This window comes from Sus scrofa, chromosome 6, assembly GCF_000003025.6.
Source record: "Sus scrofa isolate TJ Tabasco breed Duroc chromosome 6, Sscrofa11.1, whole genome shotgun sequence".
Taxonomy (NCBI): Eukaryota; Metazoa; Chordata; class Mammalia; order Artiodactyla; family Suidae; genus Sus; species Sus scrofa.
Genome location: NC_010448.4, coordinates 18,621,791 through 18,690,456, shown reverse-complemented (window position 1 = coordinate 18,690,456; position 68,666 = coordinate 18,621,791). Strand labels below are relative to the sequence as shown.

Sequence of the window (68,666 nt, the reverse complement as noted above, 5' to 3'; positions counted from 1 at the left end):
ATAACACAATGTTGATCTGAGATGTTGCAGTGACTATGCCAGATCCTTAAACTGCTGGAACTCTAGGAATTGGTTTCCCCCCACGCCTTTTTACAGCCCCTCCTGCAGCACATGAAAGCTCCGGGGCTAGGGGTCGAATCCAAGCTGCAGCTGCCGGTCTATACCACAGCCACAGCAACACCAGATCCGAGCCGTGTCTGTGACCTACACCACAGCTCACAGCAGTGCTGGATCCTTCACCCACTGAGCAAGGCCAGGAATCAAACCCACATCCTCATGGAGACTAAGTTGGGTTCTTAAACCACTGAGCCACACTGGGAACTCTAGAATTGGCATTTTTGTCACCGCCTTCCTCGGGGTGTTGAGATGCAGGAGCACAGGACAGCTGTGATTTCTGGAACTGGGGAGGGGGGTGTAAAGCCATGTGGCTCTCAAGGTTCCCCACGCTCCAAAGGACCACAAGGTGGGGATGGGGTGAAGTTCGGGAGAGAGGCCTGGGCCCACTACACACAGGGTCCTGGAGGGGTCCTCAGTTGGGAAGGTGCAGGAATGCGGGGGGCGCTGCTGCCTATACTGGGCCTGGGGGGTGCAGGCAGGGCCCATCACAGAGGCCCGTAGTCAGCAGGGGGCAGCGGGGAGACTACCTGTGTGGCCTGCCTGGAGCGGCTGGAGCTGAGGGCCAGCGGAAGCGCACAGCACAAGGCATGGTGACATCAGTGTCCAGAGCTAGTGTTACCAAACCAGACTTGAGTCCACTCACCTGCGTGCAGTAAAGCCCATCTACGGACACCGGTCGTGGTGGACGAAGGTGCAGCGTGTATCGCAGGGCGTCCAGCATGGAGTCCAGGCAGCTGGAGCTGATGGGTTTCAGGGAAAGGTTTTTAAAGACAGAGAGAGGGTGCAGCAGGGCGAGGGGCACGTGATCGCTCATGGAGCATCTTGATTGGTTGCTGGTGAGGTAATTGGGAGGCAAGGCCATCAGCCTTCTGGTTCCAACCATTCAGGGGTCTTCGAGCTTGCTCAAGGGCAGCCTACAGTTAACTTCTTCCACCTGCTGATGGGAGGAGTGGTGGGGGGTGGGTTGTGGGGTTCAGTCTCCGCAAAACATCGGAGAAGGATCTGGCTCAGCATATTATCTCTGGCCTTGAGGAAGACCTGAAAGCCTCTGACTTTTTTTAATGGCTGAACTATTGTTATTTTGCCTTGCCTGGCTAGTTTCCTTTGTTTCTGCACTTTTCTCATGTCTCTGATTAAATGTATTGTTTGGCACTGAGGGAAGGCCTAGGAGGCTAAAATTTTTCTGTAAACAAGAGGCAGGCAGAGGACATGGTGGGGGGTGGCGGGGGGGGGTCTGTCCTGGGAAGGCCCTGCAGGTTCCTGCTCAGCTGCAATCCTCCCCTTGTCTTTGATACTCTTCCATCCTCCCGAGGAACAAGTGTGGGACAAGAAAGGGACTGAAGTGTCGAATGGAGAGATTAATCAGAAACTTGGCAGGGGAACTCAGTGTTAGGGGACCCAGTTTTACTCGGTCCCCTAATAGTTAACATTTATTGAGCACTTCACAAGGGCTAAGAACTTAACATGCGTTTATTCCATTCACTATCCCTGTATTATAGACGAGAAAACTAGATACCAGGGGACTGGGGCGGGGGGCGGGGGGTGCGGTGCTGAACAACCTTCCAAGCTCTCACAGCTGGGCCTGGAGTCAGGCGTTGAACCCCGACAGTCTGGGTCCAGGGCTCGCATCCTGACAGTTCATGCTGGTCTTTCCCTTCCACTCACGCCCACCCCTGTGCCTTTGCTTTCCTGGGCCTGAGATGAAATGCTGTAGCCAGGGTTAGAATATGGAGTTTCGGAGTTCCCATTGTGGTTCAGTGGCTAATGAATCCAACTAGGAACGATGAGGTTGCAGGTTCGATCTCTGGCCTGGCTCAGTGGGTTAAGGATCCTGCGTGCCGTGAGCTGTGGTGTAGGTCGCAGATGTGACTCGGATCCCACGTTACTGTGGCTCTGGCGTAGGCTGGCAGCTACAGCTCCGATTAGACCCGTAGCCTGGGAACCTCCATGTGCCGTGGGTGCGGCCCTAGGAAAGGCAAAAAGACCAAAAAAAAAAAAAAAAAAAGTTTCAAGAGACAATATAATTGAGGTTAGACTCCTCAAATCCTTGGTGAATGGGACGCCACAATCCCCGCAGGGCCAGCAGATCTCATAAGTGAGTGAGAAGGGCCAGTATGAGGCATTAGGGAGTGGTGGTGACTGTAGCACATGCCACTTTAACGGAGGAGACCATTACTGAGATGGTCCCATTAGGGCCATGGTCTGGAGACTCAGATTTTTGCTCTTGTTTTTTTTAAAGTATGGTTGCTTTACAATGTTCTGCCAATTTCTTCTGTATAGCAAAATGACCTGGTGATAAATATGCATACATTCTTTTTCTCATATTATCTTCTATCATGTTCTATCACAAGTGATTGGACAGAGTTCCCCGTGCTGTAGAGTAGGACCTCATTGCCCAGCCATTCTAAATGTAATAGTTTGCATCTAACAACCCCAAACTCCTAGGCCATCCTGCTCCCTTCCCTCCCCCTTGGCAGCCACAAGTCTGTGCTCCATGCCTGTGTGGAGACCCTGAGTTTTAACTATTTTGATCCTTATGGTCCACATTCCTGTCCAGTGAAACATGGGGGTGGGGTGTGATGCAGCCCCCTCCCCCCGGGGGGGGTGCCGATTGCAGTGGCGGCTCTCCTCCTCCTCCTGGGTGTCCTGTAGCAGGACGGATGACAGGCTGATGACCTTCAGAAAGTCACGTCTCACCCTGCTAGAGATGAGGGTGTTTATCTTTAGCCCACATTCCTCTGCATATTGAACCTAAACTTTCTGAGGCAGCCAGTCGAGTCCCACACTGCCCTCCTGTCTGCGGGCACCCCTCCTTCCTGACTCAGTAGCTCCATCCCGGGATCTAAGCACCCCCTCCTCAGCGACTCCTTTGCCCCCTGCCAGCTTCCTCCAAAGGCTCACGTCTGCCAAATCTTAGGATTATCCGCCTCCCCCTTTATTCGCCCACATCTTCCCTCAGCCTCCTGCTCTATTTATCGGCTGATTTGTGTTTGTTTCTTTCCTTTCTCAAATTCCATGTGAGCCATCCGGCAGCCCCATCTTTCATCTCCTTCCATATCTCGCTGCAGCCTGAGCTTGGGTGTCTGTGGGCTCTGCAGCCGGATATGAAAAGAGGAGAGATTCATTTCCTGCCTCCCGCCTCTCCAGCCCCAAACCTTCCAGTTTAATCCAAGAGCTTTGAAGTTTTTTCGCCTTTGTTTTTGTTTTTGTCATAAACAACAGACATTCATTGTTTTCGCTGTTCTGGAGGCCACACATCCAAATTCAAGGTGCCAGCGGGTTGATTTCTTTCTGAGGCCCATCTCTGAGGTTTGTGGATGGTTGTCCTCTTACTGTGTCCTCACATGCTCTTCCCTCTCTGAGTGCCTGTGTCCTAGTCTTGTCTTAGAAGGACACTGGTCATATTGGATGAGGGCCCCCTCCGTGACCTCACCTTAACTCAATCATCTCTTTAAAGACTCTGTCCCCAAATACAGTGACATATGTGCGACTGGGGGTTAGAGTTGCTTTAACCTCACAGATAGCTTCTTAGGAAACCTCACTCATCTATAGGTGTCAGCTGGGGTGACGCAGGACGTGGGTGTGTGGGCATTCCAGACCCCCTCACAGGCTGTCACCATCCTCCTTCTAACCCTGTGGCCTCTGCCTCCCCCTAAGCTGCCAGGGAGGTTGCAACCCACCCCTGAGTAGGTGTGAGAGAATAAAAGCCCACCTCCTTGCTCACAGCAGGACAGTTCAGCGGTATGACCTCTGCCCCAGAGCACCCCATCGGGAGAGGTCAAGGATAGAGGGTCCCTGGCGACACATGCGTGCTAGGCCCCCTCATTCCCTGATCGGTTTCCCTCTTGCCTTCAGCAGTCACATGCACAGAATTCTTGTCTCCAGCTCTGCATATGGGCAGAAGAGGGTCAGTGCTGGGCACAGGAGGGAGCAGGGCAATGCCTAAAACAGGCTGGCATGTCTGCCAAATCTTAGGATTATCCTGAACTTCTATCAATAACTTCAAGACACTTAAATCCCATTATCATAGTAAAGAAAGTCTTTTTTTTTGGTCTTTTTGCCATTTCTTGGGCCACTCCTGCAGCACATGGAGGTTCCCAGGCTAGGGGTTCAATCGGAGCTGTAGTCGCCAGCCTATGCCAGAGCCACAGCAACTAGGGATCTGAGCCGCATCTGCAACCTACACCACAGCTCACGGCAACGCCAGATCCTCAACCCACTGAGCAAGGCCAGGGATCAAACCCGAAACTTCATGGTTCCTAGTTGGATTCGTTAACCACTGAGCCATGACAGGAACTCCTAAAAAAAGAAAGTCTTAATTTGCCAACCATAGGGACCAAGCTTGATACACTACAGCACACGCTTAGGACGCATATGATGCCATCATTAGCGGTATCCTGCAGAGTATGGAGAAATGTTGACATTTGTTGAAGCTGGAGGATGGGTACATTTCATTTTACACTACTCTCTTCCTTCACATATGTCTCAAAATTTCCGTAATAAAATCCTTATAAAAAGATGGATGGGGAGTTCCCGTTGTGGCTCAGCAGTAATCAACCAGACTAGTAACTATGAGGATAGGGGTTCCATCCCTGGCCTTGCTCACTGGGTTAAGTATCCGGCATTGCCGTGAGCTGTGGTGTAAGTTGCAGACGTGGCTTGGATCCTCTGTTGCTGCGGCTGTAGTGTAGGCTCTTTTAGTAAGGGAGATACTAACTACTAAAAACTCTCATTCGCAAAGGAAACAGTTAAAGCACAGAGAGGTTAAGTAATTTGCCCAAGGTCATGCAGCTAAGAAACAGTAAGAAATAAGTCAGACAAGGCAAACTTGCAAATTAAAGCGCTCCCAAGACGCCACTGATCCTATTGTGCCACAGCTGGAACTCCCTAAATATGTCTAATTACCTCCAACTGTACTATGAAATTGTCAAAAACATCTTCACAAAATGAATTCAACTGTGACTGACTATAAATTATAAATGCATTCCAAATAGGGCCATTAGCAACAGTGAAGTTGGGGGCAAAATAGTGTCCTAAAAATTCAAACTAAGGCCCTAGGTAAAAGGCGAGGGGCGCCTTGTCAGTTCATGCTAACTCCAAACTATTTTCCCAAGTGTCTGTCTGTCAGCTGGGAACTTAGAACTCCCTTTTAGGATTTACACAAAGCAAGTTTGATTGTCATAACCTTTTAAAATGCTGGTTGGTTGATAAGGGTAAATTGGGATTTTCTCCAACTGGCAATGAACAAGATGACCACCAGGGGGCAGAAAACAACCAGTAAAAGAAGTCAATCCTTTTTTAAACTATAAAGTGCTCAGGCTTGCAGATTTGAACTAGAGCTGGGCTCTATGACGCCTAGAATTCTGGGTAACCTAGCTAAATTATGTTAACTGTTTCTTTTCTTTTTTTTTGGCGGGGGGTGCACATGGAGGTTCCCAGGATAGGGGTCCAACCTGAGCAGCAGCTTCTGGCCTATACCACAGCCACAGCCGCGCCAGATCCGAGTCGCGTCTGCGAACCACACCACAGCTCAGGGCAACGCTGATCCTCAACTCACTGAGTGAGGCCAGGGATCCAACGGGCGCCCTCATAGATACTAGCTGGGCTGGTTAACTGCTCAGCCACCACGGCAACTCGATGTCGCTGATTCTTGAAAAAATACATGTAGCTTTCAATCTAACTGCTATTCCTTCCACATTTTCCCGGAGTCTTGATGTAAAGAAAGATCTTAGAAGATAAATGAATAATTATGTCTGTTCTCAGCTGGAGATTATTTTGCCCCCCAGGGGAGATTTGGCAATAATCTGGAAGTAATTTTGGTTGTCACAGCTAGGGGAGTGCTACTGGTATTGGGTAGGTGGAGGCCAGGATGCGGCTAAACACCCCGTAGTGCACAGGATGGCCCCCACAAGAAGGAGTTATCCGACCCAGGGTGCTGAGGTTGAGACACCCTGGATTCAACCAACAAACAACAAAGTCCTGCCCCTGATGAAGTGACACCACGGCTCCCTGGGGCCCTGCTTTCTGTAGCCCAGCCCCCTGGCCAGTAATGCTGCCGCACTGAATTGGGCGAGAACATGGGACGATGGGCCCCATCGCTGTCCCAGAGGAACTGACAGTCTCTGGGGACTGAAATCTCAGGTGTCTCTGTGGCCAGGGTGGTAATAAAAAGGGTGAAGTGAACCAGAAGTGAGTAAAATAGGGAGTGGTGGGGACTGTGGCAAGCTGGAGGCTCTCAAGTGACAGTCACCACCCGTCCCAGCTCAATGCCACTGTGGGGAAGAGTGGACCCAGTGTTGCTAAATCTTCAGCCTTTCTTTTCTTTCCTTTCTCTTTTTTTTTCTTTCTTTCTCTTTCTTTCCTTCCTTTTTTTTCTTTCTTTCTTTCTTTCTTTCTTTCTTTCTTTCTTTCTTTCTTCTTTCTTTCTTTCTTTTTTCTTTCTTTCTTTCTCTCTCTCTCTTTCTTTCTTTCTTTCTTTCTTTCTTTCTTTCTTTCCTTCCTTCTTTCTTTCTTTCCTTTAGGACCGTGCCTGTGGAATATGGAAGTTCCAGGGCCAGGGATTAAATCTGAGTCAAATCTGAGCAGAAGCTTCGACCCACACCACAGCTGCAGCAACCCTGGATCCTAAACCCACTGCACTGGGCCAGGGATAGAACCTGTGCCTCCATAGAGACAAGCTGGATCATTAACCTGCTGCGCCAGAGCAGTAACCCCCGTATGCATTTTTTTTGCTTAGAGAACTGGTCATTAAATGTCTACCAGCACTGCCCTGAAGTTCTAGCATTTTGTGGTGGGAAGATTTAGTGCTCTAAAGACGTCTGCTCTCATCCTCTCCCTCTGCCACGTGAGGACACAAGGGGAAGGCAGCTGTCTGCAAGCCAGGATGAGTTCTCACCAGAAACCAACCAAGCTGGCATCCTGATCCGAGAACTGCGAGAAAATACATTTGTTATTTAAGCCAGAAAGGGGGGGGGAGTCTGCTTCCTCCAAATTGATCCATAGATTCAATGCAATTCTCATCAGAATCCACAGGAATTTTTTCCATGCAATTTTTATAAGATGATTCTAAAATGTATATGGAAGAGCAAAGAGCCAGGAATAGCCAGGACTTTTCTGAAGACTAGCAGAGTTTGGGGGTGGGCGGGGGGTGTGGGCAGGGGTGAGGAGAGAGGAGCTTGTCACTGCTAGCCATTAGGGCTTATCCTGCAGCTTTAGCCAAGAGAGCCCAGAAATGTTCTCCCACATCCATGGCACATTCATGTATGACAGAAGTGGTCAGTCAGATCAGTGAAAGGAAGAAGGAACTTTCACTAAATAGACCTGCTCACTTACGAGGAAAAAAATGAAATTGGATGCTTGGCTCAACACTATTGCAAAAATCCATTCCAAGAGAGATGAAGGACTTCTACTGAAAAGCAAAACTTTACGAGATATACTTTAGATATTTTGGGGTATTCAAATGTGTTTTAGACCTTGGAGTAGCAAACAATTTCTTAAACCACCAAAAATGGATTATATTATAAAATTTGATAAATCTGACTGCTTTAATGTAAATAACTTTTGCCCATCAAAACAGAAAGAATACATTTCAAGAGTGCATAATGAACACTTACAATGCAGTAAAAAGGATACAAACAACTCAGAGTTCCCTCTGTGGCACAGCGGGATCAGTGGCATCTCTGGAGCGCTGGGACCCAAGTTCCATCTCTGGCCCGGCACAGTAGGTTAAGGATCAGGTGTTGCCACTGCTGCATAGGTTGCACCTGTGGCTCAGACCCGATCCCGGCTGGGGAAGTCCATATGCTATGGGGTGGCCAAAAAAGAGAGAGAGAGACAGAGAAAAAGGATATAAACAACTCATAAAGAGTAGGCACAAACAGAAAGTAATGACGTTCTAGAAAGAAAGACAAAAAGACAGACAGACAGAAAGAAAAAAAAGAAAGAAAAAAGAAAATTCACAAAGACAGGGGTATGTCAAAGTGACACAGGAACCAATGAAAGAGCTCCTGATGGCTACAGCTGAAACAATTTGAGGAACAAAATAAAGTCCTCTTGGATTACAAACCCAAAGTGTAAAATAAATACCCACGAATCCATGCTGACATAAATAAATAATAAATGAGTAAATAAATGAGGAAGATATAAATTACCTGTGTAGCAGAATTTCAACTAGTGTGTGTAGACACCTGCCCTGAAGGAGCAAAACTTCTCACTCCTTAGATGCCTAAATATAAAGTGACTTCCTTCCAAAGAGCAAAGCATGGAGAGTGGAGAACAGTAACCGTACAGGAGAGACATCTGGCTACTTCGGCCAGGTGGGCAAGGTGAAGGTCGCTTGTGCTAAGTCAAGGTGATATGTGAGGTGGTGAGGGCCTCTGTGGTCTTCCTCCCCAAATGCACAACCCCCATCTAATGATGAAAAACACATCAGACACATTCCAGTAGAGGGCATCTTGCAACACTCCTCAGATAGTGGCCAAGTCGAGCAAAGTCTGGGAGACTGTCCCAGCCAAGCGATGCCCAAGGAGACATGACGACTAGCTATAATGTGGTTTTACGGGTTTTGTTTGTTTCTGTCTTTTTAGGGCTATACCCTTGGCATATGGAGGTTCCCAGACTAGGAGTCAATTCGGAGCTACAGCTGCCAGGCTACACCACAGCCACAGCCACACCAGGTGCAAGCCACGTCTGTGACCTACACCGCAGCTCATGGCAACGCTGGATCCTTAACCCACTGAGCAAGGCCAGGGATCGAACCCGCAACCTCATGGTTCCTAGTTGGGTTTGTTATTGTTGAGCCACACGGGGAACTCTTATACGGAGGTATTTTGGCTGGAATCCTGGAACAGAAAGAGGACATTAGGTAAAAGTTAACGAATTCCAAATAAAGCATGGACTCAATTTAGTTCTTTTTTTTTTTTTTTTTTTTTTGGTATTTCTTGGTCCTATCCCGCGGCATATGGAGTTTCCCAGGCTAGGGGTCTAATCGGAGCTGTAGCCACCGGCCTACGCCAGAGCCACAGCAGCGCAGGATCCCAGCCGTGTCTGAAACCTACACCACAGCTCACGGCAACACCGGATCGTTAACCCACTGAGCAAGGGCAGGGATCGAACCTGCAACCTCATGGTTCCTAGTTGGATTCGTTAACCACTGCGCCACGACAGGAACTCCCTCATTTAGTTCTTTCAAGTGAGTACAAGTTAGTGACAGGCATTTCTCAGAAAAAAACAAAACAAAACAAAACAAAAACAGCAACCCACATTTGGCAAGAAACCTATGAAGAGATATTCCGCATCTTCAGCGACAGAGAAAATGCAAATTAAAGTTGCGGTGTGGTACCCTTTTGCACCTCTTTGATGGGCAGAAATTTAAAAGTCCCAACGTTCCAAGGGAGGATGTGTGTCCACCCGCTCTGGGCTGGCCCTGCGGGCTCTCGTGAGGAGTCTGCCTTTTGCAGGGAGTGAGATGGAGACCAGTGGAGGGTTTTGAGCAGAAGATCCCTCTGGTTGCTGGGCTGAGAATAGATTACAGGAGGCAAGGCAGACATGGGGAGATGAGTCTGGAAACTAGGACGAGAGAGCAGATGGTAGCTGGGACCAGCGTGGTAGCAAGTGGGGGTGGTGACAAGTGTGGGGTATCTGCTTGATGGCCTCTATCACCCTCTGTGTTCTTGAGTCCCCACCCACCCACACACACCCACACTATGGACTGAGGGCCCCTGGTGGGCAAAGACTGTCTTATTCATCATTGCTAATCAGTGCTTGCCCAGCACAGTGGAAGCACCTGGGAATGAATACATGCTCAGCCCCAATCACATCGGTCCCTTGCCCCACAACCCTCCATGGCTCCCCATTTCTGGGAAATGATCAAACAAGGCTCTCATTCCCATCTCCAAGCCTTTTCTTACATTGTTCACTCCTTCGGGAGACTCAGGGGTGCCAAGGCCCTGCACACACTGAGTTGCCTCTTTGGGCACTTTTTTCCAGGGGAGCTTTTCTTTGAGGCTTTCGTGTCGTTTTTTCCATCTGGCACCATGTGGCCTGTAGGGCATGAGAAGCCTCACCTGATCGATACAAACGTTGAACCCCTGCCAGAAAAGGAAGTTTCCCAGGCCTGAGAGTGGCAGGTCCTAAGGGCAGGAACTGCCTACCTGCCCAGATAAAACCTCACCCATGGGCGTGTCTCACAGGCCCAGGCAAGAAGGAATGTGACTCAGGATGCGAGGTGGTGTCCAGGCCCCGGTCCTACTCTGCCCTCAGAGTCTCAAACCCTGGGCATTTCTCATGGCCAGTCTTGGGCACAGCATGTGGTCCTGTGATGCCACGGAGGACGCACCCTTGCCCCATCACCATCTTCGCCATACTCCTTGATTACAAGCGATAGAACTAAGTGGAAGTCATTTGCTGGAAGGTGGGGGACCAGGCTCAGAAAGAGGGCTGAAACAAGGAAATGCCACAGGGTTGGGAAGCAGGATCCACAGATCTGGTCTCAGGGACCAAAGGATCCCATCAACACACATGCCCGTGAAGCGTGTCCTTGGAACTCATTCTAGCCCATGTTTGCATTCCACAGGCGAATGTCTGATTGGCTGAGGCTCCCTGAAGAGCAAAGGTCTGGACCTCTAGCTTTTTTAGCTGGACCCCTGGATTTCCCCTCCCTCCAAGTCTGTGTTTGATGGGGGCAGAGGGTATTCCCCGAAAGGAAGTTGATGGGGTGTTCCTTGTGGCACAGCAGGCTAAGGATTTGGTGGTGTCACTGCAGCAGCCACTGTGGCATGGGTTCAATCTCTGGCCCAGAAAATTTCACATGCCACAAATGAAGCCCCAAAATTAACAAACAAATAAATAAAATTTTAAAAGGAAGCTGGGGGATGGATGCTGGACAGCCAACTTGATTCATGTCCATCACAAGCCTGAATCCACTCCCAGAAGTCACTTCTCTGGATGAAGAATTTCCCTCTGTCTCTGGAGGACCACGTGACACTGGTAAAGCTTCCCAGCTGGGGTGTCCCAAGGTCACTGAATTGCTAGTGGAAGTCCTGGCTTAGCCTTGCTATGGGGGTGTGGGGGTGCAGAAGTGCTGGGGAGGTGTCTCGGGGACAGAGCAGAGGCTAGGCAGCCTGCGTGGCTGTACCCCCACCCCAGTGATGGCTGTACCCAACCCCACCCCCACCCCATGATGGCGAGGATGTATCAGGCAGGCCAGGGTGGCTGGTGCTCGGGCTCAGATCCCATCCCCCAGCTTTCGAAGCAACTTCTGGAATCCCAGGCTCTAGTCCACCTATTCCTGCATATCGCTGGAGCCTCGATGACAGCACCAGCTACCCCACCTTGCTTCTGTCCCCTCCCTTGAGTGCTCCAGAATAAGTCTGTTCAGTCAGAGGCAGAGGCTCAGAGGAGGGATTTCTGAGCCCTGAGAAGTCCCTACTGCTGGCCTGGAGCTGCAACCCAGCCAGCCTTTACATCAGACCCCAACCACCCCACTTCTCACTAAGCAGAAGTGTCTGCAGGAGAGTCGGCAGAGGGAGCTGGGGCCGGTCGTGCGATGTGGGGGGAACCTGGGACCGGCTTTGCTGAATTCACAGCTTGGCCCCAGGGCGGGAAGTGAATGTGGGCCTTCAGCCAGCCAGGAGTGGCTGCATTGATCACTCTGAGTACCCAGCAGGGATTATGATGCCAGCGGGGCCAGGTGAGTGTCCTAAGGGGACACACAGGTGCGTGATTCAGTTTCTCCTCTACCCCCCACCCCACAGGGGCTCTGAGCAGACTTGCCTGACCCTCCCCCCAAACCCAAAGAGCTGAATTCATCCTTGGATTAGTTCCATTCTTCCAGGTTTCAAGGAAGAGACTCACGTGGCCTTTGTTGGTGGAGGCACGCCCTGTCTGCGGGTTGCTGGCTATCTTCAGCCACGCTCTCACCCTTCCTTAAATAAGCCCAAGAGTGGGCGGGGGCAGCATCTGACCCCACACTGTATCTGGTTGGGTTCAGCCAATGGACACTGGCAGATGGGAGAGGGAGGGCAGGGGGTCACAGAATCTGTTTTCCAGGCTCCCTTCTCACAAGGTTGAATGTCAACCTATCTGAAGAGCACAGTTCTTTTTGGGGTGTCCCCTCTTACAGCTATAACTGGTCTCTCTGGGACAAAGTGACAGCCTTGTCCTTACCCTCCAGGCCTAACCTTTTTTTTTCCCTTTTTGGTTACCCCAAAGCATATGGCATTCCACTCTGCCGAGCCAGGGATTGAACTTGCATCCCATGCTTCAGAGATGCCCTCAATCCTGTTGTGACAAGTGGGAACTCCCAAGCCCTAAGCTTGGTAATGGTGCTACTGCTACAGGCCTGGGAGTCTTCCCATTTCTTGTTTCTTTCTTAATCCTTCCAACTCCTTTGTTTAAAAAAAAAAAAAATCACTTTATTAAACTCTCCCAGACAGCTGACTGGTTTCCCTGATGTGCTGAATTCCTGGGACTTCTTGGCACTGGAGGAAAGCCCACCTGTGGTATGCAGAGTCCTGCCTCCCACTAGGGCATCTGAAGGTGGCCACATCCTCCTCCTCTCCAGCCTCAACTAACTGGATTTCCTGGGACCTTCCAGTGGCGATGGGGGTAGGGGGGTGTTTGGGGACAGCGGAAGCAGGAGACGGCTGCGCCAACTGCAGCAGCCGAGCCAGACTGCTCCTGGGGCATGCCTGCTGCTTGCCCTCCCATAGCCCCCTGCCCATTTTCTGAGGTTAATTCTCCATTTCCGGTCAATTCCAGAGGACCCCAATACCCTTTCAAAGTATTGCTGTTTCATTTATCTTCGTTAGAGTCCATTTCTGTTGCTTTCACTCCAGGAGCCCTAAGTGATGCAGGGTTTGCTTTCGGAATTCAAAAGGAGGTGAAGTGTCATCGGGACTCCTCTCAGCCAATGTTCAGCCCCTCTGGGTCCCTACAAGACTGGGCAGCACAGCAGTTCTCCAGAAACCCATTATGCAGCTTGGTCTAATGGTCCTCACGGCCAGCATATGGGCTGGACTCTTTACTGTCCCGTGACGTTGGTCAGTTGTAGCATGAGTCCCATTACCCTTTGCTCCACCACCTGCACCTTGAATGCGCACTTCTCAGGAGAGAGGATATGATTGGCTCCATTTGGGGAAACGAAGCATCTGCATTGGGCCAGGCTGTCATGTCCTCTTCTTCCCTTCTTCCAGAAGAGTTAGCCTCCTGCTCTTCCAGCCTACTCACCAATGCTCCTGTCTGTTCTGGCCAAGAATTGACCATGTGAATGAATGAATGAATGAATGAATGAATAGAGAATAGGGTTTACTCCTGGCTTCCTGGTCAAATGGAATCACAAACTGAATCTCAAGGCCTCCCACCTTTGCCTAGCTTGTCTCACACTTGGCTTATCCCAGAGGCCCTGTGGAACGGGCTGTTCTCCCAAAGGCAGGAATGTTCCGACTCTGTCACTCTCTGCCCCAGCTCAGCAGCTGTATCTTAAGGTGATAAATAAATGCTCCCTGAATTCAACAGGCACTTGATAAGCCTCCTCCAGCTGAAGGATGGGTCTTATTGATTCATTTTCTGCCTCTTGGTGCCTCGCACAATGATTTGCAAATAGTTGGGGCCGAGTAAGTGCTCAATAAACCAAACAGAGCATTTATGGATCACTTTCTGATTGTCAGACACATGTCTGGCCCAGAGGGAAGGAGCACTTACTGAGCCCTTTTATGTGCCAAGAACGGTGTTGGACACGTTAAACCTCACAACGAGTGCAGCACAAATGCGCTTTTGTCCCCACTTTAGCGATAAGATGTATGAGGCACAGAGGGGCCCCAAAATTCCCTGAGTAGTGGAGCTGTGGTTCTAGCCAGGCAGTCTGGCTCCAGAGCTGATGTGTTTAATTGCTTTACTAGTTAAACAAGGTAATAACTTCTGTAATTAAACAAAACATTCTGATGCAGGCATTTAAAAAAAATTATAAATGAATCTCTCCCACAAAACGCCCATAATGGTCATGCCCGCCCCACCCCTTGGGGAGATGTCACTCCAAACACGGCTTGGAAAGTAAAAAGCTGCCAGTTGGGTGACTGTGTTTGTCAGGCCGGCTGAAAACATCATGTACCTTTCCCCAGAGAGGTTTGGCAGCTGCGGTTCTCCAAAGGGGAATTGGGAAAGAACCACAGCCAGGCACATTTGCGACCTTGGCACCAGGACTTCCAGACCAAACAGAGCCGTGCCATGTCATACCCCTGCCGGAGCCCCCACAAGGCCGTGCCCGGCTCTCTCACCAGGAAGCAGTGGCTGGGACATTAGCCCACCCCGAAGGTGGTGTTTCCCTAGCCTGAGCCCGCAGGAGGCTGGAGCGCCCTCTCAGCCTGGCTTGGTCTCTGCAAAGACACTCAGACACGGCATCCCGCGTGGCGGGGCCTGCTCGCCTCTCCTTCCACAGACTGACAGCAACCAGGTTCCTCCAGGCTCCCTCAGGCCCCAGGATGGGCAGCTGTGTGTTGGGGGAATTGGCTTCCAACACCTACTGGGGTGGACATAGCGCCTGGCAGAGGCTCAGTTCATTCCACAAAATGATCCTGTGTGACCGTGTCAGGGGATTGCAACCTTGGGTACCTGTCAAAATGAGGGTTCCCCCTGCCTGTCTTAGACCTAAGAAGTCAGATTAGGGGCTGGGAAGAGGGTAATGGGATGGTGCTTGGGACTCTTTATTTTATTTTATTTTATTTTATTTTATTTTATTTTATTTATTTTATTTTATTTTTGCTTTTTAGGGCCACACCTGCGGCATATGGAAGTTCCCAGGCTAGGAGTCAAATTGGAGGTGCGGCTGCTGGCCTTTGTCACAGCTCAGGGCCATGCCAGATCTTAACCAACTGAGCAGGGCCAGGGATGGAACGCGTGTCCTCATGAATACTAGTCAGGTCCCTTACCTCTGAGCCACAACAGGAACTCCTTTTTTCCATTATAGGTTCTTACAAAATATTGAATATACTTCCCTGTGCTTTAAGTAGGTCCGTGTTGTTTATCTGTTCTCTATATAGTAATGTGTTATCTCTTAATCCCAAACTCCCAATTTATCTCCTCCACATCCCCTCCCTCCCAGGAGCTCTTTTGATTTAAGTGATTCTGCTGAGCAACCAGGAAGGAGTCCCTCAGAGGAACAGGCCACGTGGTCTCCCCTCTCCCCTCTCCAGAGGGAGCTCAGACTTCCCTCAGACACTGTCCCAGACACAGTGGCCTCCTTGCTCTTTCCTGAAGAGACCAAGTTCTCTCCCACGTCAGGGCCTGCGCTCAAACTGTCCCCTCTGACGGTCAAGCCCACGGGCAAACGTCTCTTCACTCAAGCTCACGCACAGCATTCCCAGTCACAGCCCTTTTGCTCTTTTTTCTTCTCTTCTCTTTTCCTTTTTGTTTTTTGTCTTTTTAGGGCCGCGCATTCAGCATATGGAGGTTCCCAGGCTAGGGGTCTAATCAGAGCTGTAACCGCCGCCTACACCACAGCCATAGCAATGCCAGATCCCAGCCGCATCTGCGACCTATACCACAGCTCACAGCAATGCCAGATCCTTAACCCACTGAGCAAGGCCAGGGATTGAACCTGCAACCTCATGGTTCCTCGTTGGATTCGTTTCCACTGTGCTACATGGGAACTCCCCTTTTGTTTCCTTTATTTGGTAATTGTCTGTCTGTAGGACCATCTGTAATTGCAGGGCTTTGCAGACTCCACGTTACGTCGCCACTGAGCCCCCAGCAGGGTTATAGGGCCTACAGTGGGCACATCATACGTCCCTCTAACATGAACATAGGTGTTGATACAGATACCAGTTACCCAGTTACTCTGCAGGAGGTAGAGGATACATGTTGCCATAGCTCAAAAAAGCAGAGGCAAGGGGTTCCCTGGTGGCTCAGCTGGTTAAGGATATGATGTTGTCACTGCTGTGGCATGGGTTCAAACCCCGGCCTGGGAACTTCTGCATGTGGCAAGCGTGGCCAAAAAAAAAAAAAAAAAAAAAAAAGCAGAGACTAGCCCAGGCCAGACTGCAAGTGGCTTGACCCCGCCCCACCCTCCTGCCTATTTTCCCAGATTCCTCAGGGCACAGGTTCCCTAAAGCTCAAGTCCCATGTTCCCAACACATCAGGAGGCATTTGAAGCAAGAGGAACCTAGGTGAGTTTATTGTCATTCAGTGATTTCATAGAAAAAGGAAAGAAGCATCGGGTCAAATTGAGTATTTTTAAAAATGCAGGTCTGTTCCCACTGTTCCATTTACATCTGGGGCAGGGTCTCCCCTACATCAGGCCCAGCAGCTGCACTGGTCATGTGGCCCTTTGCAGATGCAGCCCTGGGCACGCAGCACGGAGGACTGAAGGTGGCCGGGAGATGCCCACGGAATGAACATGAGAAACTGAGACGCTTCTCTGCCACCAACATTTATTGTGAAGACAGTGGAGACCTCTATGTGCCTGATGCCATTATGCCATGTATAGGAGGCTTTCCTTTGGATCTGAGAAACTGAAACTCAGCTAACCTGACTGCTTAAGGCTCTCACTGTGTTAGGAGCTAATCTTTGCTGCAGAAACCAGGGGTCTGTTCTTCCTGCCCAATACTCCACCCTAGTCCTAATGGACATGAAGTCTCCTGCTCAAGACAAATAAAGGAAAACAGAGCCAGAATGAAATTGACAACTTTTATTACAACTCACATATTTCACAGAAAAAGGGATGTAGCATGAAGTCAGTGCATGTGAAAAATAGCAAAATACAAGTTTGTCCAAGTTGCTCTATTTACATCTGGGGCAGGGTCTCCCCAGACTTCAGGCACAGCAGCTGCACTTGTCCGAGGCCCCTTTGCAGATGCAGCCCTGGGCACACCTGGCACAGCCCGCGGGGCAGCAGGAGCAGCAGCCTGGGGAAGAAAGGGCAGAGTGAGAGTCAGAGGACACTTTATGGGGAATTGCCCTTCCCATCTGTAGGCCTGGCACAAGCTGTCCCCAGGCTCAGGGCACCCTGACTTGAGGATGAGTGCTGTGTCCTGAGAAAAGTGCCCTCAGACTCCAGGTAAAGGCTGCCTGCTCCATCTGAGCCCAGGTCAGAGCAGTCTTGGAGAGACAGTGACAGGGCTTTCAGTCAATCAAGGGAACAACAAAGTCCTCCAGATGAGGGGGCAAAACCCTTACAGAGTTGCTTGGTGCGTGGGAGGGCTGCTGGGGGCTGCGTCTACAGCAAAAGACTCCATCCACAGTTCAGAGGAACTGCACCTTGTCACTAAGTTCAAGTATAAAGTGCTCAGGACACTGGAGGCTACAGAAAGCTGCATAGGGACACAGACGACCTAGGTTCTGGGCTGGACTTCATCTATGACAATACTTGGTAACCAACCTGGACTCAGTTTACACTTTTAGAATGAGAGGTTGGGACACAATCATCCTTACGGCTCCTTCACATCTGACTCCAATTCAGGTGCTAAGGGAGCGACATAGGGTCACAGTCCTGCTCCTGCCTGCTGAGCTCAGGGCTCCCTCCTCTGACTCAGCCCAGACCCCAGACTCCAGGCCCCAGGCCCCCAGACCCCCAGGGAAGGCCCCACACTCACTCTTCTTGCAGGAGGTGCATCTGCAGGCTTTGCACGTGCAGGAGCCTGCACAGCTGCAGGAGCCACCTGCCAGCAAGGGAGAGACAGCAGTGAGCAGGAGCGGGACTCAGGGGCCACAGCAGATGTCAGCAATGCCTCCCTCCCCCTCCTGCTCTGTCAGGGCCCAGCCCTGGGAGCTCCTGCCCCACTCAGGCACATGCAGAAGCCCCAGCTTCTCTCTTCGGTGTTGGATGGTAGGTCCCCTCCTGACTTCCTCCACAGGCAGGTCCCGGCTCCAGACCTGACTGGGGCTGACTCCAGGCTGATTGGGGCTGGGGCCAGCACCTTATGAGCCGAAACCCAAGGAGGCAATGTCCCTTCCTCCCACCAAGCCTTGGCAGCTCTGAGGCCTGGAAAGAGCATAGAGTCAAACCCAAATGTCCCTTGATTTGCTGGGTAACATCAAGAAGGGCGGCCCGTAGCCTCAGTACCCCCAAACTTAAAACAGAGGCAAAAGGAGACTGGAAATGCCCCCCAGGACCGTGGCTAGGAAAAAAGGCCTGGAATAATGACAGGAGTCCACCTGTGCTCCCACTCACAATTCCCCTTTCTCTCACCCCAAGGACCCCACGTCCTGTGCCTGGGATGGGGCATCGGAGGCTCGAAGCCAGCCAACTCTTACCTGTGGGGCAGGAGCAGTTGGGGTCCATGAGTGGAGGCAGGTGAGACCAAGCAGAGAGCAACGCGGATTCACTGGTCCAGTAGGAGGCGCCTTGCAGTGTAGGCGCCCGCGTGCTCAGGTTTATACCCCAGGAGGCGGCCCGGGCGCAGAGGCTGCCCCGCCCACTTGCCCTCGCCCGGCACATCCCCGCCCGCAGCGCCGGGTCCTGGGCGGTGAGCAAACCTCAGGGCAGAGCGCACGGTTCCGGGAAGGCGGCCGGGCTCCGTGCGCACCGCGCCGGCCTCCTCCTCGGCGCCCGCAGCGGGGAGGGACTTCGTGCCGCGCGGCAAGCAGCGCCCCAGCCTCCCTGCCCGCCCCTCCCCAGCTCTCCGCGAGGTCGGCAAACCCAGTGTTCCCCGATCTTCTGGGAACCCAGCCCCCGTGTCCTCGCCATCGTCCCCACCCCCAGCCCCCGCAACTCTGCCCTGAGGTTCGCCCTTTCCCGAAGCCCGTGCGCAACGGCAGCCTCGCGCGCACGTCCCAAGCTTGGCTGGAGCTTGGAGTTGTGCGCAGAGATGGGTGGTGGATGTGACCTTCGCCACCTTCCCCGCCCCCCCTTCCCCAACCTGCGCTGTCCTGGTCCCCAGCGTGGTCTTGAGGCAGCGGTTCTCTAAGGTTTCACCTGGAACAGCAAGGCTGTGAACACACGCCCCTGCCTGTGGTCCCTCCTTCCCCTCTGGGCGGCTGAGCAGGTGAATGGGCACATTTCCCCAGGGTCTGCTTTGCCTGCATTTGCCAGTGGTTTCCCTCAGCTTAGCTGGTCAGGCCCACTCCAGGATGGAGGTTCCCAAAACATGGGATGCACCCCCCCCCGGGGGGGGTGAAGGCATCAGGGTAGGTGACAGGCAGACCTGGCCTTAAATAACAAAGCCAGACCCGTGGATGTTTCCCTTTGGGGCTTCCTGACAATCCCATATCTTGGAGTCTGTGCCAAGGCTTCTTTAATCACTGCCGCTCTTTCAATTCTAACAGGACACTACAGGGAGGTACTAGTTGAGAGCCTTTTCCCAGAGACAAAACTGCGTACAGTACAAGGAGGCTGCTGACTCAGTGTCACAGTGCTTGTGAAATAAGTTTTAACTGAAGAACAACACCCCCCTTGGTTAAAAGGGTAGCTGCAATCCTTTCCAGCTATGCTGGCCTCATGCCATCCTTCTTATAATAATGTAGCAACTATGTACCCAGTGTCTAAGCCAGCAGCCCTGCTAATCATGTACCCAGCATCGCTTATCAGTTCCGCTTCTGTAACCTTGCTGGCTGAGTTTCTTAGGGAGGAACACTGTCTGCTTGGGGAAGGGGGAAGGTCCCGGGGATGCTTACATGGGAAAATCAAGACCTTGTAATGTATAAAAGTTGCTGAGAACAAAGACCTGGTGCTCAGACTCTGGAGGTGACTCCTCTGAGCCGGCACCGGTGCTGAATAAACCTTGCTTTTCCACATCTCCGAGTGCCGTTTGTCTCCTTCCACTGCCACGGTCTTTGCGGTTTCCGCAACACTTGGAATAGGTGACCCAGTTCTGTGTTTTGGCATTGGCACTTCTCAACTGAAAGAGAATGTCACTAGTAAAGCCTGCCTTTGGTCCAGAGCTGTGTCTTCAGCACCTCTCTACTGCATTTCCTCAATCCTGGCTATGACAAAAGTGGTAGAAAAGGAACATATATTTATGTGTTCTTGTGGCTGCCCTCTATGACTAGAAGTAAACTGATTCTCAGATTCAGTAGTGGTCAGGAGATTCATTTTATATAAATAAAATCATTTATATGTATATGATCGTGGTGCAGGTGGCAGCGGAAATTGCAGGCATCATCCCTCATCTGTTTGGAGGACACTGGGAGACCTGATCGTGGTTGTATATCCCTAGTGCCAGCTCCTCTTTCGTGGGAAACAGGATACCCCTCAGTGCAATGGCACATGCTCAAGGAGTTGATGAGGACGACACAAGACACACAGTCCTGCCTTATTGGTTTGGAGGTAGGAAAATATCTCCAACGATGCGAACGATAATAATAAAGCAACAGCTAATATATAGATTACTCACTGTATGCCAGGCTTCATTCTGAGTTTGGTACATCTATTCAATTCTTAAACCATATTAAATTCCTAATCCTAAATTTATTGCAGGTATTAAATTATTACATAGCCAGACACTATTGTTTTGCCATTTTACAACCCAGGGGACTAGGCCATAGAAAGGTGACATCACATGGCTATAAATGGCACAGGTGGGCGTGGCACTCCTGCAGGCTGACTGCAGCATCCTGCCCTCCCCCAGCACTGGGCACCATGACATCACATGAAGGATGAGGACACTGAACACCTGGCACAGAGGCAGCAGCGAAAAGAACACTGAGCAGGCAGATCTTCTGCGTAGCTCTGTGACCTCTCTGGGCCTCAGACTCCATCTATCTGTCCAGCCAGGAGCACAACTGGCTTGACTCAAAGGACCCTTCCAGCTCTGGATAAGCAGAGGCATGAGTCAGCATCCTGTGACATCATAGTGAGCCCCTGTGGCCGGGCGTAGGTTCAGACCTCTGACAATGAGCTGTGTGACCTTGGGCAGGTTGCTGAACCTCTCTGGAAGAATGCATAATCAGTGCCCTCTGTACATGTTCACTCTCTCACTGATGACATGAAGGGTGGGAAAGGCTTCTGTGTTTGTCCAAATACTATGGCACATGTGTCCCAAGGGCTTATGAGGGTCATCTGCACTTCCCTTGACATTGGATCAACAAGGTTCCAATGTCATCTCTGTCTCCACTCAGCCATGCTTAAAAATCATGAGCCTTTCTCCAGGAGCTTTTTGGAAGCTCAAATAATTCTCTGTGCAGGGGTGTCAGTGTGCAGGGAGTGACCATAATGGCCACTGATCAGGAAGCCCTGTTAGGAGCCAGGCTCCCCTCTCACTTCATCCCTCACGTTTACAGAAACGTGAGGACATGGAAAGTAGAGAGTGTCAGTGACTCATCCAGGTGCCTGACACCCAAACCCATGCAGTCAGCACAGGCTGCCCCCTTAAAGCCCCTCTTCACACAGGGCACCTGGAGGCAGTCTTGGGCACCTCGGAGCCACGTGACTCCTCTTTCTCTTTGATGGCACATCCACTAGCAGTTCCCTCCACGGCCAGCCAGGGGGAGAAACGCTTGGAATATGTTGCAATTCACTCAGCCCACCTATCTGCCTAATAAACACCAGCACACCCTCCAACTGCAGAAAAACCATCACCCTGCAGAGGAAAACATGAGTCCTTCATCTGGACTGCTGTCTCAGGTACACCCCCTCTCACTGAGAAATGGCTGGGAGATTCCAGTCTCTTGGCTGGTCTCAAGTACCCAAGGGCTGAATTTTGAAGGAAGGGCTGATTTCAGCCTGACCTAGGGAGGAACTTCCAGAGATTCATAGCCAAGTCACCAAGGGAGCTGTCAGAGGCACTGAGCAGCCAAGGGTATGTCCCTGTGCAGATGGAGGAACAGATATACTCCAGGCGTGTGTTGTCACAATGGGGCATTTGTCAAATATTTCTAGGGCTCCCGCATAATCAACAAATACATATGGATCATGTATTAATCTCTTTAATTTGTTCCTCATGTACTAATGTAATTATTTGTGTGGAATCTAAAAATGGACTTTGTATATTGCATCTGTAACACATTTCCTTAGCGATTCCTTTTCTTTTTTTAGGGCTACACCTGTGACATATGGAAGTTCCCAGGCTAGGTGTGGAACTGGAGGTACAGGCGCCGGCCTGCACCACAGCCACAGCAATGTGAGATCTGAGCTGCATCTGCAACCTACACTACAGCTCACAGCAATGCCGGGTCCTTCACCCAGTGAGCAAGGCCAAGGATCAAACCTGCGTTCTCGTGGATACTAGTCAGGCTTGCTACCGCTGAGCCACAACCGGAACTCCAACAATTCATTTTCTTTACCAAAGTTTAAAACTGTGATAGAGAATAAGAATAGCTCCCTGCATAGTACAAGTCCCTGCTTTAAAAGCAAGCCCTTTGTAGAAATCAAACAAGTGGGGATTTGGATTCCATCCCCTCTGGGTCCTTATGAAGTTCACATCACTGAGGACTGAGTTTGGCAGGAATACCAGGGAATGAAAAGGAAAACTGAGAAGTTTCTGCACCATCAGTACTCATAATGAGAAGCGAGGGGAGCCAGTGCCTGCCCGATGTCTTGATGTCATCTGGACGATGCTTTCATTTTGAACTGAGAAACTGGAGCTCAGAGAGCTAACCTGACCTACTTAAGGCTTTCAGTGTGTTAGCAGCTAATCTTTGGTGCAGAAACCAGGAGTCTGTTCTTTCTGCCCAATACCACACCCTAGTCCTAAAAACATGAAGTCTTTTTATCCAAAAAAAAAAAAAAAAAGGAAAAAAGAGCCAGAATGAAAATGAATATTTGAGTTTTATTATAACTCAAATATTTCGTAGAAAAAGGGATGTAGCATGAGGTCAGCTTGTATGGAAAATATTAAAATGCAGGTTTGTCTATGTTGCTCTATTGATTTCTGGGACAGGGTCTCCCCGACATCAGGCACAGCAGCTGCACTTGTCCGAGGCTCCTTTGCAGATGCAGCCCTGGGCACACTTGGCACAGCCCGCGGGGCAGCAGGAGCAGCAGCCTGGGGAAGAAAGGGCAGAGTGAGAGTCACAGCACGTGTCGCCAGGAACCACTCCTGAGGAAGGGGACGCCAGGAAGTTTGGTCACTATCCTGCTCCTGCCTGCTGAGCTCAGGGCTCCCTCCTCTGACTCAGCCCAGACTCCAGGCCCCAGGCCCCAGGCCCCCAGACCCCCAGGGAAGGCCCCACACTCACTCTTCTTGCAGGAGGTGCATCTGCAGGCTTTGCACGTGCAGGACCTGCACAGCTGCAGGAGCCGCCTGCCAGCAAGGGAGAGACAGCAGTGAGCAGGAGCGGGACTCAGGGGCCACAGCAGATGTCAGCAATGCCTCCCTCCCCCTCCTGCTCTGTCAGGGCCCAGCCCTGGGAGCTCCTGCCCCACTCAGGCACATGCAGAAGCCCCAGCTTCTCTCTTCTGGTGTTGGATGGTAGGTCCCCTCCTGACTTCCTCCACAGGCAGGTCCCAGGCTCCAGACCTGACTGGGGCTGAGGGCCAGCACCTTATGAGCCAAACCCCAACGAAGCAATGTCCCCTCCTCCCACCAAGCCTTGGCAGCTCTGAGGCCTGGAAAGAGCATAGAGTCAAACCCAAATGTCCCTTGATTTGCTGGGTAACATCAAGAAGGGCGGCTGTAGCCTCAGTACCCCCAAACTTAAAACAGAGCCAGATGGAGAGTTGACATACTTCCAGGACTTGTCTAGGAGGAAAGCCCTGGACCAAGGACAGGAGTCCACCTGTGCTCACTCCCGCAATGCTCCCTTTTCTAACTCCAGGGACCCCACGTCCTGTGCCTGGGATGGGGCATCCAGAGGCTTGAAGCCAGAGGACTCGTACTAGCGGAGCAGGAGCAGTTGGGGTCCAAGTAGAGGCGAGGTGAGGCCTGAGGTCCAAAGCAAGAAGCAACGCAGACCTACTGGTCCTGTGGGAGGCGGGTTGGAGCCTAGCAGCCCGCGTGCTCGGTTTACACTCCGTCACCCCCCCGCCCGGGAGGCGACCCGGGCGCAGAAGTCCCGCCCCCTTATCGACACCGCCCCCTTCTCGGTCCTGCCCCGCGGATCCCCGCCCGCAGCGACGGCTCCCGGCCGTGAGCAACGCAGCGGGCTGAGCGCACGCTTTGGTGCCGGCTGAAACGGCGGGACTGTGTGCCTGGCCCACCCCGCCCCTTCCCCGTTTTCCCGAGGTCAGTAGCCACCCTGGTCCCCGGTTTTCCAGGAACCCAGCTGTGTCCTTGGCGTCTTCCCCACCCCCGCCCCCCGCCCCCGAGCCGCGCTCCTCGGGTTCGCTCTGCTCGAACCTGTTTACAGCCTCTGCCTCCCGCTCTTGGCCTGGCCTGGCTGGAGCCAGAGATTTGTGTCAGCGACTGTGGCGGATGTGACCGTCAGAAACATTTCCCTCAGCTGACCTGGCCTGTCCAGGTCCCCACCGTGGATCTTTGGCAGCGTATTTCCTGTCGTGACTCTTGTAACAGCAACGCCAGCAACGCTGGCTTCAGCCTGTATGTGTTCCTGACGCCCAGTCTCCTTTCCTGTCGGGGTGATGACAGGCTGGTCCGGATGCTCCGTTGTTTAAACTTTCCCCTGATTGTCCTCAGCCTGTCGGGGCCACTGCTCCTGAGTGGAGGCTCCCTAATTATGGGATCCCCCCCCCCCCACCAGGGAAGGGATCCTTGCAGCTGACAGGCAGACCTGGCATTAAATAACAAAGCAAGACAAGCGGATGTTTCCCTTTGGGTTTTCCTCACAATTACATACTGCTGTCTGTGTCAGATCTTGTCAGATCACTTGGCTCTTTGAATTCTAACTGGACACTACAGGGAAATACTAGTTGGGCCCTTTTCCCAGAGGCAAAACTACATAGGGTGCAAGGAGGCTGCTAAGCCAGGGTCACAGCACTGGTGACCCAGTTTTGTTTTTAGGCAGTGACACGTCCCAAGTGAAAGAGAATATCACTGATAAAGCTTCCTTTCGCCCCCGGGCTGTGTCTTCAGCACCTCTCTACTGCATTAGTTCGATCTTTGGAGTGACCAAAGTGATAGAAATAGTATATATATGATTTATAGCCACCTTCTATGTCTGGAAGTAATCAGACTCTTTTTCAGTATTGGTTAAGTGATGTCCTTTTATATAATATTTTTAAGAAAGAAGGAATCTTTGAAAAAAATGTAAGGAAATCCTGGTGCAGGGGCCAGCAGAAATGGCAGGATCTTTCTATGCTTCTTGGGAGGACGCAGGCTGTCTGGCTCATGGCTTTGTATCTGCAGCGTCAGTCCCTCTTTGGCAGAAGAGAGGATAAACCTCTCAGAGGAACTGGTCATGTGCTCACACTGGGCAAGACAGGACACAGACCTAACATACTACCCTTGCCTAATGTCTGGAAGCAGAAAAATGTGTCTTACGCTAAAAACAATAGTAAAGAGGAGTAAACAGGAGTTCCTGCCATGGCTGAGTGTGTTAAGAAACCAACTGCAGTGGCTCATGTGCTGGCAAAGGCATGGGTCCATCCCTGGCCTGGCCCAGTGGTTTAAAGGATCCAGCATTGCTGCACCTGCAACGTAGGTCTCAGCTGGGGCTCAGATTCAATCCCTGGTCCAGGAACTTCCATATGCTATGGGTGTAGTCATAAGATAGAATTTTAAAAAATAGTAAGTAGCTAATCATATAGATTACTGACTATGTGCCAGATATATTTCCCCGTTCTTTGCATGTATTAAATTCTTTATTTGTTTTTTTTGTTTTTGTTTTTTTTTTTTTTGTCTTTTTGCTATTTCTTTGGGCCGCTCCCGTGGCATAGGGAGGTTCCCAGGCTAGGGGTCGAATCAGAGCTGTAGCCACCGGCCTACGCCAGAGCCACAGCAGCGAGGGATCCGAGCTGCGTCTGCAACCTACACCACAGCTCACGGCAATGCCGGATCGTTAACCCACTGAACAAGGGCAGGGACCGAACCCGCAACCTCATGCTTCCTAGTCGGAATCGTTAACCACTGTACCACGACGGGAACTCCAAATTCTTTAAACCTAAGAGGCAGATGGTATTATTTTACTTTTTACAGCAGTGGAGGAGACTGAGCCACAGAGAGGTGATACCACATGGTTATAAGCGACACTAGGGGGAGTGGCACTCCTGCAGGCTGACTGCAGCACCCAGCCCTCATCCAGCACTGGGCACCATAACATCACATGAAAGATGAGGATACTGAACACCTGGCACAGAGGCAGCAGCGGGAAGAGCACTGAGCAGGCAGGCAGATTCCTCTGTGACGCTCTATGACCTCTCTGGGCCTCAGACTCCATCTATCTGTCCAGCCAGGAGCACAACTGGACTATCTCGAAGAATGCTTCCAGGTCTGAATAAACAGAAGCATGAGTCAGCATCCTGTGACATCATCCTGAGCATCCTGTGGCCAGGAGGTAAGACAGCTCTGGGGTAGGTTCGGACCTCTGACAATGAGCTGTGTGACGTTAGGCAGGTTGCCGAACCTGCCAGTGCGGCCCCTGCATGTTCACTGTCTCACTGCTTGTGGCAGTGACATGAAGGGTAGGAAGGGCTTCTGTGTTTGTCCAAATGCTGTGGCACCCTGTGTCCCAAAGGGCTTATACAGGCCACCCACACTTCCGTTGACATGCTTAAAAATCAATGAGCCTTTCTCCAGGAGCTTTTTGGGAGCTCAAAGAATTCTCTGTGCAGGGGTGTCAGTGTGCAGGGAGTGACCATAATGGCCACTGATCAGGAAGCCCTGTTAGGAGCCAGGCCCCCCTCTCACTTCATCCCTCACGTGGAAATGGACTCTCCTTTACAGAAAGGAGGACATGGAAAGTAGAGAGTGTCAGTGACTCACCCAGGTCACGAAGTGGCAAGGCGGCTGGGACCCCAGATGCCTGACACCCAAACCCATGCAGTCAGCACAGGCTGCCCCCTTAAAGCCCCTCTTCACACAGGGCACCTGGAGGCAGTCTTGGTCCTGACCTCGGAGCCACGTGACCCCTCTTTCTCTTTGATGGCACATCCACTAGCAGTTCCCTCCACAGCCAGCCAGGGGGACAAACACTTGGAATATGTTGCAATTCACTCAGCCCACCTATCTGCCTAATAAACACCAGCACACCCTCCAAACTGCGGAAAAACCATCACCCTGCAGAGGAAAACATGAGTCCTTCATCTGAACCACTGTCTCGGATACACTTTCTCTTGCTGAGAAGTGGCTGTGAAATTCCCAGTAACTTTGCATTTTTGGGGGGTGGGGGGGCCTGAAATGTAGCAGCTTGATATGGGATCCCATTTCCCAGACAGGGATTGAACTTGGCTGCAGCAGTGAACGTGCCTAATCATAACCACTAGGCCACCAGCGAACTCCACTTTGCTGATTTCAAGTAGCCTAAGATGGGATGTTGGAAAGCTGATTTCGACTCGACTTGGAAGGAACTTCCAAAGAGTCACAGCCAAGTCACCACAGAGAACTCTCAGGGAAAGCAGGTGTCCTGTCGGTGGCATTGGGCAGGTCAAGTGTTATGTTCCCTATGTGAATCCAGGGGTTAGGGCTATTCAGGGTGTGTGTTGTCACAGCGGGATATTTGTGAAGTGTTTCTAGGGCTCCTACATGCCTTCAAGGAACAAATAATCAGCATATAAAAAACTCTAATTTAGGAGTTCCCGTCGTGGCTCAGTGGTTAATGAATCCGACTGGGAACCATGAGGTGGCAGGTTCAATCCCTGGCCTTGCTCAGTGGGTTAAGGATCCGGCATTGCCGTGAGCTGTGGTGTAGGTTGCAGACGCGGCTCGGATCCCACGTTGCTGTGGCTGTGGTGTAGGCCGGCAGGTGTAGCTCTGATTAGACCCCTAGCCTGGGATATGCCGCGGGTGTGGCCCTAGGAAAGACACACACACAAAAATCTCTAATTTAAAATTTGTTCTTCATATATTAATTTCATTTGTATGGAATCTAAAAATGGGCTTTGTATATGGTGCCCTTAACATAATTTCCTTAGCAATTCATTGTATTTACCAAACTTTAAAACTGATAGAAAATAAGAAGTCACTGCACAGTGTTTTAGAAGCAAGCCTTTGTAGAAGTCAGACAGGTGGGGACTTGGATTCCATCACCTGAGTACTTTTGATGCTCACATTACTGAGGACTGAGTTTGGCAGGGACCCCAGGGAATGAAAAGGAAAAAAGAAATTTCTGTGCCATCAATACACTTTTGAGAGGAGGGGGGGAACAATTGCCTGACTAATGTCCTTATGTCATCTGGACGATGCTTTCATTTTGAACTGAAGCTCAGAGAGGTAGCCTGACTTACTTAAGGCACTCAGTGTGTTAGGAGCTAATCTTTGGTGCAGAAACCAGATCTGTGTATTGTTAGCCCAATTCTCACCCCAGTCCTCATAGACATGAAGTCTCTTTGTCCAAGAAAAATAAAGGAAAACAGAGCCAGAGTGAAATCGACAACATTTATTACAACTCACATATTTCATAGAAAAAGGGATGTAGCATGAGGTCAGCTTGTATGAAAAATATTAAAATGAGGTTTGTCTATGTTGCTCTATTGATTTCTGGGACAGGGTCTCCCCGACATCAGGCACAGCAGCTGCACTTGTCCGAGGCTCCTTTGCAGATGCAGGCCTGGGCACACTTGGCACAGCCCGTGGGGCAGCAGGAGCAGCAGCCTGGGGAAGAAAGGGCAGAGTGAGAGTCACAGCACGTGTCGCCAGGAACCATCTCCTGAAGAAGTTTGGTCACTATCCTGCTCCTGCCTGCTGAGCTCAGGGCTCCTCCTCTGACTCAGCCCAGACCCCAGACCCCCAGGGAAGGCCCCACACTCACTCTTCTTGCAGGAGGTGCATCTGCAGGCTTTGCATGTGCAGGAGCCTGCGCAGCTGCAGGAACCACCTGCCAGCAAGGGAGAGACAGCAGTGAGCAGGAGCGGGACCCAGGGGCCACAGCAGATGTCAGCAATGCCTCCCTCCCCCTCCTGCTCTGTCAGGGCCCAGCCCTGGGAGCTCCTGCCCCACTCAGGCACATGCAGAAACCCCAGCTTCTCTCTTCTGGTGTTGGATGGTAGGTCCCCTCCTGACTTCCTCCACAGGCAGGTCCCGGGCTCCAGACCTGACTGGGGCTGACTCCAGGCTGATTGGGGCTGAGGGCCAGCACCTTATGAGCCGAAACCCAAGGAGGCAATGTCCCTTCCTCCCACCAAGCCTTGGCAGCTCTGAGGCCTGGAAAGAGCATAGAGTCAAACCCAAATGTCCCTTGATTTGCTGGGTAACATCAAGAAGGGCGGCCTGTAGCCTCAGTACCCCCAAACTTAAAACAGAGGCAAAAGGAGACTGGAAATGCCCCCCAGGACCGTGGCTAGGAAAAAAGGCCTGGAATAATGACAGGAGTCCACCTGTGCTCCCACTCACAATTCCCCTTTCTCTCACCCCAAGGACCCCACGTCCTGTGCCTGGGATGGGGCATCCGGAGGCTCGAAGCCAGCCAACTCTTACCTGTGGGGCAGGAGCAGTTGGGGTCCATGAGTGGAGGCAGGTGAGACCAAGCAGAGAGCAACGCGGATTCACTGGTCCAGTAGGAGGCGCCTTGCAGTGTAGGCGCCCGCGTGCTCAGGTTTATACCCCAGGAGGCGGCCCGGGCGCAGAGGCTGCCCCGCCCACTTGCCCTCGCCCGGCACATCCCCGCCCGCAGCGCCGGGTCCTGGGCGGTGAGCAAACCTCAGGGCAGAGCGCACGGTTCCGGGAAGGCGGCCGGGCTCCGTGCGCACCGCGCCGGCCTCCCCCTCGGCGCCCCCAGCGGGGAGGGACTTCGCGCCGCGCGGCAAGCAGCGCCCCAGCCTCCCTGCCCGCCCCTCCCCAGCTCTCCGCGAGGTCGGCAAACGCCAGTGTTCCCCGATCTTCTGGGAACCCAGCCCCCGTGTCCTCGCCATCGTCCCCACCCCCAGCCCCCGCAACTCTGCCCTGAGGTTCGCCCTTTCCCGAAGCCCGTGCGCAACGGCAGCCTCGGCAGCCTCGCGCGCATGTCCCAAGCTTGGCTGGAGCTTGGAGTTGTGCGCAGAGATGGGTGGTGGATGTGACCTTCGCCACCTTCCCCGCCCCCCTTCCCCAACCTGCGCTGTCCTGGTCCCCAGCGTGGTCTTGAGGCAGCGGTTCTCTAAGGTTCACCTGGAACAGCAAGGCTGTGAACACAAGCCCCTGCCTGTGGTCCCTCCTTCCCCTCTGGGCGGCTGAGCAGGTGAATGGGCACATTTCCCCAGGGTCTGCTTTGCCTACATTTGCCAGTGGTTTCCCTCAGCGTAGCTGGTCAGGTCCACTCCAGGATGGAGGTTCCCAAAGCATGGGATGTCCCCCCCCCCGGGGGGGGGTGAAGGCATCAGGGTAGGTGACAGGCAGACCTGGCCTTAAATAACAAAGCCAGACACGTGGATGTTTCCCTTTGGGTCTTCCTGACAATCCCATATCTTGGAGTCTGTGCCAAGGCTTCTTTAATCACTGCCGCTCTTTCAATTCTAACAGGACACTACAGGGAAATCTTCTTTAGGAACCAGTTTCCTAAAGGCAGAATTACATAGATCAGTAGGGGGCTACTGACCCAAGGTCACAGTGCCTGGAAGTGGTGCCCTGGATCTGAGTCCTGTCACTTCCCAAGGCAAAAAGTCAGTGACAGTTGCCTTTGGCCCAGAGCTGTGTCTTTAGCACCCCTCTACTGAGTTTGCTCAATCCTGGCAGTGACAAAGTGGTAGAAAAGGAATACATACAAATGTTTTCTGTGGCTACCATCTATGTCTAGAAGTGCACTGCTTTCCATATTCAGTAGTGGTTAAGAGTTTGCTTTTCATATAAGTGAACTTGTGTGTGTGTGTGTGTGATATAATATATTTATATATTTATAATATATTATATAGTATATATATGTGTGTATATATAATATATATAAAATATTAAGTGAAATCTTGGTGCAGGAGACAGCAGAAATGGCAGGATCCTCCTGTATGTGTTAGTAGGAGCCGTGCTGTCTTGTTCATGACTCGATATCCCTAGTGCCAGCCACTTTTTGTGGGAAGAGGCAGATAAGCCTCTCAGGACAACTGGTCACATGCTCAAATGCTTTTTGAGAACAACAAAGGACACACAGCTAGCATACCAGCCCTGGCTTACTGATTTGGAAGTAGAAAAATACATTCTATGCTTTGACCCATAATAATTATAATTAGATAATATTATAGATTACTGTGTGCCAGGCTTCATTCTAAGTTCTTTGAATGTATTCTATTCTTTAATCCTAAAAGCCAGACACAATTATTTTGCCCTTACAAACAGAGGAGACTGAGCCACAGGGAGGTGATATCACGTGGCTATGAGTGACACAGGTAGGAGTGGCACTCCTGCAGGCTGACTGCAGCACCCGGCCCTCACCCAGCACTGGGCACCACAACATCACATGAAAGATGAGAACACTGAACACCTGGCACAGAGGCAGCAGCGGAAGAACACTGAGCAGGCAGGTAGATCCCGCTGTGTAGCTCTGTGATCTCTTTGGGCTTCAGGCTCCCATCTATCTGTCCAGCCAGGAACACAACTGGACTGTCTCAGAGGACCTGGACCCTTTCAGCTCTGAATAAGGGAAGACAGGTGTAACATCCAGTGACATAATCAGCCACCTGTGTCAAGAAGTGAGATAGTACTGGTGTAGGTTCTGACCTATGACTGTGGGCTGTGTGACCTTGGTCAGGTTACTTAACCTCTCTGGAAGATGGCACAATCATTCAGGCTGTTGCATGTTTCCTCATTCACTGGTTCCTGTGAAGCTCAAAGGATTTGCAGTGAAGGAAAAGCTTTTGTCTGTCCAAAATAGTGTTGCATCTTATCCTGGGGGCTCTGCAGGTCCACCACACAGCCCCTGGCACTTGATCAGCAAGGCTTCAATCCATCTCTAGCCACCGCCCAAAGTAATGCTTCCAACCAATGAGCCTTTATCCTGGAGCTTTGTGGGAATTCTGTCCCCACAAATATCTTGGATACTGTCAGAATAGTGGCCACTATTGAAGCCCTAGCTAGGAGCAGCCACATCCTCATCTAACCCTCCACATTGATGTATAAGCTACTTCATACAAGTGAGGAAATGAAGGCTAAGAAAGTAGCATGAACCTGCCCGCATCACATGGCCAGGAAATGACAAGATGACTGTGAACCAGGATGCTTGACATTCCAACCCATGCACTCGACACCATCTGGCTTCTGCAAACCCCTCTTCACACGGGAACCCTGTGGGCAAGTGTGGACATGACCGCGGGGCCATGCAATTCCTCTTTCTCTTTGACTGAACACCAGATAGCTATTCCCTCTAAAAATAGCCAGGGAGGACTTCCCTTTGTGGCATAGTGGAAACGAATCTGACTAGTTACCATGAGGATGTGGATTCGATCCCAGGCCTCGCTCAGTGGGTTAAGGATCCTGTGTTGTTGTGAGCTGTGGTATAGGTCGCAGACCCGGCTCGGATCCTGCATTGCTGTGGCTGTGGCTGTCGCTGTGGCATAGGCTGATGGCTGTAGTTCCTAGCCTGGGAACCTCCATATGCCTTAGGTGTGGCCCTAAAAAGCAAAATAAATAAATAGTCAGGGAGAGAAACTGTTTTAATATATTGTAAGCCCCTGCATGCCTCATTCCTGTCTACAAACACCCCCACACCGTCCAAAATGCAGAACAGCCATCACCCTGCTGTATTCTATCTGGAAGCAACCCTAACCCTATCTGGAAGCAACTTTCAGGTACACTGCCTCTCGCTGGGAAATGGCTAGCCTATTCCCTCTAAATCCCTAGTCCCTCTCTTGGTTTTATGCAAACCAAAACAGCCAGAATGAAATCGACAACTTTTATTACAACTCACATATTTCACAGAAAAAGGGATGTAGCATGAAGTCAGCTCATGTGAAAAATAGCAAAATACAAGTTTGTCCAAGTTGCTCTATTTACATCTGGGGCAGGGTCTCCCCAGACTTCAGGCACAGCAGCTGCAGTTGTCCGAGGCCCCTTTGCAGATGCAGCCCTGGGCACACCTGGCACAGCCCGCGGGGCAGCAGGAGCAGCAGCCTGGGGAAGAAAGGGCAGAGTGAGAGTCAGAGGACACTTTATGGGAAACTGCCCTTCCCATCTGTAGGCCTGGCACAAGCTGTCCCCAGGCCCAGGGCACCCTGACTTGAGGATGAGGTGCTGTGTCCTGAGAAAAGTGCCCTCAGACTCCAGGTAAAGGCTGCCTGCTCCATCTGAGCCCAGGACAGGGCAGAGCCCTGGAGAGACAGTGACGGGGCCTCCGGGGACAGGAAAAAGCCAGCCCCCAGAGCCATCGATGAAGTGAGGAAAGTCTTCAAGACCAAGGTGGAGGCAAACCCCAGACAGAACAGCTCCCAGTACAGGCAGGGAAGCTCTGGGCCACCTTCACAGGAAAGGGCTGCGCCAGGTCAGAGAAGCCACACATGGTCACTAGTTCATGGCCGTAAAGCACTTCTGCCCCAGAGAATATTAGGAAAGCAGCATCACCAGGCAGAGAAATAGTTCTAGTGTCAGGTGGGTTTGCTTGGTGGTAACCTGTATGGGCCTCAGTCTCCCTGTTCTAGAATGAGAGGTTGGGTGCCAATCATGTCCAAGGTGCTTCTAGTCAGGATCCTGACTCACTTCCTAATAAGGGGATGCCAGGAAGTTTGGTCACTATCCTGCTCCTGCCTGCTCAGCTCAGGGCTCCCTCCTCTGACTCAGCCCAGACCCCAGACCCCCAGGGAAGGCCCCACACTCACTCTTCTTGCAGGAGGTGCATCTGCAGGCTTTGCACGTGCAGGAGCCTGCGCAGCTGCAGGAGCCGCCTGCCAGCAAGGGAGAGACAGCAGTGAGCAGGAGCGGGACCCAGGGGCCACAGCAGATGTCAGCAATGCCTCTCTTACCCTTCTGCTCTGTCAGGGCCCAGCCCTGGGAGCTCCTGCCCCACTCAGGCACATGCAGAAGCCCAGCTTCTCTCTTCTGGAGCAGAAAGGTAGGTCCCCTCCGATTTCCTCCACAGGCAAGTCCCAGGCTCCAGACCCAGGCCAGGCTGACTGGGCTGGGGGCCAGCACCTTATGAGCCAAACTCCAAAGAGGCAATGTCCCCTTCTCCCACCAAGTCCTGTAGCTCCAAGGTCTCTTCAGAGCACTGCGTCTCAGTCTAGATGTGACCTGCTGGGTGATCTGCAAAAGGTTAGCCTGGAGCCTCAGTGCCCCCAAATTTGAAATAGAGCTAAATGGAGACTGGACATACTTCCAGGACTTTGTCTAGGAGGAAAGCCCTGGACCAAGGACAGGAGTCTATTTGAGCTCACACAGTCCTCCCTTCTCTCACCCCAGGGACCCCACGTCATCCTGTGCCAGAGATGGGGCATCCTAAGGCTCAAAGCCAAGGTCCTTTACCAGGGGAGCAGGAGCAGTTGGGGTCCATGCGGAGATGAGGTGAGCTGGGAAGTCCAAAGCAAGCAGTTAAGCAGACTGACTTCCTTGGTGGGAGGCATGTTGGAGCCCAGGGGTCCGCGTGCTGGGTTTATGCCCAGAGGAGGCAGCCGGGGGCGCACAGAGGCCTCGCTCCCGCCTTGCACGGGCCAGGTGAATCTCGTCCACTTGCAGTGAGCAAAGCCCCAGGCTGAGCGTCAGATTCTCCTAATGCACCTGGGACCTGGTGCACATGGAGGGCTACGTTTGGTGCCTTTTCGCCTGGAGGGACTGTTTGCTAGGAGGTACGCAGCGTCCCACCTCCCTGCCCCACCCTTCCCTTTTCTCCCAGAGGTCAGTAGCCAAAGGGGTTCCCAGGTTTTCTGGGAATTAAGCCCCCTCATTCTCGCTGCCTTCCCCACCACCCCTGACACCACCCTCCACCCCCGCCAACCCTTGTGCCCCACCCCCTACCCCCCACTGTTGTCCTCAGGTTTGCCCTTTCCTGGAACCCGTGTGCAACCCCAAGCTTGTGCTCCCGTCCTCCCAGGTATGGCTGGAGCCTGAGAGTTGTGTGCAGAGATGAGTGGCAGATGTGACCTCCACCACCAATCCCCCCACCCCCTGTCCTCGTCTCCAGGATGGTCCTTAGGCAGCGTTTCTCTGACGTTTCTCCCTAACAGCACCGCTGTGAACACAAGCCTCTGCCTCCCATCCTTCTGTTCTCCAGGGCTGAGTGGGTGGATGGCATTAAATATCAAAGCAAGACAAGTGGATATTTGCCTTTCCATATTCAACAGTGGGAAGAGCACTGGGCTGGCAGTCAGATCCTTGGCATAGCTCTGTGACTTTGCTGGTCTTCACACTCCTACCTGTTGGTCCAGCCAGGAGCACATCTGGACTGTTTCCGAGGACCTTTCCAGTTCTGAATAATGAGAGGCAGGATTCAACCTTCAGTGACATCCTAATCGGTCATCTTTGGCAAGGAGGCAGGACAGCTGTAGTCTAGGTTCAGACCTCTGAATCTGATCTGTGTGCACCATGCACCGGGGCAGGTGGCTTAAAAATCTGTGTGATTGGCACAATCACTCCAGCCCCTGCAAGCTCGGTCTGTTACTAGTTCAGTGTAGATCAAATGACATGAACGGTGGGCGGTACTTTGTCTGCGTAAACGCTGTGGCGGCATCTGATCCTAGAGGGGCAGTTGCAGGTCATCCACACTCTCCCCGCATCAGATCAGTGACTTTCCAATCAAACTCTAACCTTCCACTCACAGTAATGATTGCGAGACAAGGATTAGCCTTTCCCCAAGAGCTTGTTGGGGTTCAACACGATTCATTCCCTGAAAAGTCACTGTGAACACTATTTATTAAGTTCTAGTGAGGCCCAGGCAGCTCTCACTTAATACTACATAAAGATATAATCTCCTTTTTGTAGGAAACGGAGACTCAGAGTTGAGCGACTCATTCACAATTTGCAGCAGGCAGTGCCATACTGATCTGTGAACCAGGACTGCTTGATACCAACATGCGCTCACAGGCTGGCTCCCGAAATCCCCTCTTCACACAGGGCACCTGTGGGTAAGTGTGGTCCTGTCTCTTGGGCCATGTGACTTGTCTTTCTCTTTGACTTTACATTCCATAGCAAATCCCTCCCAAAATTCTCAGGGGGACTGGCCATTGCCATTATTACAAGTCACTCAGTGCCTCACTCTTGCTTAATAAACACCACACAGTTTCATAACTGCCAGGGATCGAACCTGCAACCTCATGGTTCCTAGTCAGATTCGTTAACCACTGCCCTCACCCTGCTCAGGCAGACACGGAGTCTTTCAGCTGGAACCAGTCCCCAGGTCCTCTCCCTCATGTTGGGAAATGGTTTGGTGTTACCTCTGAGTTCCTGATCACTTTCCTGGTTTCAAGTAGATTTTGAAGACACCAGTTCAGCCTGACCTGAAGGAACTTCCAAAGATTCAGAGCCAACTCACCACAGGGAGATCTCAGGGTGGTGGGTGTCCCATTATGGGCACTGGGCAAGCCAAGACTGATATGCCCTGTGGGCATGGGGGGAGGGGCAGTGCTACTCCAGGTGTGTGTGTTTCCATTATGGGCCATTTGCAAAGTCGTTTCAGTGTTCAGTGCACACCTTTGATGAATGTGTGGTTTCTTTTTCTTTTTCTTTTCTTTTTTTTTTTTTGTCTTTTTGCCTTTTCTAGGGCTGCTCCCGTGGCACATGGAGGTTCCCAGGCTAGGGGTCTAATCAGAGCTGTAGCCACCGGCCTATACCACAGCCACAGCACAGCAATGCGGGATTCGAGCTGCGTCTGTGACCTACACCACAGCTCACGGCAACACCAGATCCTTAACCCACTGAGCAAGGCCAGGGATCGAACCCGCAACCTCATGGTTCCTAGTCGGATTTGTTAACCACTGAACCACGATGGGAACTCCCTGTGTGGTTTCTTTTTAATGGAATTATAGTTGATTTACAATACTGTGTTAGTTTCAGGTGAACAAATGTGTAGTTTTTAAATATAATTTTTTCCCAGGTTACTGCATTTCTTGTGTACTCATTTAAATTTGTTGAATCAAAAGTTGGGTTTTAGAGAGTTCCTGTTGTGGCTTAGTGTAACGAACCTGACTAGTATACATGAGGACTCATGTTTGATCTCTGGCCCCACTCAATGGGTTAAGGATCCAGTGTTGTTGTGAGCGGCTATGTAGGTTGCAGATGGATGAGGCTCGGATCTGGCATTGCTGTGGCTGTGGCATAGGCTGGCAGCTATAGTTTTGATTTGGCCCCTAGCCTGGGAACTTCCATATGCTGCAGGTGTGGCCCTAGAAAAAAAAAAAAGAAGGAAAAAAATTGGGTTTTGTATATTGTGTTCTTTTGAATTTTTCTTAATAACTCAATTTTATTTTACCAAAGTTTAGGTTTGTGAGGATAGAAAATAAAAACCCCAGCTAGGAGTTCCTGTCGTGGCTCAGAGGAAAAGAATCTGACTCATATTCATGAGGACAGAGGTTCGATCCCTAGCTTTGCTCAGTGGGTTAAGGATCTGGCGTTGCCATGAGCTGTGGTGTAGGTAGAAGATGTGGCTCAGATCTGGCATTGCTGTGGTTGTGTGGTGTAGGCCAGTGGCTACAGCTCCAATTTGAATCCTAGCCTGGGAACCTCCATATGCCATGTGTGTGGCCCTAAAAAGACAAAAAAAAAAAAAAAAAATCTAGAAAATTCACACCAGGCTCTCCGTGCAGGGAGTTTGAGACTCTCAGGTAGGGATCAGGTAACTAGGGTTTTGATTCCAACTTCTTTAGGGTCCACCAAGCCTAAAATCTATGAGAAACTGAAGTTATCCAGGGTTTTCAGAGAGTGGAAAATGAAGCACTGAGAAGTCACCAACCCTTGCTGTGCCACCAACCTTTGACATGAGAACAGAGGGGACCTTGTATCTGCCCAACACCTTCATATCATCTGGCCTGATGCTCTTCTATTTTACAGAAGATGAACTCAGTGAAGGAGTGTGTTTTTTTTCAAGGCACTCAGCTTATTAGGGACTAACATTTTGTCCCAGGATCCGAGTCTCTGCACTTCTCATCCAGTCTCCTCCACCAGCCCTGGATGGCACAAATATCCTTATTCCCAGTGCACAGAAAAGAAAGCCGAGTCAGAGTAGTGTCAGCAACTTTTATTATCATTCACATATTTCATAGGAAGGGAATGTAGCAATCGAGTCAGGGTCATGTAAAAACGCAGGTTGGCCCACATTCCTCCATTTTCATCTTGGGGCAGGTGCTCCCCGACATCAGGCACAGCAGCTACACTTATCTGATGCCCCTTTGCAGACGCAGCCCTTGGCACACTTGGCACAACCCACAGGGCAGCAGGAGCAGCAGCCTGAGGAGAGATGGGGAAAAATAGATGCCGGAAATGATTTTTTTCCCAGGCACCTCCTTGCCCAACAGCAGCCAGGCCACAGCCCTCAAATCCAAGGGACCCTTGGTGGAGAAGAACATGCTCTGTTCCAAGACAATTGGGAGGACCTTTGGGGTTTGGGTTCCACTAGGAAATGGCTTCCTTGCCCCACCTAAGTCCAGGACAAGGTGGAAAGTCAGAAGCAGCTGTGACAGGTGCCGAGGGGCAAAGGAAGACTAGCCCCCTAGGGCTGTACACTCCCTCACCCTGGTGGCATCCCCCAGACACCCAGCGATGGCCCCGCACTCACTCTTCTTGCAGGAGGTGCATCTGCAGGCTTTGCACGTGCAGGAGCCTGCGCAGCTGCAGGAGCCACCTGCCAGCAAGGAAGAGACAGCAGTGAGCAGGAGACAGCGGTAGGACCCAGGGGCCACAGCAGATGGTCAGCAGTCCCTCCCTGCATCCTCCTCCTGGGTGCAGAGCCCAGCGCTGGGAACTCCTGCCCCACAAAGAAGAGTCAAGTCCCCCCACCCCCTACCTTCTGTGTAAACGGCTGTGCACTGCCTCCTATTTACCCCAGAGCGATGGCCCCAGGCTCCAGAGCCGGTGCAGGACGCCTGGGTCTGGCGGCCAGGACCTTCTGTTTGAGCCCAGAGAACGCAGTGTCCCCTGCTCCCACCCAGCATAGGCAACTCAGAGGCCTGCAGAGAGCACGGTGGCAGACCCAGAAGCCCGTCATCTCCCGGACAATGCGGGCAGGAGAGCCGTGAGCCTCAGGGTTTCTGTTTGTGAAACTGTCGAGGGAGAAAGCTCATTTGGAGCTCACTAAAGAAATCCACCTCAGCTCAAGTTCAAAATACACCCTCCTCCAAACCCAGGGACACTTCTTGGTTTAGGGGAAGGGGCATCCGCAGTGCCAGGGCCCGGGGTCCCTTACCAGTGGAGCAGGAGCAGTTGGGGTCCATTTGGAGGCGAGGTGTGGCCGGAGGTCCAAAGCAAGTGGCGAAGAGGCACTTGTCCTTTGGGAGGCGTGTGGCCGAGGAGCCCGCGATTCAGTTTATACCCGGAGGAGGCGGCCCGGGCGCAGAGGCCCCGCCCCTCGCACCTGCCCGGCGGAACCGCGCCGCCCGCAGCACTCGGGGCCGGGCTGTGCGCCCGCCCGGGTGCAGGCAGGGTTCCGTGAGCAAGGCTTGGGTAGGTGTGCAGCGCCCGGGCCGCCCCTTTGGCCCTAGAACTCGTGGATGGCCGGTGTGCCGGGCGGCTGTAGGTGTCCCAGACTTTCTGCCCGCCCCTCCCCAATTTTCCCGAGGTAGGCTGCGACCTTTCTGGGGGTATCTTGTCTATTTCTGCCACCCCAGCCCTCCACCCCAACCCCGTGCAATTGTCCTCAGTTCATTCTTTCCCAGAGCCCTTGTGCAACCCCAGCCCACACTAACGTCCCTGGTTTGAAGGGAGCTGTGCAAAGACCTGAGGGAGTTGTGTGCAAAGACCCATGGTGGATGTGACCCTTGCCCCCCAGTACCTGTCCCCGCCTTGCGCCTAGAAGGCCTTTGGCCCTGTTTTTTGTTTTTTTTTTTGTTTTGTCTCAGTTTCAAGGCAGACACTGGCCTCTGCTCCCATTCTTTCTCCACTCTTTAAGTTTGACCGGCTGTATGCGCACGTTTGTCTGGGTCCTTTGCATAAAACTCTCCAGAGACTTTCCACACCCTCTGCCAGCCCACCTCACTCCAGGAAAGCTGTGCAAAAAATGCTCCCAGGGGAGGAATCATTTTAGGTGACATGCAGATCTAAGGTTACATAATATATCAAGAAAAGTAATCATTTCCTTTCACTATTACTGACCACTACACAGCATTTTGTATGAGGGTTAATCATTTTTTGATCTTTCAACCCTCACAACGACTCTGAAAGAGGAATACTTTTTCTTCTTTTCTTTTTAGGGCCTCACCCAAGGTATATGGAAGTTCCCAGGCAAGGGTCAAATTGGAGCTGCAGCTGCTGGCCTACACCACAGACACAGCAACCTGGGATCCGAGCCACATATGTGACCCACACCATAGCTTACAGCAATGCCAGATCCTTAACCCACTGTGCAGGGCCAGGGATCGAACTCTCAACCTCATGGATCCTGCTGAGTCACAATGGGAACTCCAGGAATGCTATTACTTATGAGCCCATTTGGCTGATGGGAAAGGTAAGTAACTTACTTGGGGTCACAGAACTAGGAAGTGGTGTCATTGGATCTGAATCCAGTCCGCTTCCCAAGGGAAGGAGAAAGTCCAGGATAAGCTTTTCCTTTGACCCAAAGTTTTCCTTTGGTGTATCTTCAACATTAATGTACTGCTTGAAATCTTTTAAACAGAGGTAAGCCTCAAGCTTATCAACGCTTCAGACCTGTGTCATGATTTAGTTCTCAGGGACCTAGATTGTCTTTTCAGTCTGCAAGACATCACACTGGTACTACCTTGATGATGTTATGCTTATTGGAGCGAGTTGCAGGAAGTAACAACTACTCTAGCCTCATGGGATAAGACTCAAGGAGTTCCTGTTGTGGCTCAGTGGTTAACGAATCCAACTAGAAGCCATGAGGTTGTGGGTTCGATCCCTGGCCTGCAGCATGCTGAGCAGCCCGAGCCGCAGGCATTTGATCCTTAACCCACTGAGCCACCAGGGAATTCCGATTTTTTTTTTTTTTTTGTCTTTTTGTCTTTGTTGTTGTTGTTGCTATTTCTTGGGCCGCTCCCGCGGCATATGGAGGTTCCCAGGCTAGGGGTTGAATCGGAGCTGTAGCCACCGGCCTATGCCAGAGCCACAGCAACGCGGGATCTGAGCCGCGTCTGCAACCTACACCACAGCTCACGGCAACGCCGGATCGTTAACCCACTGAGCAAGGGCAGGGATCAAACCCGCAACCTCATGGTTCCTAGTCGGATTCGTTAACCACTGCGCCACGACGGGAACTCCGGAATTCCGATTTTTAATTAAAAAAAAAAAAAAGCCAGTTTCTTAAAATAAATCTCTCTCTGGTTGTATTTCTCTGGAGAATACTAATACAAATATATTTTTAAAACATATAAATCATTTAAAGGAAACATGTTCAGTAAAATACTGGTGCAAATGGTAGCAGAAATGGCAAGTATCTTTCTGTTTTTTCCATAAGGGCACAGACTGTGGTGTGCACGGTTATAAATCTCCAGTGCTGATCACAGTTTTGTGAGAAATGTGAAAGACTTTTTGGACCACAGGTCACGTGCTCAAGTGGTGGATGAGGACAACACAGGACACACAGCTAGGCACACCAGCACTGCTTCTTTGTCTCAAGGTAAATAAATACCCCCATATGTTATGTATAATAATAATAACAATAATAATAACCAATAGCTAACATTAAAGACCACTCACCAGGCCATGCTGAGTTCTTTACATGTATTAACTCTTTAATCCCATGAGCCATATACATTCATTTTGCCCTTTAACAAGTGGAAGAGACTGAGCCACAGAGAGGTTATGTCACGTGGCTGTAAGTGACACAGGTGGGACTGGCATTCATTCAGGCAGACGGCAGCAATGTGCCTGCCCCCGCCCCCCGGGGCACCATGCCAACACATGAAAGGTGAGGACATTGAACACCTGGCACAGAGGGAACAGTGGAAGAGCACTGAGCAAGCAGTCAGCATAGCTCTGTGACCTCTCTGGGATTCAGTTTCCCATGTGTCATGCCAGGAGCACAATTGATCCATCTCAAAAGGTCCTTCTAACTCTGAATACTGAGAGGCAGGACTTAGTATCCAGTGCCATCATGATTTGCCAGCCGTGGCCAGGGGGTACGTTCAGCTGTAGTGGAGGATCAGACCTCTGGCCTCCAAGCTGTGTGACTTTAACCTCTCTGGAACTGGCACAGTCACTCTAGCCCCTGCATGTCACTCTCTCACTGGCTCCTGTGCAGCTCAAATGACACAAACATGGGAAAGGCTTCTGAATCTCTCCTAATGCTGTGGCAGTGTCTTGTCCCAGGGAGCTCATTGCAAGTCACCCAAACTTCGTTGGTACCGGATCAGCAAATTTCCAGTCCCTATCCTTAACCTCCCACCCAAAGTAATGCTTCCAAACCAGTGAGCATTTCTCCAGGAGCTCGCTGGGAGCTGAAAGGATTCCCTCTCCCGACAGCCAGTGGGGACATAGTGATCGTCATGGCCATTGCTTATTAAGCCAGGAGCCAGGACACTGTCCTTTAATCCCCACATAGAGATATACTCTCCTTTTCACAAATGGACGCAGGTTCAATCCCTGGCCTTGCTCAGTGGGCTAAGGATCCAGCGTTGCCCTGAACTGTGGTCTAGGTCGCAGACGCGGCTGGGATCCCTCGTTGCTGTGGCTCTGGTGCAGGCCAGCAGCTGCAGCTCTGATCTGACCCCTAGCCTGGGATTTTCTGTAGGCCATGGGTGTGGCCCTAAAAAGAAAAACAAAAAAACACAAACAAGTGGAGAAGGGGAGACTCCGAGATGTCGACGCACTCTCACAGGTCATACCACTTGTGGCAAAGTAGGCGGTGAACTGAGCGGCCCACACAGTCAGCTCGGGCTGTTTTCTGAAATCCCCCCTTCACACAGGGCACCTGTGGGCAAGCGTGGGCCTGACTCCTGGGCCACGTGACGTGTCTTTCCCTTTTATTTTACATCAAATAGCAATTCCCTGTACCAATAGCCTGGAGGACTAATTGCTGGCATTAATTACGAGACCGTGGGCGCCTCCTGCTTAATAAACATCCCCACACCGTTTCCAGGCAGACGTGAAATACTCATCTGGAACCAATTCTCAGGCACACCTCCTCTCCATGGGAAATGACTGGGTAATTCCCTCCAAATCCCTTGTCACTTTGCCACTTTCACGTTGCCAAGGGCTGGACTTTGGAGGGAAAGATTTCAGCCTGAGCAAGGGAAGGACTTGCAAAGATTCAGAGCCAAGTCACAACAGAGACCTGTTAGGGGTGGTGGTTGTCAGGTCACTGGAACTGGCCAAGTGTACATTTCCTGTGTGGATGCCGGGGAGGTGGCAGCAGTGCCATACAGGATGTGGGGGGCTTGTTTATGAATTGTTTCCAGTGCTCAACCTTCAATGAATGTTTATAAAATTTCTAATTTTCTTGGAGTTCCCTCATGGCACAGTGGGTTAAGGATCCAGCATTGCCACTGCAGCAGCTTGGGTGGATGCTGTGGTGTGAATTTGATCCCTGGCCTGGAAACTTCCACATGCCAAGGGCGTGCCAAAAAAAAAAAAAAGCATTAAAACCTCTCTTATTTGTTCTTCATATATTTATTGAAATTACATGTGTTGAATTTAAAACCACGGGCTTTGTATCATTCTTTTATGGCATATTTTTGTGTGTCTTTTTAGGGCTGCACACACAGCATATGGAGGTTCCCAGGCTAGGGGTCCAATTGGAGCTGCAGCTGTGGGCCTACGCCGCAGCCACAGCCATGCAGATCCGAGCTGCATCTGCAACCTATGCTGCAGCTAGTGGCAATGTTGTATCCTTAACCCACTGAGTGAGCCCAGGGGTGGAACCCATGTCTTCATGGATACTAGTTGGGTTCATTACTGCTGAGCCACGACAGGAATTCCACTTCTGTGGCATTTTTATGGTAATTTTTAAAAACCAAGTCTTGTCTGTGATGGGTAGGAAATCAAATTTGTTCCTTCACTACGGGGATTTTTTTTCTGGCACCCCATTTAGATTCAAGCAAGTGGGGGAGTTTTCCACCTCTTTAGTCACTTTTAAGCCTAAAATCCAATGAGGAAGTGAAGTTGAAATGGTGCAGAATGAGAATTCTGGATTGAGAAGTTTCTGAGCCACCAGCAGAGCAGACTCTGTATCAGCCCAACACCCTTATAGCATCTGGCCTACGGCTCTTTCATTTGATAGAAGATGAAGTTCAGTGAGATAACGTGGCTTGAAGGGACTAACATTTCCATCCAGAAACCAAGTACTTCTAGTCCATTCCCCACTCCCCTGGTGAGCAAGTCAAGGAAAACAGCCAGAATAAAGCCAACCATTTTTATTATCATTCATGTACTTTATGGGAAAAAAGAAAGGAATATAGCAAACGGGTCAGGTTGTATTTAAAAAATGCAGATTTGTACACATTGCTCTATTTACATCTGGGGCAGGGTCTCCCCAACTTCAGGCGCAGCAGCTGCACTTGTCCGAGGCTCCTTTGCAGATGCAGCCCTGGGCACACTTGGCACAGCCCACGGGGCAGCAGGAGCAGCAGCCTGGGGAAGGGAAGGAGGCAGCAGAGATGAGCGCTTGGGGTTAGGGATTAATAAGGCTTCCCATCCTCCCCAGGAGAAGTGCCGCCTTTGCTGAGGAAGAAACATCTACTGCCCTATTTAAATTCCCCTCGGAGACGCAGAGGGCTAACAACACGGTGGGAGGGGGAGCGCATTAGGGGTAGGCGTAGAGAGAATTGCACTTACTTTTCTTGCAAGAGGTGCATTTGCAGTCTTTGCATTTGCAGGAGCCGGCACACGTGCAGGACCCACCTGCGAAGAGAAAGGCAGATGTAAGAACGGGCCCTGGAGACTTGATCGCGGGCATGCGTGCCAAGAGACCGGGTTCCACAACCAATTCGTGGGATCGTAGGTAAGCCACGGACTCTGATTTCCTTAAGTGGTCAGGCAGGGTTTCCTCGTGTAACTCAGAGGAGGGCGCATCAAAACGCTTTAGAAAAGGCAGTTAGTACCCTGAACGTTAAGTGGGGAGTCAGAAATTGCTTCTCTAGCTTTACCATCAATCGTCAGCCCTGGGCCAGATCTCCTTACCAGCGGCGCAGGAGCAGTTGGGATCCATGGCGAGCTCAAGCGGAGGCTGGCGTGCGGAGACCGCGGCAAGAAGGAGGGCGAGGAGGTGGAGCCGGCGCGCTGGGGCGGAGCGCGCGGCGGGCCGCCTTTATAGCGGGAAGAAGCCGGGGTGAGTGCAAAAGCCCTGCCGGGCCGGGCGCCGCCTGCACACGCCCCACGCTGAGTCACTGGCGGCCCGTGCGGCGCACCGGGCTGTGCACACGGGCCGCGGGGCCACGGTTCCCAGAAGCCGCCCAACGTGAGCACCTCGGCGAGGGAGGGGCCGCGCGCAAATCTCGGATGCCGCGTGGGGGCGGCCAGGGGCCGTGTGCCAAACGCCCGGCCCCTGCCACCCGCTGCGGGCAAGGTCCCCGGCCACTGCCTTCCCCCTGCCCTGTATTTGAACTTTAGAGGTTAGAGGGCAGGTGAAAGCTGGTCTCAGGGATCCTGCTAAAAAAGAAAACCGGTTGGAAGTCAGGACAGATTGAAAAAACTCTTTGTACCTGTCCAGGCTTAATAATTGTGTAGCATCATTTTAAACCCGTGGGATGGTTAGTGATGACATACTGTATACTGAGGGCTTCACCATGCTGTAGGGACGGTAGTAAGTGTGTTATGTTCCAGCGCTTGTTTAATCCTCCAACAACCCCGTGAGCTAAGGACTATTCATCATTCCCACTTTAGAGAATGGAGGCCCAGAGAAGTTAAGGAACTTGCCCAAGGTCACAGAGCTGCTGAGTGGCAGAGCCTGGTCATTCAAATCAGTGGGCCCAGCAGATGCTGAAGGCCCTCTAAGGGTAGGCATCACCAACGGGGGAGAATAAGGATCAGGAGCCATAAAAGTTCATAGGGGGGCAGCCTCACTGGTGTGTGGGGAAGTTAATACGAGGGTCATTGGCTGGGAAGGAGGTTCGGGGGAGAATAAGGATCAGGAGCCATAAAAGCTCATAGTCAGGGGGGCAGCCTCACTGGTGTGTGGGGAAGTTAATACGAGGGTCATTGGCTGGGAAGGAGGTTCGGAGAGAGGAACCCAGTCTAGCCTGGGGGGAGGTGGGCCATTGCCTGGGGCCTGAGGGTGAGGAAGTCTTTGTTGGGCAGGGGAGGGGAAGGAGCTGAGATACAGGAAGCGGCCGGCTGGAAAGTTGGCATGGCCCTGGCATATTTGGAAGGGGAAACCCCACAAGAACTTTCTTCCCCAGTGGCTGCTCAAGGGGACGAGTGAATGTGGTGTCCACATTCCTCTCTGGGGAGGCACATCCTGCCCCCCCCTGCTGACACGTGTCTGGGAATACCCAGAGTGTGTCATTGGAGCATCAGCGGGTTACTGGAAAGTTCCTGGAGGGCTTAGGAAACGTTGCTTGCTGCACCGGGGAGTTTCGTGAGAAGGTGGGAGGAGGACAGGCTGTGCTTGCTGTGTTTACTGTAAAGTCCTCTGGAAATGTCTTTGCAGCTCAGGTCAGACATCACTTCCTGCTGGGAGCCCATCCTGACCCCCGCGCTAGGTCAAGGTGCCTGTGGAATGTGCTGGTAAACAGCCTGTCCTTTTCCTGCCTGGCACTTCCCATGTCTGTAACACGTAGGAACGTGTGTGGTTCTTGGATTGGTATCTGTGTCCCTCTGCACCTCAGCCCGATGCTGTAAACACCAAGAGCACGCACTGCTCCGGAAATGTACCTCCAGCCCCTAGCTTAGGGCCAGGTTTGCAGGAGGTGCTTAATAAATATTTGTCGAATCGATTAATAAGGGTAATTCTCTCAATGTCTCCCTTCTTTCCCAGCCCCACCCCTTGCATTAGGACTGATTACAAGATGAAAAAAAAAAAAAAAACCTGTTTTTCACCACTCTGGGAACTGTGTGCTTGCTCACTCAGGTGAAAATGCAGGGGAGTTGACTATGAAAAGGACTAAATTCTAATGGTCACTCTGCCGCTCACTTGCTGAAGGACCTCAGGTTGTTACGGGCTAGGGCTCCCCAGACTTCATCTGTCAAATGATCAGATTGTGCTAGAATTTGAGGGTCACATTCAAGCATCCTCTGACTTTAGAGCCAAGGGCTCAGAAATCTCCCTGCGTCTGGCAGCCCCGTGGGCTGAGCAGGGAAGGGCTGTTTTTGGGTTATGGGCAGATTTTGTTCTTGTTTTTTATATATGCACGCACATTACAGAAGCCATAATTTCTGGTTTTTTAATAAATCAGAGGTCACTGTCCACTCAGGGGAAACAACTCAACTGTATGAAGAGACCATAAGACTTGTTTTTGCCCTGAAAAGTTTTGAATCCTAGATGTGGGCCATCCGTGTGGGCAGTAAAATTTGCTTTCACATCCAAGCTGTCACCTTTGAGTCATTTTGAGTCTGTGAGGGGAGGGATGACCAGCTAAGGAGAAGGGGGGCCCAGGCCCAGTTTTGCTCATCTCTGTAACCCTGAAGCCTCCATGTGTGGGGGACAGAGGTGGAGAGGAAGGACTTCCTAATGCCTGCATTCCTCACATGGTAGGAGGTCAGGGAAAAGAAGCCAACCAGCCTTAGATGAGGAAAAGCACCCATCTGATCCGCAGATTTGTATGAGTCATCAGTGTGAGGCAGTGGTGTGGCCCCAGCCTGCATTAATAGAAGCATGCCACTTAGAAGGAAGGAGGTAATTTTTTTTTTTTTTTGTCTTTTTAGGGCCACACCTGCAGCATATGGAGGTTCCCAGGCTAAGGGTCAAATTGGAGCTACAGCTGCCGGCCTACGCCATAGCTGCAGCTGCAGCAACACAGGATCCGAGCTGCATCTGCAACCTACACCACAGGATCCTTAGCCCACTGAACAAGGCCAGGGATATAACCCGCGTCCTCATGGATATTAGTCGGGTTCGTTAACCACTGAGCCACAATGGGAACTCCGAGGAAGGTGATTTTTCATATCTTTGATTTTTTTTCCTTTTAGGGCCACACTTGTGGCATATGGAAGTTCCTGTGCTAGGGGTCAAATAGAGCTGTGGCTGCCACAGCCACAACAATGCTGGATTGGAGTTGCAGCCTGCAGCAATGCCGGATCTTCAACCCACTGAGTGAGGCCAGGGGTCGAACCCATACCCTCACAGACACCATGTCAGGTACTTAACCTGCTGAGCCACAATGGGAACTCCTCATATCTTTTTAACTGCTAAGGTGATATATATAGTTCTGCTGCCCAGCTATCCATTCATCCTTCCCCTGCGATGACACCCTTAGGTTTCCTTTGTAGAATCACTCTTCCCCATTCTTAGTCCATATGGTTTGGATGGAGTAGACCCCATCCATGGGTTTCTGGGACAGTCCATCTCCCTGGCCATAGTGATTGGCTCTGATTATGTCACCCCAGCTGTGAACCGAGAGAATCAAGAGACATGCTGGGAGAATGGCAGATGCTTTTTCCATCTAGACTTGAACCTGAAAGGATGTGAAACTGAGTTTCTAAAATCTTTGTCTTCATAATAAAAAGCCTGAGAATAAATTCATCACAAAGGAAATGGAGTCTGATAATAGCATTGAAACACCTGGATCCAGCCAAACCTGAAGCTACTGTGAATCAAATTTTTCCTTTTTTGGGAGTTCCCATCATGGCGCAGTGGAAGCTAATCCAACTAGGAACTATGAGGTTGCAGGTTCGATCCCTGGCCTCGCTCAGTGGGTTAAGGATCTGGCATGGTGTGAGCTGCGGTATAGGTCTTAGATGCGGCTAGGATCCCGCTTTGCTGCAGCTGTGGCGTAGGCCAGCAGCCATAGCTCTGATTTGACGCCTAGCCTGGGAACCTCCGTATGCCTCGGGTGCAGCACAAAATTTTTTTTTTCCTTTTTTGTTTAAATCGTTATGGATAGATTTCTAACTGCCACCCTGAGAGCTGTATTCATTGTTGGGCTTCACTAGTTCAGAAGAAGTCCTAAGTTGATCACAATAGTCCTAAGACTCAAAACCCCATCATGTGAACAACAGCTGAGAGAGATGAGCAGGTTCAATGTGGAAGAAGACACTTACCCTCAGACATGTGGACAGTGGTTGTTCCAACTATCCATAGCTCGCAACAACTTACCTAAAATTGGCAGCTTTAGACAACAACCTATTTATTGTCTCTCCTGGTTCCCCGGGGTCAGAAATTTGAGAAGGGCTCATTTGGGTGATTCTTTTGTTTCATGTATGGCTGACTAAAGTCACTCAGTGATATTTAGCTGATGGATGGGCCAGTCTGGAGGATTGAAGACAGCTTCACCCACAGGTCTGGCACCGTAGCAGGCATGGCTAGAGGGCTGAACTCAGCTGGAACTAAAGACCAGAGCTCCCTCGTGTGGCCTCTTCAGCATGGTGGCCTCAGGGTCCTTAGTTCCTTACATTCAGCTCAGGGCTCCAAGGGCAGGAATACTGAGAGACAGGGGGAGTAGCTGTGAGTTACTTAAGCCCTGGAGCTTGAAACTAGGACAGGTCACATCCACCACATTCGACTGGTCAAGAAGCCACAGAGCCTGCCCAGGTTTGAGAAGACAGAATGAAGACTCTGTATCTTTTTCTTTTTTTTTTTTCATCTTTTTTTAGGGCTGCACCGGCGGCATATGGAGGTTCCCAGGCTAGGGGTGGAATCGGAGCTCTAGCTCCTGGCCTACACCACAGCCACAGCAACACCAAATCTGAGCCGCAACCTACACCACAGCTCCCGGCAACGCCAGATCCTTAACCCACTGAGCGGGGCCAGGGATCGAACCTGCGTCCTCATGGATGCTAATCAGATTCATTTCCACTGAGCCACAATGGGAACTCCCAAATACCCCCTATATTTTGATGGGAGGAGTCAACACAAATGCAGATATCTCTAATCTGCCGTAGTAGTCATGGGGCATAACATTAAGCACCTACTAGGCATTGGGACATTGAGTTGATTTCACTTAGAGCGCCCCACAGTCCTACAAGGCAGACACTGTGAGTCCCTCCATTTTACAGGTGTGGCGCTAGAGAGAAATGCGGCCTGTGCAGAGTCTCACAGTTGTTAAGTGGCACATGGGGATTTGAATCAGGATGTTCAGACTCCATTCCTATGTGTTTATGCCATGCTGGTAAGACAAGAATAGACTTGTGTTCTGTGGTCCCAAAGGCAGGGCCAGGAATAATGATTCTGCCCTGGGTGGGAAAGGCCTTCTTGAAATTAGAGCTGTCACTCCTGGAAAGGACCACTTTAGGAGATAGTTTCCCATCACTATGGCCATAGAAACAGATGCTGGTGGATTCTGGCATTCGCCAGCGGGATAGAAAGAATATATATGTTTATTTGTCGCAGGAAGATCATCAACACTGTGGAGGCGGTGAACCAGCCTGGGTACCTGCCTGAGATGCCCGCACCCTTGGAGATGAATAATGTGTTTGACACAGGCTTGGGGACAGGTAGCCCTACCTCTACAAGCTCTCCTTCCAAATCACCCTCGCCCTGGGCACCTCCGTCACCACCATCATGCACAGGCTTGTTCAGGACACCCGTGCCTATAAATACAGTTTTAATTTCCCTTTTAATGTGATTAGCATTACAGTATATGTACACCTTGTTTTTCACTGAATGATAAGTTGCGGCAGTCTTTGCATAGCAGTACCCAGACGCTTACAGGATTCTTTTTATTAGATTTCATTATGAAATTTTTGTATTTGTATTTTTGTATTTCCCTCCTGAAGGATATTTAGCTTGTTTTGAGGATTCTGCTGTTACCAGTGATGGTACATTGAACTTCTGGGTTGAAGATTTGTACATTTTATTTTTTACTTTGTTTATTTTATTATTATTACTATTATTGTCTTTTTGCCATTTCTAAGGTCATTCCCGCGGCATGTGGAGGTTCCCAGGCTAGGGGTGGAATTGGAGCTGTAGCCGCCGGCCTACGCCAGAGCCACAGCAACCCTGGATCCAAGCCGAGTCTGCAACCTACACCACAGCTCACGGCAACGCTGGATCCTTAACCCACCGAGCAAGGCCAGGGATCGAACCCACAACCTCATGGTTCCTCGTCAGATTCATTAACCACTGAGCCATGACAGGAATTCCTGTACCTTTTAAATCTGAGTAACTTCTGTTAAAATATTCTCCAAATATCTCAGGACCCTGCTTTCAATCCTTTGGAGTTTATACTCAGAAGTGGAATTGCCAGGTCACAAAGTAATTCTATTTTTAACTTTCTGAGGAACCACTATTTTACATTTCCGTTTTGTTTGTTTGTTTGTTTTTGCTTTTTAGGGCCACACCTGTGGCATATGGAGGCTAGGGGTCGAATCAGAGCTACAGCTGCCAGCCTACACCACAGCCACATAGCAATGCCCTGATCCGAGCTGCATCTGCAACCTACACCACAGCTCACGGCAACTCTGGATCCTTAACCTACTGAGCGAGGCAAGGGATCGAACCTGCCTCCTCATAAATACTAGCTGGGTTCATTACTACCAAGTCACAGTGGGAACTCCTACCTTTCCTTAAATAGTGCACAAGGGTTTCAGTTTCTCCACATCATTGCCAACACTTGCTCTTTTCTCTTTTTTGGATAGTAGTCATTTGCTCTGGTCTGACTGTTCGTGTGCTTTGGGGCCTTTGAGAGGTGTTTGTGTTTAAGTCATGAGGGTGGCGCTCTCATGAACGGGATTAGTGCTTTTATAAAAGAACCCCCACAGAGCCCCAGGTCCATTCCACCATGTGAGGACGCAGTGAGACGTCTTTGACCCAGAAGAGAGCCTTCCCCCAACCATGCTGGCACCCTAATCTCAGACTTCTAGCCTGTGAGAAATAAATTCCTGTTGCATATAAGCTAGCCATTCTGTGGTATTTTGTTATAGCAGCCGGAATGAACAGACACGATCCTAATGGGTATGAGGCGATCTAGCTTTATTTTAGTGCTTTTTGTAACACAAGGCAAGCCAGAAACAGAGAAAACAAGCATGGTTAGGTTTAAAGGCCTAGACTTTAGTCAGACAGCATAGGTTCACATCCTGGCTCCACCACATTCTAGGTATGTGACTTTTACACACAAGACAGCAGGTCCAAAATGGAGTCACTTAGGCTAAGCCCCATGTCACCAGACTTGGGCTTTCCCAGAAATGGAATCTTTCATCCATCAGAAATCACCTGATCAGCTCCAGTTAGATGATCTGCCTGATAGGCCCCTGCCATCCCCTAAAGGAAAACTGCAGTAACCATCCCACTTTTTTGCCTGTTCTAACGTCCTTGTTCCTGGTCCCTTCCAGCTATAAAAGTCTTTCATTTTGTGCAGCTTCTCAGAGCTCCTTTCTATCTGCTACATTGGATGCTGTCCAATACAAATTGATATTGGCTCAAATAAACTCTTAAAACATTTTAATATGGCTCGGTTTATCTTTTAACAGACCTCATGCAAATTACCCTAAGCCCTATTGCCCCATTGTAAAATGGGTATAACAATCCTATCATTATTCTAGAATGGTAAGGATCAAGTACGATAATGTGCTTAAAAGGATTTTGCACAAGATAATCTCACATTTATCAATTTTTTTTGGTGTCTCCACTCCAAAGTAATAAGCATTCTCTTATTTTCCTCTTCCAAATTCTTGCATAGGTTTTATTTTGCTCCTGGGTGTTTAAGTCAATTGAAAATTATTTTTTAGGCGTTTCTGCTATGGTGCTGCAATAGGATTGTCTTTGCAGCGCCAGGATGTAGGTTCTATCTCCCGCCTGGCACAGTGGGTTCAAGGATCTGGCACCACCGCGCCTGAAGTGTAGCTCTGTGGCCCAGACCCTGCCTGGCCTGGGAACTTCATATGCCATGGGGTGGCCAAAAGAAAATTACTTTTTCTATGATATGCAAAGGGCTAGTCAATTGTTTCAACACTTTTCACTAACTAGTGTATCTTTTTGCTGCTAATTTGATCATCTCTTACTTGCAGCTGCTCTGGGGCCTGGTTTTGAACTATCCTCTGTCCAACTGTTCCATCCCTGAACTGGCACCACTTCCCAAGCTTGAGAACAAGTCCTGCTGTGTGGTTAGAGCAAGGCTTTTTTGTTACTCCTTTTCAAAACTGGCTTGGCTTTTCTTGCATGTTGTTTTTTTGAAACTCAGCTTCCTGGGTTTTAACAAAAATCCTGGTGGACTTTTGAATGGACTGTCCTGATAAAGTAACTTGGAGGAAAACTGACGTGTTTACAGCATTGTGTTTTCTGAACTGGGAAACTTTTCTCTCCCAGAGTTCTGTTGTTTCTTTTTCATTCAATCCAGGTAGATCTGAGTGTTCCCTTTCATCAAGGAATGAACCGAAACTACCACGGATTAAAGCTCTCATTACCCTTCTACCCCTTGAAGAAGGGACACAAACTGCCAAATGAGAAGATTTGAAAAGGAGCAGAACAGTCAGCAGTTGGGGAGACAAGCTATTCAAGGCGGTGACCTTGGAAACACAGTTGACATTTTGCCAAGACAGCCCCCCCCCCCGGGAGGGGGGCCTGAACTCTCCTCTAACGACTCTGAAGATGCTAGAAAACTCGAAACCACAGGCCTCTGGGGTCTGGTTTTAACTTCCCCAACCCCATGAACAGATGAAGATAGTGAGCCTGAGAGGCTGGAGAAAGAGACAGAGCCACTGGAGTTCCCATCGTGGCTCAGTGGTTAACGAATCTGACTAGGGATCATGAGGTTGCGGGTTCGATCCCTGGCCTTCCTCCGTGGGTTAAGGATCTGGTGTTGCCGTGAGCTGTGGTGTAGGTTGCAGATGCTGCTCGGATCCCGCATTGCTGTGGCTCTGGTGTAGGCTGGTGGCTACAGATTCGATTCGACCCCTAGCCTGGGAACTTCCATATGCCGCGGAAGCGGCCCTAGAAAAGGCAAAAAGACAAAAAAAAAAAAAAAAAAGAAAGAGACAGAGCCATATGGGCCTGGTCTCTCTTCTCTCCCTAGAGTTGAACTTGACTTGGCAAGAGGGTCAAGTGCCTGCTGCAGGTGCGGAGGGTGTACCTGCCCCCAGAACTCCAGCCCAGTCTGCAGTGGACCAGGGGCCAGCATCCAGATTTTACCTCCCACCGGGCAGTTCCCTCAGACTCAGCTTCTTCTACCCCCCACATCCTTTCCCTTTAAGAAGAGACCAGTCCTTGGTTTACGCCTTTCACAGGATTTATTGTCACTTGCCAGTGGCTAGCAGGGGAAGGGGACCAACTGCGGAGCCTCACCATGGGGACAGGTGGCACTAGGCCACCCAGCACTATTTACACACATTTTGCACGGAGGGGCACGTCCTCACTGGCAGCAGCTGCACTTCTCTTCCTCAGCTTCGGCCCCCTCTCCACCTTTACACACGCAATCCTTGGCGCATTTCTCACACTCGGCAGGGCAGCAGGAGCAGCAGCCTGCGGATAAAACAGGAGGTGCCCAGTCTGAGGGCCTCTCCTCCCCCATCTGCCCCCATCAAAAGGGAGGGAGAAGAGGAGGGGTGCCCCCTTCCTAGTCTCACAGCTGGGTTGACCCAGCACTCTGGGCTACCCTGGGAGAGGGGTATTAGTAACTAGCCCACAGCCTCTTCTATGAGTGCAGGAGCTCAGGGATGGTGGGGTTAGGCCCACGCAGGGGAGTGCAAGGCCCTAAGGAGAAAACATCCAGGGTAAATGGCCTTGAAGGATAAACCTGGAGGAGCAGAGATGGGACAGGTGTAGGTGTCCAGGAGATCCAGGGGGGCCCATGTCCAGTCCTACAAAGAAAGAAGGGCACCTTCCTTCCATCTCCTACTCCGTCTGCATAGGACACTGCTTTGGGGAGATTCGGGGCAGGTAAAATTGAGGGGGTTCACAAAGTCCGGAGAGGACCCGAGGGACCCTAGCTTCGGACCCCAGCCTCACTACTGGCTCCCCAGGCACTGGAGGTTTTGACGGAAAGGTTGGGCCAGGCACTGGAGGTTTTGAGGGAAGGGTTGGGCCAGGGTAGCAGTTCTCAATCCCTGCTACCCATTAGAATCCTCTGAGCATTTACAAAAACATCTTGAATTTACAAAAACATCACTGAAGGAGGGGGCCCTGCAATTGTGTGGTTCTGTGCCAGTAAGGGTCAGAAGCAACTCAACAGGGGGCCTAGGAGTCACCCCTTGTGGGACAGACGCTCTGCACAGGGGGCAGGGGCAGTGGGGTCCCCACACTCACTCTTCTTGCAGGAGGTGCATTTGCATCCCTCGCACTTGCAGGAGCCAGCGCAGGTGCAGGAGCCACCTAGAGAGGGAGGTGCCACAGGAAGGGTTAATGTGGTAAAACTCAGGGTGGGGCCAGGCCTCAAAGGAGGAGGTGGGGTGCCAAATCTCAGTGCCCGGTAGGGTGTAGCCATGCCTATCCTTCATGAAATTACAAATAGGAAATAAAGATCCCTTTCCCCAGATGTCCTTGAGCAAAGGCGAAGGGCATGGGTGCAAGTGAAGGGGCGCTCTGTGCCGCAGGCTGGGTGCGGGGGCTCACCAGTAGGGCAGGGGCAGGTCTCAGGGTCCATGTCGAGAGGAGCTGCCGCTGGAGCAGGTGGAATTGGCTTCTCCCGCAATTGGACGCACAAATGGCAGCAGGTGGCGAAGCTTTTATAGCCCCAGGCGGGGGCGCGCAGGCACGGCCGGCTCGGCGCAGGGCGCCCCCTCTCTCCAGCTGGGAGCACAAGCCTGGGCGGAGGCGCGCATTGCAGCAGCGGTTCCCCTCCCGCGCCGTGTGCAAGGCCGGGCGCTCCTACCCCACCCCGCTACCGAGTGCACAGCCGGGCGCGCGCCGCCCTCCCCACTTGCTGCCGTGCGCGCGCAGCCACCCACTTTCCTCCGGATGCACAGAGGACACTCCCCGCCTGCCCGCTCACGTGCGCCTCTGCCGCTGCCTCCACCGCAGAAAGGGCGCACTCCGGCCTCTGAAAGCGGAGAAAAGGTGCTTTGTTATTTCCCAGCCCTTCTCTGCCTTTTAGGCTCTCCACCCCTTATTCCTTATTCAGGAGTCTTTGGTATGCCAGGTTCGCCCAAATGGGGTGCTGAGCCACCCTGCTCTAGACCCCGTTCCCTGTCTGTCTCTCGGGGCGGGGGCCGGAAGAATCCTAAGGCCCCTGGGAGGCTAGAGGGCAGGGCTGGGGTGACTAGTGGGAGGGTTTTTTTTTGGGGGGGGTTATGGTGCTAGGTGGCTGCATCTCAGCTTCAGAGGGAAGCAGATCTCCTTTTATCTGTTCCTTCTGTACTGTTTCTCAGAGTCCCTTGTGCCTGTGGTAGGCTGAAAAATGGCCCCTCCAGAGATAGCTGTGTCAAATCTAGGAATCTGCGACTATTATCTCATTTGGAAAAGGGGACTTTGCAGATGTAATTAAGGATCTTGAGATGAGATTATCCATGATTATCCCGGAGAGGGCCTAAACCCAGTGAGGAATGTCCTTAGCAGATCCACAGAGAATGGAAGAGGAAGTGAGGTGACCACAGAGGCTGAGATGGGAGTGATGGGGAAGGCAGCCCTGGAAGCTGGACACAGAAGTTCACGTCCTTGCTATAAAGCTGTGTCCTCACCCGGTACTTAATCCCCAGGAAGCAGGGGAGCGAAGGACAGCATTAGACAACTGGTTAAGGGTTAAAGAAGTAGGAGACAGGATTGCTGGTGGCATCTCAGACGGGACAGTCACATGGTGACCCCTATGTGGAGGCCTCACTTTTCCTGCTTGTAGTGCAAGCAGCTTTCACAGGGCCCATTGGGCTTCACAGGGGCAGGACTCAGCTAGAGATACAGCGAAAAAAAGTTACCCAGGACCCTTGCACTAAAACATTCGAAAGGTGGCATTGGAGGGGTTAGCCTCTGGCTTTTGTTTGGAATAGCTATTGCCTCCGCAAGAATGGAAGTTCCTTCTCGAGCCCTCCCAAAGCGATCTAATCTAAACCTCTCATACCCTATACATACTCTCATACTCATATGCACTTTTTTTTTTTTTTTTTTTTTTTTTTTTAAGGGCTGCACTGAGGCATACGGAAGTTCCCAGGCTAGGGGTTGAATCGGAGCTACAGCTTTGGGCCAATACCACACCCACAGCAACTCGGGGCCCGAGCCACGTCTGTGACCTTCACCACAGCTCACAGCAACGCTGGATCCTCAACCCACTGGGTGAGGTTAGGGATCGAACCGTCATCCTCATGGATACTAGTCAGGTCCGTTACCACTGAACAGCAATGGGAACTCCATCAAATTCCACTTTTTACAAAGAGCCACTGAGATAGGCTAGGACATAAGCCCCTCGACCACAGTGCTCACACTTGCATTTGGACAGAGATCTCCTCCAGCAATAAAATAACAACAACAAAACTGTAAGCGACTAAAAATAACTGTAGGCATGCTGCAGTCAGGGCAGTTATGGGCAATAAGATACAAAAAGACCATAAACCAACTGTGGTTTCTGAGGTGCTGGGAGCAAAATCAGAGTACTACCCATGATCCCTGCACACAGCACCACCAAAGAGTGGGCAGATCTCCCCCTACCCTCACCCATTTAAGGAATCAGCCCACCCTCCTTGGATAGGGAGCAAGCACACCAGTTTCTTGTTTTCATGGGCTTGTTTCTTGTGGGCTGCAGCACGAGGCCCAGTAAAGCCTTGCTTGAATTTCCTATCTGGCCTCTTAGCAATTTCTCTTGGTAAGAGTCCAAGGGCCCTGAGTGGGTACACCCCCTTAGGACTTGCAGACCTTGCTCTTTTTTTTTTTTTTTCCCTTGGTAGGCCCACACCCGAGGCATATGGAGGTTCCCAGGCTAGGGGTCTAATCGGAGCTGGAGCTGCCGGCCTACACCACAGCCACAGCAATGCTGGATCCTTAACCACTGAGTGAGGCCAGGGATCGAACCTGCCTCTTCACGGATACCAGTCGGGTTCGTTAACCACTGAGCCACAGTGGGAACTCCCCCTGGCCCTCCCTCTTGGGAAGTGGTCCCAAGGGCTGCTTTCTAAGGAAGGCAGATGTGGGTGAGTCTCCAGGCTTTGGTTTTGCTGAGTGAAGGAGACTGAGACTCCCACAGAGAGACTGGCCCCTGCTCCCAGTCTCCTCCGTGCACAAAGGGGCCTCTTCTAAATCTGAGCTGGACAAGCACTTTGGTATATTGGTGGGAAGCTGCCCACTTGAAAAATATTAGCTTCCAGGGGGCCTCCAACTGCCCTCGACTGTGGGGTAGAGCTAGCTGGCTTCTCTGGGCTTTTGCAAGATTGCTTTGTGCTGGTGCATGAGTCTAAGTAAACGTCAGTCAAGTTGAAGGAAGAGAAAGACCAACAAAGGAGAGTCCAAGAGGAGATGCTATCATCTGATATCCCAAGGTACTGAACTTGAAGCCCAAATTGCTTCTCGACATTGGCTCCTGGCAATTTTAGGTGGCAGAGCTCAGCATCTCTAGCTCGACTGTTGATTTCTTGTTTGTTTTCATTTTGCCCAAGGGCACTCTGGCCTCAGACTTATCTGACCTAGGCTCTAGCCTTGACTCCTGCTCAAGGCCTCAATATCTAGGATTTTTTGTGGTGGGTGAAATGGGCCTCCCCCCACACTCTCAGCCAAGGATATCTCCCCTCGGACCTCACAGATTTCCTGGGATCAAGGCCTCAGATCCTGGAGAACCATCTCCCCTCACCTCCTATCCCCCCCCCTTTTTTTTTGCTTTTTAGGGCCACACCTGTGGCATATGGAAGTTCCCAGGATAGGGATCGAATTGGAGCTGGAGCTGCCGGCCTACACCACAGCCACAGCAATGTGGGATCCGAGGTGCGTCTGCGACCTACACCACAGCTCACGGCAACGCCGGATCCTTAACCCACTGAGCGAGGCCAGGGATCGAACCTGCCTCCTCATGGATACCACTCGGATTCGTTTCTGCTGTGCTACAATGGAAACTCCTCCCCTCCCCTCCCCTCCCGTCTTGATGGGTAATTTTATGTGTCAACCTGACCAGGCTCAGGAATGCCCAGATAGCTGATTAAACATTATTTCTGAGCGTGTCTGTGAGGATCTTTCCAGAAGAGATTAGCATTCGAATCAGCAGGCGGAGGAAAGAAGTTCACCGTCGCCAGGTGGACATCATCTACTCTGTGGAGGATCCAAGTGGAACAAAAAGGCGGAGGAGGGCTGAACTTGCTCTCTGCCTGAGCCGAGGCGCTCATCTTCTCCTGCCCTTGGAGTCCTGGTTTTCCGGCCTTTGGACTTGAACTAGAACTTCCGTCAGTGGCTCCTCCATTCCCAGGCTTCCAGACCGAATGATACCACTGGCTTTCCTGGTTTTTCAGCTTGCAGGCGGCAGATCCGGAGACGTCTGAGCCTCCATAATCATGTGAGTCAATTCCTAAAATCAATCTCTCTCTGTGTGTGTACACACACAAACACACACACACACACACACCCCTCTCTCCTTCTGGTTCTGTTTCTCTGTAGAATCCTAATATATCCCCCGACACCAAGTGGCCAGATGTGGAGAGATCTGAGAAATGCTGCATCTTCTGAAACACCCTCCTCGCCCCCTTTGACATGGCCAGGCTCCTCCTCTTTCACTTCTCAGGTTCTGTGACCTCTGAAGAGCATTTCCTGTAGGGGTGTCACTCCAGAGAGTTCCCCAGCACCCCCACCTTTACTTCCGTCTGACCTCTTGTTAATTCTCACAGTGTCAATTTCTTCTGCCTGTGCTCCTTCGGCCTCTGAGGCTCCTTCCCCGATAGTCACATGGCTCTGTCCCTTCTTGTGAATTTTTGCTCAAATCTTACCCTGCATGAAGCCCACGATGATCACCCACTTTATTTTTTATTTTTTTTAGGGCCACCCCTGCGGCATATGGAAGTTCCCAGGCTAGGGGTCAAACGGCAGCTACAGCTGCCAGTCTACACCACAGCCACAGCAATACTGGACCTGAGCCACATCTGCAACCTGCACCACAGCTCATGGCAACGCGGATCCTCAACCCACTGAGCCGGGCCAGGGATCGAACTTGTGTTCTCATGGATACCAGTCAGATTTGTGAACTGTTGAGCCATGACAGGAACTCCTGTGATCACCCACGTTAAAATTGCAACACATGGAGTTCCTGTCATGGCGCAATGAAAACAAATCCGCTGCCGTGGTTTCGACCTAAAAAGACAAAAAAAAAAAAAAAAAAAAAAAAAAAAATTGCAACACATACCTCCAACCCTCCTAATTGCTCATGCTTTGCTCTATATTTTCTTTCTTTCATAGCAATTTACACCTCCTAACTAATTTACTATGTAAAGTTTATATTCTGTCTGTCCTGCCAGAATTTAAGCACCGTGACTTGTTCACTGACACATCTGAAGTGCCTGGGTCAGTGTCCTGTACACGAGAGACATTTATTGAAGGAACGAATGAATGAGTGGCTCTGATGTCAGGCTGGCTGCATTCAGATTCTGATTGCTATTTACGAGCAATGGGACGAGTTACTAGCAAGTTGCTAACATTTCTGTGCCTTGGGTGGCTCAAGGGTAAAATGAAAACAGGTTTGTCAGGGGCTTAACTCAGATGGCACCTGGAAAGCTCTCAGAGCAGGGCCTTAAATCACGTTGGCCCTTACCAACCATTTGCAAATGAGTCTGGAACTCGGGAGGTCAGATGAAGACTCTGCTGGACCCTGGGATCTGCACAGCTCCCATCTGACACCCAGCTCTTTTGGTGGCCTCAGCTCTGTGCTTCCTGAGTTGCAGCTGCATCCAATTAACAGGATGACACGGGTTTGTCGGCTAGGATCACTCCTCACCCTGGGCCCTGCAAGCCCAGTGCTTCCTGGGAGAAGGGCGTTCAGGGAGATGCTTATCTTTTTAATTAGATTGGAGCCAGCAGGAGGGACCAGGTAGGTTGAGGGGTGGAGATTACTCACGGTCCCATCAACTAATGGATGGAAAACCCCCAGGTGATCTCAGAAAAAAGCAGTGAGCCCAGCAAGCCCCACCCCTGGCTGAAATCAGGCCAGTGCAGGATTAAGACTGTTGCATTACTCTTAAGAGTTTCCCAATTCGGAGTTCCTGCCATGCTCAGTGGAAAGAATCCGACTAGGAACCATGAGGTTGCAGGTTCAATCCCTGGTCTCGCTCAGTGAGTTAAGGATTCGGTGTTGCCATGAGCTGTGGTGTAGGTTGCAGACGCAGCTCGGATCCCTAGTTGCTGTGGCTCTGGCGTAGGCCGGTGGCTACAGCTCCAATTAGACCCCTAGCCTGGGAATCTCCATATGCCATGGGTGCGGCCCTCAAAAGACAAAAAAAAAAAAAGTTTCCTAATCTATTATCCTGGGACTGAAAATTGGCCAAGCGTTTAAGAGCCTGGGTAAACAGTTGGGTACCAAAAGAGTTGGCAAACATGCTTATCTGTAAACAAAGTTACTTATCGGTGAGGTCTAGAGATTTATTACTAGAATGATTGTGGAATGTGCAATATTGTTCACGGGGGCAGCTGAAGCAGGGGGAAGGGCACTGGTCTACAAGCCCCATCATTCCAAGTTCCAGCTCTTCCAATAACTAGCTTTGTAAACCTAGGAAGTCTCTTGCCAGTTTGCCATTGACTGACCAGATGACTGCTCATGGCTAATATCTGCCACTTGCTGGGTGCTTACTATGCATATTGAGGCACCATATTGAGTATTATGTGAAGTAAACCCTCCATATATTATTTTATTGACTCTTTCCAATAACCCTACTGGAAGGCATTGTTAACCCATTTTACAGGTGAGGAAACGTAGGCTGGGGAGAGTAAGTGAATTGCCCTGGAGGCAGAGCCAGGACTTGAATTTAAGCACGATGCTCTTCAGCCTGCCCTGATATCTTTAATTCAACTTGCCATGAATTCTAGTTGTTAAGCCAACTGGAATTATGTGCCAGGTTCCAGAATGGCCAAAATCAGTTTGATACTCGAAGCAAACTTTGCGGAATTACAGAATCTTCAGGTCGGCAGCAAAGAAAGTCATCCTGCCCTGCTGTCTACCCACAAGGCAGATCTGAGGACCCTGAAAATGTCTCATATGGACCCTCTGTGATGTGCAGTGGCCCCGAGTCAGCCTAGCCTGGACCAGGTCCCATCCCTCTATTCTCAGGGGACCACATCTCTGAGCCTGTGGCAGTCATGAGCTGCAATATCTAGGTTCTAGGGACCCAGCTCTAGCCTTTTGTGACATTGGCTTCCCAACTGCCATCAGATTATTGATGCATTTGGGATCTTAGCCTTGATTTAGCAAAGTGCCCTTCCCCTCCCTGTCTTCCTTATCCCACTCACCCCAGGGTTTGAGGGGTGTTTCTGAGACCCCTCTCAAAAACCCATGCCATAGGTACCATCTGCCTTATTATAACAGTGGGAGGAGACCCAGAGACAGCAAGATCTTGGCCAAAGTCACACAGCAAGGTTATAGTGAAGCCAGAACTTGAACCTTGTCTCTTGACTCCAAGTCTGATTCCCACGGTCCAGCTTCTCAAAGTGAGATGAGTGTGTAAAACAACCTGGATTCATATGACAAGGTTATTCCCCTTTCAGTTCTCCACCAGTCTTCCTAATTCAAGGAGATGCAATTTGGTGCTAGGATGTCTTTAATGCTTTCATGCTTCTCTCATCCTTGCCCAGCTCCTCTCTCTATTTTTTTTTTTTTTTTTTTGGTCTTTTTAGGGCTGCACCCTCAGCAAATGGAGGTTCCCAGGCTAGGGGTTGAATCAGAGCTGTAGCCATTGGCCTACACCAGAGCCACAACAATGCCAGATCTGAGCCGCATCTGCTACTACACCACAGCTCAGAACAATGCCAGATCCTTAACCCACTGAGCAAGGCCAGAGATCAAACTTGCGTCCTCATGGGTGCTAGTCAGATTCGTTTCCGCTGAGCCACGATGGGAAGTCCCCCCAGCTCCTCTTTTTAACAGAGAGGGCGTAAGAGCCAGGGGAAGGATGGGGAGGGAGCCTCAGCTTGCCACAGAACCTAGCTAGAAATGTCATGACCTTGCTTCATTGCCCCTCCATCTCCATGGTTACCCCCTGTTTATGGCAAATGATTCCATCCCTCCTCTATAGTAGTAATATGCAATTTCCTTTTAAAATAAATTGAAGTGTAATAACAGACCAGGTGACATGTGATTATGACTAAAATAGTACAGGTGGTTCTCGAAGGACTGCAATTGGGGAAATATGGCCCTACACCCGGCTGACCCCCTAAGTACTCAAACCCAACCTGGCTGCTGATTCTGTCTCTTGTCCCTTCCTGCATCCTCCCTAGCCTGGCATTGGCACCTTTGTGTGAGGTCTAAACACCACAAGCAAAGTGTGCTCTTCTCCTTGGTTGCTGGTGGGATGGGGGTTGTTGGAGGAGGGAAGCAGGGAAGGGCTGCTTCCAAGCTTTCGGGCTTCATAAGGTGGTCAGGATGACCCCAGCAACTGAGCCAAAATCTTGGATCTCAGTGTGGACTCGTGGCTCTCCAGATTGTAGCATGGAGTGTTCCCTCGGGGCCCTACCTCCTCAGAAGAGGAGGGACCAGGGCCTGAGGGACGAGTCATTAAACCCTGAGAGGGTTAGAGGCTCCGGCTGAGACGATCTGAGTCTTAGTGGGTTGGGGTTCAGGGGCCACCCTCTCATGAAAAGTTCTTGTGCCTGGCTGGAGCTGGACCTCTGTGGCTCAGAGTGAGGGAATTAGGATGGGAAAGGGTGCACTTTAGCTGGGGAACCCAGAGAAAACCCTCGGGGCTCCTGAACTACAGGGACAGCTCTGGGCCTCTGCCAGACCCCCCCCCCCCCACCAGCAGAAGCACAATGGGGTTTCTGCACTGTCCACATAACCCGGACCACACTGACACCACTGCCAGAATCTTCTTAAGGGCAGTGAGTGAAGACTGAAGTTCTTAAGAGCAACTGGCTTTTGTGTCGGACCTGAGTTGGAATCTCTCCGGCACCCCTCAGCTGTGCAGTGGGGAAGGTCATACTCCGTAGCTCTTGGGGTTATGATGAGCATGAAATGAGATTCTTCATGCAAATTGCCTAATCGTGTAAGAGATGCTCAGTGATCAGTGCTCAATGAACCCTCCTCTGTTCAGAAATTTCCAGGATCTGGAACCAGCAAATGATGGACACCAGTTCCCTTTGTCTACTTCTCCAGTCCCTCCATGGTCTGGTTCCCACCTACCCTGGCAACCAAATGTAATCCATGTTACCCCAGAAAAGTGCCTCCAAGTTTCTGCTTCTGCTGTTGCTTCCTCTTGGAATTTCCTGCCCACAATTTCCATCTGTTTAAAATCCTACGTATCCTTTGAGGCCCTGCTTCAGTGCCACCTCCTCCAGGAAGCCTTCACTCCTGCATGTAGCCAGATGTAACTGCCCTCTTCAGCAGACCTTCTGTGGGGGTTTGTTCTAGATATTTTTTACCCCATAGGAGAAGGGACAAAGTGGTCTGACAGTCTCCCCCACAGACTGCAAGGTCCCAGAAAGCAAGGCTGAAATTCCTTTTTCTCCCCTGATGGTGTGCTTAGCAAAGCTCCCTGCACACCTGAAATGTGCTTCGATCATTGAGTGAATGAATCAGTGTGAGAACTGAGGGTCCGACTTGGTGGCTCGCTCTTTTGGTGGGACACCCTTGAAGGTGGGGTCAGGGAATGCATCAATATATAGGAATGAAGCTACCCTGTGACCCTCAGCATCCTGCTTTGCCTAATGAGTCACATCGTGGTGAATTTTTTCATTCCATACCACAATATTTATTGAGTTCTGCCTTAATGCAGACCTTGTGCTGGGAATGGCGGACATGAGCATGAGGAGGGCAACATCCCTCTTCGCTGAGAACCCACGATCTGGGTAAGGCGCTCTTGAATAAGAAATCAACACACAGGAGTTCCCGTCGTGGCGCAGTGGTTAACGAATCCGACTAGGAACCATGAGGTTGCGGGTTCGGTCCCTGCCCTTGCTCAGTGGGTTAACGATCTGGCATTGCCGTGAGCTGTGGTGTAGGTTGCAGACGCGGCTTGGATCCACGTTGCTGTGGCTCTGGCGTAGGCAGTGGCTGTGGCTCCGATTCGACCCCTAGCCTGGGAACCTCCATATGCAGCGGAGCGGCCCAAAGAAATAGCAAAAAAAGACCAAAAAAAAAAAAAAAAAAAAAAAAAAAGAAATCAACACACAGTAAGAGGAACACTGCATAGAGTGGTAGCACCTGTGTCTTTTTACATGAACCAATCTCCCCTCTCTCCCTTCCATGATGCACTCTCCCCACCCTCTCGTCTGGGGACAGGACCATCGCCTTCTTCCAGGAACGACCTGAGGTCATTCTCACATCTCACCTTACCTCAGTGATTGTCTACTGTGGGCAGTTGTGCCTCTTGGGGGACATTGAGCAAAGTCCAGAAACGTTTTTGGTGGCCACAACCTACTAGGGGAGAGGGGTGGCAATGCTACTGGTATCTAATGGGTAGAGGCCGTGGATGCCACGGGACATTCTACAATGTACAGGATAACCTCCCAAATAAAGGACTGCCTGGCCCCACATGGCAGTCGTGCTGAGGTTGGGAGAAACCCTGCTTTACGTGATCCTGTAACAAACCTTGAGATGAGTTTTAGCAGCTTAAACATGTAAGGAAGGGAGTCAGGGGAATCAGAAAGCTGGCTTTCAACCCGTGCCTTATCACAAGCTGGTAATGGGCCTCTGGTTCATCCTCCATTAAATGTGGATGGTCAGGACCAGCCACACCTCCTTGATGATGCTATTTGGGGGCTGAAATACGAGAAAGTGGTTGAGAGCACTTTGCCATGGAAGAGGGGTGGTGAGGCTGGGCACAGAGAGGGTGAGAAACCCTGATCGAGCAAATGATTGTTGAAGTCTCTTGGCCCCAAATTTCCAAAACAGTTTCAACTTCAACCCTATCCCTGTCCTCAGAAATAAATTGTAAAAATCAGGCTATCTGGGCCTCAGATTTAAAAACAAGGGTCAGGAGTTCCTGCTGTGGCACAGTAGGTTAATGATCCAGCTTGTCTCTGTGGTGTTGCTGATTCAATTGATCCCCAGCTTGGCCCCAGTGGGTTAAGGATCCAGCGTTGCTGCATATGTGGTGTAGATCTAGCTCGCTTTTCTTCTTTTCCTTTTTTTGTTTATGGTAGACATTTTTCAAAAATTAAATATATATATATATATATATATATATATATATATAAATCTTGCAGGTTTCCGTCGTGTCAGTGTTAACGAATCCGACTAGGAACCATGAGGTTGTGGTTCGGTCCTGCCTTGCTCAGTGGTAACGATCCGGCGTTGCGTGAGCTGTGGGTAGGTTGCAGACGCGGCTTGGATCCGCGTGCAGTGGCTCTGGGTAGGCAAGTGCTACAGCTCGATTGGACCTAGCTGGAATCATATGCGGAGCGCCAAAAAAAAAAAAATAAATAAATAAATAAATAAAATCCTTGCAAATATAAATATAGGAGCCTAAAGTACACACTGCTTTACACATGACTTTTTCCTTGCTTACCTGTAGATTATGACCATCTGGCCAGGAAAGTAGTTTGACTTCTACAATTTTACTTTAGTAGATTCTTTCCACAATTTATTTAACCAGTCCCCAACTTTGAGACATTTTTATTGTTTCCAAATCTTCATTATCATATTCCATGCTGATATAAACATCTTGGTGTCTTTTGTGTGTGTCCACCTATAATTTTTTCCTTAGGATACAGCCTTACTTGAAGTGGAATTTCTAGCTCAAAACACACAAATGTTTCCCCTTTTTAAACAGTATTTTAAAATGCATTACTGCCGTAAATTGTGGAAAATTCAGAAAAATAGAAGGAAAAGTAAAAATGCTTTGGGCTCCCTTTCTTCCCCACCCAACCTTCTCTGGTCTCCATCCAAATCAGAGTGTGACCCGAGCAGGTGCAGCATCTGTCGCCGCCTCTCTGAGGTCTCTGTGGTCCCTTAGGCAACACAGGAGCACAGTCCATGGTGTGTCAGCCTCCTGACACAGCACTTTCTTGTTCCAGGCGGCTCTGCTGTAAGAAAGCTCTTCTTTTTTTTTTTTTTTTTTTTTTGCTGTTGTTTTTATGTTATGTACTGTTTATTTGATTTTATTTTTTTGTCTTTTTTTTTTTTTTTTTTTTTTTTGCCATTTCTTGGGCCACTCTCGCGGCATATGGAGGTTCCCAGGCTAGGGGTCGAATCGGAGCTGTAGCCACAGGCCTACGGCAGAGCCACAGCAACGCGGGATCCGAGCCGCGTCTGCAACCTACACCACAGCTCACGGCAACGCCGGATCATTAACCCACTGAGCAAGGGCAGGGACCGAACCCGCAACCTCATGGTTCCTAGTCGGATTCGTTAACCACTGAGCCACGACGGAAACTCCTATTTTTGAAAGTTTTGTAAGTGTAGTTAATTTATAAGGTTGTGATCATTTCTGCTGTACAACAAAGTGATTCAGGTCTAGAGATACCCACATCCATTCTCTTTCAGATTCTTTTCCCACATAGATGATCACAGAATATGGGGTAGAGTTCTTTGTGCTATACAGTGGGTTCCTGTTGGCCAGTCATTCTATGAACAAGCTCTTCTTTATCCTGCCCTAAAAATCAGTTTCCTTGCTGTTTCCTTGCTCTGCTCAAGTGTTACCCATTCAGGGCCATGTGTAGCCAGTCTGCTCCCTTTCACTTTGGCTTTTTTCCCAGCTCATCTGCCCTCATGGTCTTCAAGCTTCCCTCTCAGCTGGTCCTGCCTGCATGAGGGAAAAGGTCCTTAACTTCTCTGAGTCTCACTTTTTTTTACCCGTAGAACAGAGATGATAATCCCTATCCTGCAGTGTTTTTGCAGACATTAAAAGACCGCTAACAGAGTTCCCATAGTGGCGCAGTGGAAACAAATCCGACTAGGAACCATGAGGTTGCAGGTTCAATCCCTGGCCTCGCTCAGTGGGTTAAGGATCTGGCATTGCTGTGAGCTGTGGTGTAGGTCGCAGATGCAGCTCAGATCTGGCATGGCTGTGGCTCTGGCGTAAGCCAGCAGATGTAGCTCTGATTAGACTCCTAGCCTGGGAACCTCCATGTGCCACAGGTGTGGCCCTAAAAAAGCAAAAACTAAAGTAAAATAAAATACCACTAAGAAGCTGAGTTCAGATGTTTGGTGCAAGATGGAAGGTTGAGGACATGTGTTTACCTCTCCCTCCTCCTGAAAATCCATGGAAAGAAAGTAAAGAAAGACAAAGAGGGAAAAAGAAAAAAACTCATGAAAGAGCTGGGAATTGGGGACTGGGGGAGGATGACTTGGATTCATGGACCAAATATTAACATTTTCCTGGAATACCGGAATGGGTCAAGTCATATTAACAGGTAAATGGGAGCTGAGAAATCCACAGCTCATATCAAGAAACAGAGAAGTCTAGGAGTTCCTGTTGAGGCTCAGCAATAACAAACCTAACTAGTATCCAGGGGATCCTTGGCCTCGCTCAGTGGCTTAAGATCTGGTGTTGCCTTGAGCTGTAGTGTAGATCACAGAC

General features: G+C 50.7%; 6 protein-coding genes and 1 long non-coding RNA gene across 9 annotated transcripts; 1 reads left to right on the top strand and 6 right to left on the bottom strand.

Annotated features, from left to right (window-relative positions):
* MT1A (metallothionein 1A) lies at positions 16,784 to 18,441 on the bottom strand. Its single transcript, NM_001001266.2, is given in 3 exon segments — positions 16,784 to 17,015; positions 17,703 to 17,768; positions 18,364 to 18,441. Coding segments are annotated over 3 exon segments (186 nt in total). The 5' UTR covers positions 18,392 to 18,441; the 3' UTR covers positions 16,784 to 16,923.
* Positions 28,457 to 29,792, bottom strand: LOC102166944 (metallothionein-1E-like). Of its 2 annotated transcripts, XM_021093890.1 has the most exons (3): positions 29,514 to 29,712; positions 28,849 to 28,914; positions 28,457 to 28,691 (listed from the first exon to the last, which is right to left on the bottom strand). In XM_021093890.1, the coding sequence occupies exons 1-3, from the start codon at positions 29,695 to 29,697 to the stop codon at positions 28,600 to 28,602; spliced, it is 342 nt and encodes a 113-aa protein (XP_020949549.1). In that variant the 5' UTR covers positions 29,698 to 29,712; the 3' UTR covers positions 28,457 to 28,599. The 2 variants fall into 2 exon arrangements, with proteins under 2 accessions (XP_020949549.1, XP_020949550.1); XM_021093891.1 differs by lacking the exon at positions 28,849 to 28,914 and having other exon boundaries at positions 29,514 to 29,792.
* On the bottom strand, positions 32,942 to 34,485 carry LOC100739663 (metallothionein-1C). The gene is made up of 3 exons (XM_013988537.2): positions 34,452 to 34,485; positions 33,809 to 33,874; positions 32,942 to 33,107 (listed from the first exon to the last, which is right to left on the bottom strand). The coding sequence occupies exons 1-3, from the start codon at positions 34,477 to 34,479 to the stop codon at positions 33,016 to 33,018; spliced, it is 186 nt and encodes a 61-aa protein (XP_013843991.2). The 5' UTR covers positions 34,480 to 34,485; the 3' UTR covers positions 32,942 to 33,015.
* LOC110260926 lies at positions 33,885 to 42,712 on the top strand. Its single transcript, XR_002344542.1, has 4 exons — positions 33,885 to 34,041; positions 34,389 to 34,490; positions 35,904 to 36,046; positions 41,542 to 42,712. It is a non-coding gene; the product is annotated as an uncharacterized LOC110260926 (long non-coding RNA).
* Positions 38,140 to 39,472, bottom strand: MT1D (metallothionein-1E). 2 transcript variants are annotated; one of them, XM_021093893.1, is made up of 3 exons: positions 39,319 to 39,472; positions 38,692 to 38,757; positions 38,140 to 38,363 (listed from the first exon to the last, which is right to left on the bottom strand). In XM_021093893.1, exons 1-3 carry the CDS (start codon positions 39,344 to 39,346, stop codon positions 38,272 to 38,274), a joined length of 186 nt encoding a protein of 61 aa, XP_020949552.1. In that variant the 5' UTR covers positions 39,347 to 39,472; the 3' UTR covers positions 38,140 to 38,271. The 2 variants fall into 2 exon arrangements, with proteins under 2 accessions (XP_020949552.1, XP_020949551.1); XM_021093892.1 differs by lacking the exon at positions 39,319 to 39,472 and adding an exon at positions 38,920 to 39,175.
* Positions 44,423 to 45,332, bottom strand: MT-2B (metallothionein-2A). The gene is made up of 3 exons (XM_003355808.4): positions 45,204 to 45,332; positions 44,859 to 44,924; positions 44,423 to 44,654 (listed from the first exon to the last, which is right to left on the bottom strand). The coding sequence occupies exons 1-3, from the start codon at positions 45,229 to 45,231 to the stop codon at positions 44,563 to 44,565; spliced, it is 186 nt and encodes a 61-aa protein (XP_003355856.1). The 5' UTR covers positions 45,232 to 45,332; the 3' UTR covers positions 44,423 to 44,562.
* On the bottom strand, positions 54,323 to 55,722 carry MT3 (metallothionein-III). The gene is given in 3 exon segments (NM_214056.1): positions 54,323 to 54,573; positions 55,357 to 55,422; positions 55,663 to 55,722. Coding segments are annotated over 3 exon segments (207 nt in total). The 5' UTR covers positions 55,694 to 55,722; the 3' UTR covers positions 54,323 to 54,463.

Coding starts and splice junctions, on each gene's coding strand:
- LOC102166944 (XM_021093890.1), bottom strand. CDS start 29,697: ATGTGCCGGGCGAGGGCAAGTGGGCGGGGCAGCCTCTGCGCCCGGGCC. Junction 28,915..29,513: donor CAACTGCTCCTGCCCCACAG/GTAAGAGTTGGC, acceptor CCTTGCTGGCAG/GTGGTTCCTGCAGCTGCGCA. Junction 28,692..28,848: donor ATGCACCTCCTGCAAGAAGA/GTGAGTGTGGGG, acceptor TTTCTTCCCCAG/GCTGCTGCTCCTGCTGCCCC.
- MT1D (XM_021093892.1), bottom strand. CDS start 39,067: ATGCTGGGTGGGAGCAGGGGACACTGCGTTCTCTGGGCTCAAACAGAA. Junction 38,758..38,919: donor CACAGCCGTTTACACAGAAG/GTAGGGGGTGGG, acceptor CCTTGCTGGCAG/GTGGCTCCTGCAGCTGCGCA. Junction 38,364..38,691: donor ATGCACCTCCTGCAAGAAGA/GTGAGTGCGGGG, acceptor ATCTCTCCTCAG/GCTGCTGCTCCTGCTGCCCT.
- LOC100739663 (XM_013988537.2), bottom strand. CDS start 34,479: ATGGACCCCAACTGCTCCTGCTCCCCTG. Junction 33,875..34,451: donor CAACTGCTCCTGCTCCCCTG/GTAAAGGACCTT, acceptor CCTTGCTGGCAG/GCGGCTCCTGCAGCTGCGCA. Junction 33,108..33,808: donor ATGCACCTCCTGCAAGAAGA/GTGAGTGTGGGG, acceptor TTTCTTCCCCAG/GCTGCTGCTCCTGCTGCCCC.
- MT-2B (XM_003355808.4), bottom strand. CDS start 45,231: ATGGATCCCAACTGCTCCTGCGCCGCTG. Junction 44,925..45,203: donor CAACTGCTCCTGCGCCGCTG/GTAAGGAGATCT, acceptor TTCTCTTCGCAG/GTGGGTCCTGCACGTGTGCC. Junction 44,655..44,858: donor ATGCACCTCTTGCAAGAAAA/GTAAGTGCAATT, acceptor TCCCTTCCCCAG/GCTGCTGCTCCTGCTGCCCC.